General features: G+C 34.7%; 3 protein-coding genes and 1 long non-coding RNA gene across 6 annotated transcripts; 3 read left to right on the plus strand and 1 right to left on the minus strand.

The window, feature by feature from the left end:
* Positions 1-15,401: 15,401 nt before the first annotated feature.
* Positions 15,402-19,681, minus strand: LOC122274628 (dual specificity protein phosphatase 1). The gene is made up of 6 exons (XM_043083653.1): positions 19,524-19,681; positions 18,517-18,662; positions 18,252-18,387; positions 17,570-17,690; positions 16,970-17,115; positions 15,402-15,630 (listed from the first exon to the last, which is right to left on the minus strand). The coding sequence occupies exons 2-6, from the start codon at positions 18,622-18,624 to the stop codon at positions 15,605-15,607; spliced, it is 537 nt and encodes a 178-aa protein (XP_042939587.1). The 5' UTR covers positions 18,625-18,662; positions 19,524-19,681; the 3' UTR covers positions 15,402-15,604.
* Positions 19,682-28,020: 8,339 nt separating this feature from the next.
* LOC122274638 (probable aspartic proteinase GIP2) lies at positions 28,021-36,737 on the plus strand. The gene is made up of 3 exons (XM_043083659.1): positions 28,021-28,032; positions 30,573-30,577; positions 35,424-36,737. Exon 3 carries the CDS (start codon positions 35,444-35,446, stop codon positions 36,734-36,736), a length of 1,293 nt encoding a protein of 430 aa, XP_042939593.1. The 5' UTR covers positions 28,021-28,032; positions 30,573-30,577; positions 35,424-35,443; the 3' UTR covers position 36,737.
* Positions 36,738-43,221: 6,484 nt separating this feature from the next.
* LOC122274641 lies at positions 43,222-50,264 on the plus strand. Of its 3 annotated transcripts, XR_006228314.1 has the most exons (5): positions 43,227-44,103; positions 46,528-46,608; positions 48,274-48,475; positions 48,577-48,674; positions 49,938-50,264. It is a non-coding gene; the product is annotated as an uncharacterized LOC122274641 (long non-coding RNA). The 3 variants fall into 3 exon arrangements; XR_006228312.1 differs by having other exon boundaries at positions 43,222-44,103; positions 46,528-48,475; XR_006228313.1 differs by lacking the exon at positions 43,227-44,103 and adding an exon at positions 44,956-45,424 and having other exon boundaries at positions 46,528-48,475.
* A 15,066-nt stretch (positions 50,265-65,330) lies between these two features.
* Positions 65,331-66,653, plus strand: LOC122274652 (probable aspartic proteinase GIP2). Its single transcript, XM_043083671.1, has one exon. It carries the CDS (start codon positions 65,331-65,333, stop codon positions 66,540-66,542), a length of 1,212 nt encoding a protein of 403 aa, XP_042939605.1. The 3' UTR covers positions 66,543-66,653.
* The last annotated feature ends 5,436 nt before the right edge of the window (positions 66,654-72,089 follow it).

Here is a 72,089-nt window from a genome sequence, read left to right on the forward strand (position 1 = left end):
CTAACGTTAGAACTACACACACTAACGTTCGAACGTATATGAAAGAAATATACTCTATTATTATAAATAATATATAATAATATATATATAGTATATTAACTATATATAATATTAACTATATACTATAATATATACTATATATATTAACTATATAATATATTATATATTATAGATTATATGTAATGACTATATATATAATATATAATGAGTATATATATACTATATATATTATATAATATATACTAGACTATAATGAGTATAGTATATAGCACTAGACTATATATATAATATATATTATATACTTAACTAGTATATAATATAGTGTATTATATATTATATATATAGTATATAATATACTGCAGTTAGCTTATCCAATTTTAATATTAAATCATTGCGCTTCAAATTTCAATCTCTTTAAATTTGTAATAATTGTTCACAAAGGATGCATTATTTTATTTAAAAATTACATAAAATTTAAATTATAGTCATATTTACCAAATACTCTATCTAACGTTAGAACTACACCCACTAACGTTCGAACGTATGTGAAAGAAATATACTCTATTATTATAAATAATATATAATAATATATATAGTATATTAACTATATATAATATTAACTATATACTATAATATATACTATATATATTAACTATATAATATATTATATATTATAGATTATATGTAATGACTATATATATAATATATAATGAGTATATATATACTATATATATTATATAATATATACTAGACTATAATGAGTATAGTATATAGCACTAGACTATATATATAATATATATTATATACTTAACTAGTATATAATATAGTGTATTATATATTATATATATATAGTATATAATATACTGCAGTTAGCTTATCCAATTTTAATATTAAATCATTGCGCTTCAAATTTCAATCTCTTTAAATTTGTAATAATTGTTCACAAAGGATGCATTATTTTATTTAAAAATTACATAAAATTTAAATTATAGTCATATTTACCAAATACTCTATCTAACGTTAGAACTACACCCACTAACGTTCGAACGTATGTGAAAGAAATATACTCTATTATTATAAATAATATATAATAATATGTATATAGTATATTAACTATATATAATGTTAACTATATACTATAATATATACTATATATATTAACTATATAATATATTATAGATTATATGTAATGACTATATATATAATATATAATGAGTATATATATACTATATATATTATATGATATATACTAGACTATAATGAGTATAGTATATAGCACTAAACTATATATATAATATATATTATATACTTAACTAGTATTTAATATAGTGTATTATATATTATATATATATAGTATATAATATACTGCAGTTAGCTTATCCAAATTTAATATTAAATCATTGTGCTTCAAATTTCAATCTCTTTAAATTTGTAATAATTGTTTACAACGGATGCATTATTTTATTTAAAAATTACATAAAATTTAAATTATAGTCATATTTACCAAATACTCTATCTAACGTTAGAACTACACCCACTAACGTTCAAATGTATGTGAAAGAAATATACTCTATTATTATAAATAATATATAATAATATATATATATAGTATATTAACTATATATAATATTAACTATATACAATAATATATACTATATATATTAACTATATAATATATTATATATTATAGATTATATGTAATGACTATATATATAATATATAATGAGTATATATATACTATATATATTATATAATATATACTAGACTATATATAGTATAGTATATAGCACTAGACTATATATATAATATCTATTATATACTTAACTAGTATTTAATATAGTGTATTATATATTATATATATAGTATATAATATACTACAGTTAGCTTATCTAATTTTAATATTAAATCATTGCGCTTCAAATTTCAATCTTTAAATTTGTAATTTCACAAATGATGCATTATTTTATTTAAAAATTACATAAAATTTAAATTATAGTCATATTTATCAAATACTTTATCTAACGTTCGAACTTCACCCACTAACGTTCGAACGTCATGGATTAACGTTCAAACGTTGGCGCCAAAAAATATTACGCTTGCACGTAAAAATCTTTAACGTTCGAACGTTCATGTAACGTTTGAACGTAAATTTGCTTACGTTCGAACGTCTTACGAATTCTCATCTAGATTTAGTGACGGTTTGTATAAATCGTCACAAAAACTGATTTTTTGTGACAGTTTGGAGACTGTCACCAATTCTAAAGCGTCACTAAATCTCAATTTTGTTGTAGTGCCACCAAGGCCCTCGTCTCACGGTGTTTTTTTTTTTTTGGCAGGCCCAAAACCAAAGCTTGAGTTACTGAGAGCTTGACCCAAAAGTATGTGAAACACAATGTTAACAAATATAATACAAATAATTAAGTCTACTTCTTTTTATCAAGTTAAAATTTTAAGACAAATAGTGATTTCACATAATAAAGGTCTTGAGTTTGAATCTTGACTTTACACTATATACATTTTAATTAAATATTTCATGTATTGAATCTATTCTTTGAGGGAGAGTGTTAATAATATCATAGAAATAATTAAGTCTATATCTTTCTATTTACTTAACCTTTTGGGAGAAGTGGTAATTTCATAATTCGTTAAGCATGGCCATCTCCAGCATTAAAACCACCGAAAAACCTATTGTAGCTAGCTAGGGATATTCATGCATGCTGCATAAATAAGAATCGAAATTTGTAATGTTAAAAATGTAAATAACCAGCCCCAGGATCTTTGCACGTACTTCTCCGCGGGCTACTGCCAATATTGAGCTCATTATATTGTCTGGAAATTCTAAATTAGAAATATCCCTAGCTCAGAAACCAGTACCTGCAACTTTCAGCAATAATTGCCTAACTTGTCTTCAAAACCATCTGCCTGCTTTGCAAACGAGCTTCACATTTATCCCCATTAACCGAAATTGGAAACCATGACTTTAGTGCATAAATATATTAAGCTTCAAATAAATATTACCGGCCCGTCTCGTTTTTTGGATGCAATTTTACATGATCATCATGTTCAAATCATGACTGGTACTGTATTTCAGTTTGCAGCCTACCACTTGATGTGCATTCCAAATTATTTCATCTGCAAATCCTATTTCAGAAAGTTGAACTGATTCGGATATGCTTAGGCTTACTTTCTGCATGTATTAGTTTAGCTTGTCATGCATCTTGGGATGTCGTGCAAAACAAAACTCAGTCCAAGACACAACAAAAGGGGTTTAAAAAAAAAAAGATGTCACCTATGAGAGGTGAGCATCTCATGTGTAAAAACTAAGAATATAGAGAGAACAGATCAAACTTGTGTATTAATTTGTACAATCCCTTTAAACATACAGAGGTATAAGGTCTAAATGTAAGATTACAAAATTAAAAGCTAAAATTACAAAATATTACAACACTAATTTCTCCTACAAATCTGTATCATATCATATAAAGATAAGTGTCATCCTCCTTCCATTTCTGATCCCTTGATTACAACAGTGTTCCCTTCCTCATATTTGTGATCATTGACTTTCCATTTCAAACTTGCAGTGTCATTTTCCTTCTCCATAGCTGCAGCACCAATCACATGATTATGGTTAACATCCCCCCTCGAGCTTATGGGTAGGTCACAGACCATAAGCTTATCTCTTAATAGTAGGAAGTATGATGAGGTTAATCCCTTGGTGAACAAGTCTGCAATTTGCTCAGCAGAAGCAATAGATTGCAAAGAGATATCTTTGTTGATAACTTTCTCCCGGACGAAATGATAGTCTAGCTCTATATGTTTTGTCCTAACATGAAAAATGGGGTTTGAGGCTAGAGCTATTGCACCAACATTATCACACCAAATTGTAGGGGGTATAGTAAGAGTAACATTTAAATCATGAAGTAACATTCTTAGCCAGTAAAGTTCTGCAGTGACTAGAGCTAAAGATCTGTATTCTATTTCTGTGCTTGATTTGGAAACAATAGCTTGTTTCTTAGCACTCCATGATACAAGACAGGGGCCTAAGTAAATTCCATAACTTGTGGTGGACCTTCGATCATCTCTGGATCCAGCCCAATATGAGTCACAAAATGCATTCAATTTGAGAGAGCCTTGTGTGAAATACATACCATGATTTAGTGAACCTTTAAGGTATCTCAAAACTTTTTTAGCAGCTGTCCAATGTGTATCAGTAGGACAATGCATGAATTGACATAATGGATTCATTGAGAATGTAATTTCGGGTCTTGTTAAGGTGCAGTATTGAAGAGCACCAACAACTTGTCTATATTCAGTGCCATCTTTGAGAGGAATTCCATCAGTTTTAGTGAGTTTAGAAACTGACACAATAGGAGAATAATAAGGCTTTGCTCTTGTCATCTTGCTTCTGTTAAGAAGATCCAGTATATATTTGGCTTGGCTTAGATGAATTCCATCATTGCCACAATGGACTTGAATACCAAGAAAATAAGATAAAGAGCCAAGATTTTTCATTGCAAACTAGTGACTGAGATGTTGAATCAGTTGCTGAATATGATTATTGTTGGACCCTGTGATAATAATGTCATCAATATACACAAGCACATCCAAATACTCGAAGAGAGGCATAATCAGGGTCATGATTCAATAGTTTTGTGGAGGGAGAAGTAAAATTTAGGATTGGTGTGGGCAATTTATTGATAAAATAAACACTATAAGAGAAGTGGACTTTTGTGACCAAGATTTAATGACCAAAATGACTATTTCTGACAAAAGCCGTAGGAAATAGTCTTTTTGATCACTAAATCTTGGTCACAAAAGCTCACTTCTCTTGTAGTGAAACTAAGGATAGAAAGGCATCAACCTAATGAGTTTTAGGAAGACCAGAGGTAGCTAAGAGAGCTAAGCCTGTTTCCACAACATGTATATGCTTGCGCTCTGCCACCCCATTCTGTTGGGTAGTATGTGGATAAGAAATTCTATGAAAAATCCCATTGATTTCAAGAAAAGTCTTAAATTGGTTGAGAGAAATTCTCTCTCTCTCTCTCTCTCTCTCTCTCTCTCTCTCTCTCTCTCTCTCTCTCTCCTCCCTCCTCGCCCCCCCCCCCCCCCCCCCCCCCCCCAAAAAAAAAATCTATTTGTAATACTTGTATTTTTGAAGATAGCATATTTTCTGCTAGACACTTGAACTTAACAAAGCATGTGAACATATCAGATTTTTGTTTGGTGGGAAACAACCATGTGAACTGAGAGAAATCATCTACAAAGAGAATATAATATTTACATCCACTTTGTGATATAATGGGAGATGTCCACACATCAGAATGAATTAAAGAGAGTGGTGCTTTGCTTTGTCGAGTGGAGATAGGAAAAGATAATTGTTTATGCTTGGCAAGTTGGCATGAAGAACATAAATGATTTTTCTTCATAGAATTTGTAACAGGAAGATTAAAACTTTGCAATACTTTTTGTGTTGCATAAATATGAGGACGACCTAATCTAAGATGCCAAATTGAATTGGATGTCTTGATGCCAAGAAGAGATGCGAGTTGACTTATTTTATTTTTTGGTATTCTTCCCAGTTGAAGTGGATACAAGTCATTCTTACTCTGTCCTTGCAGTAGGATCTTCCCTGTGGTGATGTCCTTCACAAAAAAATTATCAGAGGTAAGTAAGAAGTAACATGAATTATCAGTGAAGAATTGTTGAATCAAGAAGATTAGCATATGCTTTGGGACAGTGCAAAATGTTTTGTAAATGAAAAGATGAAGCATTGGCATGTAGAGTAGTTGAGCCAGTGTTTGCAATATGGAGATTGGAGCCATTGCCTATAGCTACTGAATTTGGGCCTTGGAATGGCTGCTACATGTTCAGATTGTCACTAGAAGCAGTGATGTGTTGATTGGCTCCACTATCTGCAAACCAAGATTTAGGATCATCAAGTTGAGAATTGGTATGAGCAACCATGGCAGCCAACTGGTGAGTAGGATGTCTACCTTGAAAAGAGTAGTCCATCCTGTGAAAACAATCAAGAGCTTGATGACTAATTTTGCCATATATTTGACATGGGGTTTGATTGTTATTTTGAAAGGGGGACCAGATTTGGCTGCACAAGATGGAGTTTGATTGTTATTGGATGGAGGTAAGTTCTGAGTTTTGAAAGCGGAAGGCTTTGAAAAGTTTGGTTTGAACTTTCTATTGTGAAAGTTCTTGTTGCTCTTAGAAGTGAAAAGAGCAAAACTGCCAGTTTCTGATGGGATTGATTTTTGCTAAGACACTACAAGAAATATTGCAGTTCCCCAAGGGGAGTATTTGTGGCAAAAAGGCATTTTTTTTTTTGTGGGAATATACTTTTTCCCATTAGTTCAGCCCGTGGGAGTCTCGTGGCGTATAATTCGTCGCAAATGCTCATATTTTCCATGATAACTCTAATTGGTGGGGATTGAATTTTTTTAACCACGGAATATTCCGTATGGAAATACTCTACTCATCATCACAAAAGCCAATTAATTTGCTATCAATCTCGTGGGTAAAAGAGATAATGCCACTAGATCCACCTGTGGGTAAAGGTGTAATTCCCATCAGTACAACTCATAGGCAATGGAGTAAGTCCCACCAGAGCTACCCTTGGGCAACGATATAATTCCCATCAGTGGTACTTGTGGGTAATGGAGCAAGGCCCACCTTAAAAACTCGTGGGTAAAGGAGCAACATTGACCAGAGTATTTTGTGGGTATACTTATTAGCCACTGCTTAGTTGGTGGCAAATAAGCCCTGCTTGAAACATATATTTGTTGATTACCCATGATTGTGGATGTGTAATTTCCATGAATTTTGTGAAGTGGCAACAAGACTCCAATACTGATGCTAATATTATTTTTTTCCCCACAAAATTTCACTCGTAGGAAAACATTTTTTTCCATGAGTAGAACCTGTAGGAAATGTGTCTGATTTTAACTGGGTGACTTTTTCGCATGGGCAAGAAGAGCAAGTCCATGATAACCTATGTGAATGTGAGTTTGGAAAAGAGGGTCCCATGCATATATTTCAGGACTGCAACTGCTTAGGAAGTAGATAGGCTTCAAATTAGACTAACCAAAAGTTTAAAGTTTCAAGGCCAAATGTTCTGAGTAAAATGAAAATAAACTATAAGTGCAAATGCATATCCTTCACTATATATGGCTCATTATCTTACTTCAACACCCTTTTGCATTTAAACCTCACAAACAATACATTAATGTTAGCTGGAAAAGAGCTTTCAACTTAGATGTATGTTTTCAATTTTAGGAAAATCTTAGCAAGAAAGACCTTATTTGGCTTGTATTAAATTAAAATCAGTTCATATACCTACACATTAGTTGACATAATTGTCCAATATAACCCCCAGAAAGACCTTATTTGGCCTGTATAATAATGTTGTCAATTATTCATGCTTGCAATAGGGTGATGATTTGTAGAAGCAACAAGGCGACCAATGGATTTAACCTAATCCGATGTACTCTATTACTTTGCAATAGCAACATAAGCCACAGTCCAATATGCATGGAAAGACATTTAAAAGTAAAATTAGGACAATGTGAAATCTAGAAACTCTAATGTCAATGAAGGTGATTGCTATAGAAAATTCTCCTCACATTCTACAGATCCTGAGGCAAGATCCAATGGAATTCCCATTGGAGCCATATTGAAGCCCTCGAATGGGTAGCATGCTTTAGGTGGCATCTCAAAAGCTATTATAGCGTTCTGAAAAGCGCAAAACACAAAATCTAGTTGAAAGATATATAAATTTCTGATTTCAAAGCCACTTATCTTTCTTAATGGAGAGAAAAATATAAACATCTAAGAGTTTGGTGCTTAAAGGTTGATGGATAGCATGTGAAGTACGTGCTATGCATCCAAAGTGCTCAGACTTCCAAAAAATCTAAAGACAATCGTTTGTCATGGACCAATAACATGACAAATATATTGCTATCAACAAAAGTTTCATGACCTGGACAATTTGTAACAAAATTTACCTACACACCATATACCGTGATTCCCAATGCTATATCCAATCGGTCAAGATATGACACTATTCAACTTGCAGTTTCAATGATCATTTCCACTGGTCAGTTTATAAACTTTTCCTATTATTTCTGATGAAGTATAAATATTTGCATATGGGATGATAAAAGTTATATGATTTAGTTTATGCATTGCAACATAGTAAAAAAAAAATATATTCCGAAAGAAAAAAGAAAATATATGGCATAGATAACTCATCAATCATAGTGTGAAAAACTTGAAGCAAAGGTTTCCAATAAAGATACTAACCTTTGTATTTAGCAAATAAAGTGGACGTGCTACAGCAACATCTTGTAAAGCCAAAAAAGGGCAAAAAGAAATGACAAGGTAAGAATATATGAGGGGATAATCGATGAAAAACCATAAAACTATATCAACACCAAGGGAAAATCCAATCAGTTGTAAGGATTTTAGCTTAATATCATGAGTTAAGTAAAAAATAAATCATTGGATGAATTACCAAATTGATCCATCTGTCAGCCTATTGAGATGCTATCAGTTAAATAGTAAAACTTGAAACAAATACAAAATTTTGTGATGAGCAAAACTTCTAATAAATCATCACAATGAAGTTTGTGGTTGCTAGAGATAGGAAGATATGACAACATGCCAAAATCAAGTTCCTTGACATAAAGTGATGTTCAAATAACTGACTATTAAGCAGGCAAATTATTCATGGACCAATCTAATTACCACCTGAGTTGCTATAGAATAACAGAGAGCACTAACAAACATTTATATTAGTTTAAAAGCTTTCTGTCAGATGATTGTAGTTTGTAAAAGACATCTAAAGACAACCGTAGTTCATGGACCAATAATATGACTCCAATATTGCTATCAACTTCAGTTTCATGTATATACCTAGATAGAGGCCATTTACGAATGATTGAAAACAATATAATAAACAGTCCTGGAGAATATACACTAGATAGTAATGAATGAATTAGACGAATAAAATAAAACCAGTATGTTACAAACACTCAAATATAAGCAACTGAGATAAACAATATAGAACCAATATGGCAAGTATTTACACAATTAACATAGTTTGACTCAATTTAAAGTGGTTCAAATTATAATTTCCTAACCAACACTAGTTCTGTGTAGACCTCAAAATTTCATACAATTGTAGTTAACAGTCAGGTGGTTATAGCAAAGGGATTTATTATAAAATCTCAGGATACCATCACTGAGATTTTATACATTGTCAAAAATTTTTCCTATCATTTCAATTAAAAATCAAAGACAAGCATATGCATGTATATCACGTTTTGCTATAACAGAGACTTTCAACATGCAAACCAAAGTTTCATATTTTACTATGTTCTACTGGCTGCAATATTAAACCCAAAATGCAAGAACACCCAGTTTTTTACAGTAATTTAATCCAGTAGTACAAGTGGAATTAAAACATGATGTAGTGCATCTTCGAAAAACTAAGCTCATCAATTTATAAACCCAAATACTGAGGCAAGACCACTGTATATCCAACTCAGATAATGATATAGATATATATATGTATATCTATAATATACATGCACTAGACACACCTGATGGTGACATGCACCCACAATATAAAGTTAAACTATATTCATAATCAGATGGTCAGAAAATATGTTCACTTAGACATTTCTGGTTTTTCCTTGCAAAATACCCAAAATTCTGCTGCATCACACAAACATTCATGGTTGAGTCTTTCTCAAGCATAGATATGTATAGGATCATGCAGGCATATGATATTTACCAAGACAGCCAACTTCTCAATCCAATATGGCGAGCTATTGATGAGTTAAATATTTGATTTAACTCATCTGACCAGAGCATGTATTTGATCTTGGCAGTGAAGCAGCCAAATGCTTAGAATGCATGAATGTTTGTGTAATCTTCCTATGAGGAGATTTTTCTCAATTCTAGATCCAGTAATGGTTAATCGAACTCATCACGTTTTGGACAGTAAATTTAAAATTAATGTTTTATTTTCTTAGTATTCGTATGACATATCTATCTCTGACTCCCTACAATACTTAACCAACTAACACTTCGACCCAACTGCATTGATTGTTGGTCCTTAGGCTACTTGTAGGTTAGTTTGGCCTTCCCTGTAAAGGAACAAAAACCCATTGGCAAATCCTCATGGTAATTATAAAAGAGGCACTGCTCATAATTTGGTGCTAGGCTAGCTGCTCATATTGAGATATCACTACACCTCCCCCATTCTTTTCTATACTAATTAAATTGGAACTCAACCTCCACTTCAAGAATACCCTCCTTGCTTCTTTCTTTCTTTATATTTTACATTATTTTTTCCTTATGTAGTTTTATTTTGGCGAGAGAGAGAGAGAGAGAGAGAGAGAGAGAGAGAGAGAGAGAGAGAGAGAGAGAGAGAGAGAGAGAGAGAGAGAGAGATATCATGCTATATAGGGTTTGAACTCATTAATGGATGTAAAGCAAAGCAAAGATCAGGAAGCTCTACTGGGATTCATCAGAAAAGGAAGCTTCCTTTTCATTAAAAGAGTGTCAAGAGGGGCTTTTCTTATGAGGATGGCAAACAACATCAAGTGTGTCACAGTTGGTGATGGAGCTGTCGGAAAGACATGCATGCTTATAACTTATACAAGCAATACATTCAGCAATATGATAGTGTTATGTTGAATAACACTTGATGCTATCTTAATTTACACATCCAGCTTTCAAAAGAAAGTAAGAAATTAAACAATATTGCTTGTATAAATATCATTTAAGATGATGTTTTCTACTTCTCAATTCTTATAAGATTATGTGCCTACTGTATTCGACAACTACTTAGTGCTAATGTGGTGGTTGTTGAAACCACAATTAACCTTGGACTATGGGATATTGCCAGTAATTAGTACTATGTAATTGTACAAAGAAATTTTTTCAAGTAAGGGGTACAAAATTATTTGCGATTGACGGTGGTAACTTATATTTTAATTAATTATACAGCTAGGTGAACACAGGGCAGGACAATTATAAGAGGTCGAGGACTTTGAGTTACAACAACCACTGGCTTACTCACTCATAAGAAAATACAAATAAGCCAATATATGTAAGAAGGAATCCCATATTTAAAACCCAAACTGAATAATTGTGTTAGACCAGAGAAAAATTTATTCATTAATGCTTATGATTCAAGTTCTACATTCAGATTTCAGTCAACTAATTACAAGTGATCGATTTCATGGCTCCCATGCAGTGGAATATATCTAAGTTGAGGCATTACGGTGCAAAAACTATGCCGGTAGTCCTTGTTGTAACCCAACTTGGTACGGATTAATCCTTACATATATATGTGTGTGTGTGTGTGTGTGTGTGTGTGTGTGTGTGTGTGTGTGTGTAATAACTTCATGTTAATGCACAAATGTAAACATGTAAGTTAATTTCCATCAACATCTAACAGATCTAAGAGAAGACAAGTAGTAAATGATTGATGCCCAAGGAGCTGCATCAGTCTCAACAGGGGCGGAAATCTCTATATCTATACATGTTTCACTTCTCTTTTCTTGGAATTTGATAATTAATTCCATAAGTCTCCTCTTACACACGGAATTCAGGATAATTAGAATATAAAATTTTTCGTAGGGTGAAGAGCTCAAGAAGGCCATCGGCAGCAAGTGTTTACATTCTCGTGCATAGCCAAGGTGCCACCAGGTAATTTACCTAATTAATTAGCTCATCATCTTGTCATGTATGAAAGGTTTCTAGCATGTGCATAGATCTACCTAAAGAAAGGAAATTAAATTTTGGATTTGGCAGTAAACCTCAAACCTAAATATGTATATTCATGGCTAAACAAATACAATGAAAAATTGTGAAGAAGAAACCGGACTCATGAACCAAAGATACACAGACACAGAGAAGAGGCACTAATAGGCGAGAGATTTACCAAGGGGAGAGGGAGAGATAGTCGATTTGAGAAGAGAAACAGTTGCACTAGTTGTGACTGGCGTCAACTGGCGGCAGTGAGGTTGAACAAGGTGGCAACTGGCGGCAGCGACTGGACATCAAAGGGGGCCGATGCAAGGAAACCACCGGCGTTGATTCCACTTTTTGAGAGTATTCGAAGGTAGTGGGCAAATTCGTAGGTTTGGGCTCGGGGAGTATATGGTAAATGAAGCAATATAGGTATGATAGTGGAAGGTATGATAAGCTTTTGATTAATGGGCACTGCTATATTTGGTAATTCCCAAAACCTTTTAACACGACATATATGTCGTCGTTGAAGGCCACCTTTACCCACGGTTTATGGCTCGCCGCATGAAATCTCGAGACATTTGGAAAAACTTTATGCGTTGGGATCTTTTTGTGCCATAAGCTCCATATTTCCCACTAGCGATTGTCATGGGATATAAAAATCGTGGCTAAATCCCATATATCTTGTAGTGAGATTCAAGTAGAGTTTTAAAATTAAGCAAATTTGCTTTAAAATCATCAAAAGTCATGGGATTGGCACGTGTGGTAGAAGAATAGGATGTAACAAAGGGAGTATAAGACCATTGGTAATAAAGGATATCAAATCCTCATCATCGACTGGTTTACCAACTATTGCAAGTTGATTTTCCCATGTCTTAGCAAGTTGCAAATATTGATTACAAGATTTAGAATCTTGTTTCAAGGATTGCAGTTGCCTCTTAAGATGATTGACTCAAGAATTTGAATGAGAAGCAAATCTAGATGCCAAAGAAAGCCAAACTTGGCGTGAGGTCTGAAGACCAAAAACAGTGGAGAAACACTGTCAGTGAGAGTGGCATTGATCCAACTCAAAAGGTAGTGATCATTCTTATTCGAGAAAACATAGTCTGGATTCAAAGTGGGATTAGACCCATATTGCGAGTGGGGGAATTTGGCGGGGCAAGGCTCAGAACCATCGATTATACCTTCAAGGTCATGGGTTCTCAACACTGGTAGGAATTGAGAAACCCATAACAGGTAGTTATTGGCATCTAATCGAATGGAGATGAGTTTAGTAAGGTTGGGAATGACAAAAGAGGTAGTAGAGGATGTGTTTGACAAGATAAATTTTGGTGTTACCCTTAGGGGCTCTGGTTACCATGTAAAAACTAAGAATATAGAGAGAACAGAAACTTGTGTATTAATCTTAGTTTGTATAATCCCTTTAAATACATACAGAGGTATAAGGTCTAAATGTAAGATTACAAAATTAAAGGCTAAAATTACAAAATATTACAACACTAATTTCTACTACAAATCTGTATCATATCATATAAAGATACGTGTCATCCTCCTCCCATTTCTATTCCTTGATTGCAGTAGTGTTCCCTTCCTCATATCTGTGATCATTGACTTTCCATTTCAGATTTGCTGTGTCATTTTCCTTCTCCATAGCTGCAACACCAATCACATGATTATGGTTAACATCATGTACAGAAGGAAAAGACCACGATGCCAATTGTTGTCAGGCAACAATTGTAACCATGTAGTCCGAGAAATTTGGGCATCGCCATGCGTATACCGTATAAAAGAGTTCTGCTGTAGTAGAAGTTTTCCCTCCGGAAAATTGAATTTTACATCTCAACTAATAGTTGATTTTTATTTTAACAATTCACGTCATCGGTTAAGATAAAACCGTTACGAGTCTGCTAAATGCCCCACATTTCATTAGTAGTCAAATCTTAATTGAGGATAAAAGTCATCAAAATCTGATAGTTAAAGAGTGCGTAATGATATATTAAAATAAGATCTGATGGTTTGGACTACAAGATGATAAATTTAATAGTTAAGAGCATAAATCGAAACAACGATGGTAGTTTAGAGGAGAAAAAGATAGTTTCTATTTGTTACGAGAGCTGCAGTTCTTGCAAAAATAAATTTATAAATTAATGCGATTTGATATCATACGTTAGATCATAAAACTCTTTTATTGTGTAGTATATTTGATGTTTTGCAATTGTGTATGTTACTTTGTAAATTTATTTTTATAAGACCTCTTTGTAAATCTAAATTAACTCAAGTATATGTTGATGTAACAAAATCATGAACAAAATCCACTCGTACATAATCAATTCTTGAATATAACACATGCGGTGTTGCCATTTTTCATCCAATTGTAATTCAGTGATCTCTTAGTTTTTATGGATTTTGGTCCCGTTTGGATGTTGAGTTGATTTATGTTCTTTATGAATAATAGTGAGTTGAGATGATAGAGTAAATTTTATAAGAGCCATTTAAAATAAGTTTAAATATGTTCTGATATTAAGAGCATTAACATTTACTTTATCAAAAGACAAATCAAATGTAAAATTTGATAAATTTACTCAAAATACATCTACATTGGATTAGCTAAACATCTATGACAAGCTTTGAACTATAGTAAATATTAATTTTCCTTCAAATTTGAAGAGCTACTGTACACCTATCAACTATATAATATATAATTATTATATATTATATTCCAATTTAGCCGAACGGGCTTTTATTGTTTGCATTTGCTTGCATCTGCAGAATAAGTTCTGAAATAAGTCAACTTCGTCCAGTAATCTTTTTCGAATTATTTTTCACCTTCGTCCGCTCAAAACTCCACTTTCAAGTCATATGATTATTATTATTATTATGGCCCAACTGCGTCAAACAATGAACCGGCCGCATTGAGTCCTAATTAATATGTACATGATTTTAAAGATTTAGATGAAGATCATGCTCAAGAAGAAAAATATAAAAGATTAAATACTAAATATTAAATATTAATATGGGATACACGAAAGAGATAATAACTTTGTTAATGATCATATATAAATTATTGTATATATGATTATTGGGTAGAAGAAGGGTTGAAAACATGTGTTTGTTAGGTAATTAAGTTGAGGAAAAAAATTAGTTAGGAATCAATAATTTAAGTATCAAATTAAATTATTAATGTACATATAATTAGTGTAATTGCAAAATATGAAAAATAAAAATAAAAATATTATTATTAAAAAAATAATACTATATTATCATTTTGATGAATCTAATAGCTAATCCTATTTGAGATTATGGATAGGAAGGTTTTAAATTTATGGAAAACTTGTACTTTTCATCAAATTTTGAAGATGGTTTTAATGAATTCAATATGAATGCTCTAAGATAAGTTTAAATATATTTATGGGAAGTTGAAAAAGATTGTGGGTCCAGTATGTAAAGAAGTGTTAAGTTGAAAAATGTTGTAGATCCTACATGTAAGGAGGTTTTGAGTTGAGATGAGTTTAGTAATTTGAGAGTTGAGTGTTTAAATGTTAGACTCAGTTTAAAATTAGAACTTATTCCTCCCTCTGTTTCTTTTACTTATTTGAAGTAACAAAAATTTGAAGTAAAAAAGATTCAAGTTCAAGCCCAAAGACTATCCCTCTTTGATATGTAAAATGTCCAATGATTAGGTATATAAGAGTTCAATCGTACCTATTTTGCAGTACATTTCAAAGGCTAATCAAGAGCATCAGTTTCTATAACAGCTGACCAGTTCTGTACAGGGAAGATTACATCGCATTCGGTTATAAACCAAAAGCAATCTGTAGTGCTTGGCGTCTCCTCATTTCACTGTCATATTCTTCTCATCTTCATTTGACACATGCGAAACAAACATAATTTCCAGTCACTTTAAAATTATAAAAATAAAATAAAATAAAATTAAAAAAAAAAAAAAAAAAAGAAGCTAATCAATATGTGTTAAAGCACCAGCAATAACAACAATTTGTATAGGCCATGCAACAAACATAAGTGTTGGGAGTGAGAAAACTGGCAATGCTAAACACCATCTTTAGGGCCACAACAGATGTTTGGTCGAGACAAAGACTAACTGAAGCATTCATCACATGCAAACATAAAAATTCACCATTATTTCAGGTTATTTCTTAGAACATAAAGAATGTTGGAATTATATATACTATACATCAACTCTCTATATAATCCTGATAGAATTAGAGAATAAGCACATGAAGCACTGTCTTGCATTCCTTGCATTCCCCATGTACGCCTCAAAATTTATTATTCATTTTTTATTCACTTCATATATGAAGGACTTGCAAAAATATCCAAAGATTTGAGAACTTCCCAAATGGGAGAATGGTTGTGCAATGTGCAGCAGATTCTACTTATTCTATTTTCAAATCTATGAAAAAATTGAAGAGAAAATTGTCTGAGAGATAAAGGTCTTGATTATAGAAGGTATTTTAGGCAACTCCAGTTCTCTTTAAAATTTTATACGGATGGTTTTAGTTTTTCTTTTCTTTTCTTATTCCCCATACCAAGCCAAAGAAGGTTAGCATGTGAATGGTTTATTCATAGGAACAACTCGCAAGAATTGAGAAAAGCTAACCAACCACTTTGTCATAAAGTACCATCTCAACAGGCCAAAATGAAGTGCTCAAATGTGCTCATTCTACTCTGTTAGGGGGCTAACCTGTTATGTTGTGCTCCAAATTGGGGAGTGTCTTTGTGTGAAAGTAAAACAACCAAGTCCCATAATTACAGGTACTACTTCTTTGAGAATAACAGAAGGAACAAGACTACTATGGAGAAGCAACAGGGGTGGCGAATTTAGCAGGGAGTTGTTAGTTTGCAGAATGTTAAACAACTAAATTTACAAGTTCTACGCATTTTCTTTGAAGCTGATCGAGGATGTTAGACCATAGAATTTACAGCAAACAAAAAGGTTTGCCAGTTTATCCAAGAACATTCTTTGAAATAGAACAATTACCTTATTGCAAAAAGTCATCAGTATTTTGAGATGATGAAACAAGAATCTATGCTTGGTTTTAAAAGACTCACTGGGTTAATGGTAACTTCTAAACTACAGTGATTTCCTTCACCTCTTCAAAGTTTCATGTGGATGATAAGAAAGATGAGAGTGTAACATAAAATCTAAATAAAATAATAAATGTAAAAATCAACACACCTTGAAGAGATTTTTCGAAGTCCGTTAATTGTGAAATAAAACCAGAGTTAGGAGATGCCAGGGGCCGTCTGCTCTTCACATGCTCCAGCGCTTGAGATAGGCTCATTCCATGCTTTTTCATTAGATAGGCAACAACAATGGTCACACTGAAACCCAAACATGCAAAACCTAAGTTCCAAGTAATTAATTACAGCTTTTGAGAAAGTTGTAAGTTCAAACACGATCACAGACCAAGTACAAGCCAATTCTTTGTACATAGTATGCTTCCAAATTCCACTTATTTAGTGAAGCAAAATATGGTTCCTTTTGAAAGGTAGATTTTACAAGCCTTCTGATGCAAAATAATAATAATAATAATAATAATAATAAGTAAAATAAGGCTTGAATCAGGAAAACGCTATAATATTATAACCACTAAAACTAGCAACATCATAAGAGAAAAAGCACAATAAAAATCAGAGAACATACTAACTAAAAATAACAAAAAATAACGATAGGGCTGTAAGTTTCTGAATTTTTTACAAGCCTTCTGATGCAAAAACCATGGGCAAGAAGATGACCCTGAAAGTGAGTAGTCTAGATAGGGTAGGAAAACTTAACCTTCTGGATTTTCCCACAAAGCAGTGAACCAAAACACCACCACCCAATCTTTTAGCTTCATCAATAAAATCAAAAGACTCATTGAAGTACTGTTTTATATCTGTGTCTTCTCTGTCGGTGACTTCCTCGAATTACAAAAATAAATGAATTCAGTTCTAGAAGCTCAACAAGATTCAGAACAATGATAAGCATCAATAACTTCCATGTCAAAATACTTAAATCTTCAACGCATTAAAACCCTTCTAGGTGGCAGCAATACAACTATAGATGTATATATGTGATAAAATAGAGAGAGAGAGAGAGAGAGAGAGAGAGAGAGAGAGAGAGAGAGAGAGAGAGAGAGAAACTAATGTAAGATGCTATTGTCAGGATGTATAGATGTTTTTTTATAAGTATAAATTTATCAGTAGACATGACAAACACAAATGGACATCACCTTCAGATGCAATAAATAGTTAAAAGATCATGGTAGCTACCTGACAAAAACTGTTAAGTTAGACACAAGGGGTAGTCAATGGAGTACTCTGCTCAAAGACAAATAAATTAAAGAACAAATGGAGAAGAGTAAACACGAGAGCCTTAAGGAGACAGTCACTAGTGTGTGTGTGCGCGCACAAACACACACACATGTTTGAATATTTTTGAAAGATACACATTTCCGCCAGAAGGAAGAAGTTTATACCATTAATGACTTTATATTCAAAATCATTTGGATGTGCAGGTGGTAATGAACTAGCCACAGTCAGTATGTGTGTGACATTCAAGCTTTTCAGTGCATTCTTGTTATTCGCAGCTCCGATAGATCCCAAGAAAAGACCCTGACAAATGAAAGAGATAAACGCAAAGTGACCTCAGCAGCAAACACCACATTAATAGAGAGGCAAACAAAACCAAGGTGATAACAGTAAAAGTATTAAACAGGGTCATGGAGTCAAAATTTCAATCACCTCTTCAATTTTGCATGGAATATTATCCTCTTTAACGCATCTTGTCACATTCATAACTCGCAAAAGCACTGCTAATTGTTTCCTGATGGACTCATCAAACTGATTCATTGTAGGAAGAAACTCGAGCTCTTTCTCTTCTTTTCTCCCTACGAAACAGGCATATAATTTTTTATTTTTTTTATACGTAAGAAGTAAATTTTATTGATTTGAATGAAGTAGGCATAGCCCATGTTAAGTATACAAAAGAAAACCTAAATACATTCTAGATTAGGGACAAAAGATCATGAGCATTGTTTCCATCAAGTACAATGGCTGAGAACCAGAGCATTAAAGTGTGCATAAAAAAAATTCTGAAGCTCCGCCATTGTGCGCTCCCAAGGCATATAGTTACTAAGGAATGAGAGATTCCCCAACAAGTTTCTGGCGTAAAAACACCAAGGAACTGCGTGTTTCTCCTACGGTACCTATAATTTAATTTCTGTCTCACAATTAAAATTATGAAAAAGCAATGATTCTCTATTCTATCAACACCACTCAGAAAGTGATATAAGACTGATTTGTGCTTCCTCACTTGATGCATAATACCATATCTACACTTCCGAAATCCATTATCATTTTACGTCAAGAAAGTATCTTAAAAACAATGATTTGATTAAGCCAAGGAGAAATCATACATCTAAACACGCGTGCTTGCAATCACAAGACTTTATGATATAGATACAACACCACCGAGCTACCTTGAAGAATTGATATCTTTTTAAAATTTCAGATAAAAGAAAAAAGGAATTGAAACTAGCAATATAACCCAAACCAGCAATAACAACTCAACAGAGATCATGATTCACATCGAACAGGCCAAACCAATACGTGGGTAGTTCCCAAAAAAACAAAAAATGCTTCTCAATAACAGTACTACTAAGATCGAATTAATCACATACATGACAATAATCAGCAGATTATAGAAATAAGAATCAAAGGGGAAAGAAAAGAAAAGACAACAAACTTACGGACGAAGCTCTGAATCGAGCGGAATTGAAGCCTGGGAAAGACTGAATATTCCGAGTTAAAATTCCTTCCTTTGAGTCAATTTATCGGCCCTATTTGAGCAAAAGATTTACGTTGTTTTTTTCTCTGTCGGCAATATCCATTATTAGAGCTTTGGGCCTTGGTATTGAAGTTGGGCAAAATACGTGGCCTCCTCACTTCTCTGAGTTAAGAAGATTATTTTGATAGTTAGATAATAAAATGATACATCCGTAATTATTTTGAGAAATAATAATTATGGTTGTGAATGTGAAAGCATCATGTAATTATTTTAAATAAAATAAATAAATATCAAATATATAAAAAAATTAATTTTTTAATAATAGACTTCATTCTTTTTTAAAACAATTACATAACGCTTATGTATTCAACGTTATATGTAGCATTACTCAATTATTATATAAGTAATGCTAACTACAAGTCTTGAATCTCACTAATAAAAAATAATTTTTTTTATATTTTTTTACAAAGCCTTGCAAGAGGTTTGTCTATTTGAGATTTGTACAAATTATTTTTATTATTTTATAATTATTTTTAACTTATTTTATAATTAATTAATATAATTGGAATTTGTAAAGAAAAATATTTCCAATATTTCAAAATTATTTATAATTTTGAAAAAAAAAATGTAGTTTTTCCTTGTTATGGAAATAAAGTAAGATGTTTTAAAGAAAAACATTTTTACACTAGAATATCTCAAGTATTATTTTCTTTAAAACATCTTACTTTATTTCCATAACAAGGAAAAACTACATTTTTTTTTCAAAATTATAAATAATTTTGAAAAAAAAAACCTTCTAACAAGATTTTATTTCTAAACATAATTTTAATGTATCCCACCATTTTTTCAAATTCCAATAAAAATATTTTTAAAAACTTTCTTGATCCACACATATTTTCAATACATTAGATCACTTCATAAGACTACACAAGAACCCATCTTAAAAGTTTTCTAAAAGGTTTTAAAGATTTACCAAAAAACCCTCACGCCCAAACATTCCCATTTTCGGATACCCGTTCACTGCTGCAAATTAGGAAATGTTTAGAAGAGAGATGAGATAAGATGATAATTTTGTAAATAGTAGTAGGATATTTTGTGAATAGTAATAAGATAATTTTAGTTAAGTATTTACTGTTTAGAAAGAAGGGAGAAAATGTTGAATAAAAAATATTATAAATTTAAATATTGTTAAACTATAATTTTTTAATATAAATTTTATTTTAGGATTTGAAAATGATGAATTATTTTTTATTTGAAAGTTTGAAAAAATTGTAATTATTAGTTTGAAAAAATTATAACGATTAGATTAAAAGTGTTCTTATTTTAATAACGTTAGAGAAGGAAATGAGATATAATGAGATGAGATGAGATGAGATGAGATGGAATAAGATCTCATCGGTTGGGATGAGATGAAAATTGTTTCCAAATGTCTCCTTAATGTATGAAAATTTAAATAATAAGAAAAAAAACTTATAAGTAGGACTATTATTGATTATAGGACAATGTTGATGGTGTGCACCCTAAATATGCACGTCAATGCAAATGGTTTTATTTTTCTTTTTTTCTTTCTAGTATTTTTAAAAAAACCTTAATTATTAAAAAAATAATTAAAATATAGGAGTGGACATATTTAACAAATATATTTACAAACCATACTATCATCTTCCTTTAATTATATTAATTGGTTGACTTGTAGTTCATAAAAAAAAAAGTTAGAAGGTAGTGGGTTATAATCTTCGCAAAGAGTATTAGTGATATAATCATTACATATGATGCGTTCGTGCTGTCAAAAGATATAATATGCTAGAGATAATAAGAATGTAAATTTATAAAATATTACTAGAGATTGTAATGACCCTAATTTCAAGAAATAAAAACAAAAGAATAATTATATTTAAATGCATTTATATCACACTATTTATACAATATAATTTGATTTAAAATATAAATTTTAAAAGAGAAGTAATATTTGTAGTTATAGAGTGTGCGAATACTTCGTATTCTTTTTGAAAATAATGAGTAAGAGTAAATATAGACCAAAATGAAAAAAAATTATATTTTTAATAGTGGATCTAATTTTTTTTTAATAAGTGCATGACACTTACACAACCCATGATTATATATGATATTACTTTTTTAGTGACAAATTAAGTTATATTTAGATAATTGCCGTATTAACCAAACATAACTTTAATGTTATTAGAAGAGGCATATCTAACATAATTGATATCTACTTTGTTGATGTCGTGTTTTACAGCCTGAGCAACTCCATGACGGGTCAATATGTTTATACAAATATGGTGAAATGAGAACTCGGGGTGGTGAGAAACATCTCGAATGCCTAAGTCAATTTTGAGTTCTCAGTCTGTGAATTTAGAGGAGCTCCAGTGAAAGTGCGAGTTTTTTTTTTTGTCGTCGAGGGGGTGATATGCTAGAGATAATAACCTAGGGTCCATATTGTGGTGTTTCCAACAGTTGGCCGTTTTGCAGGCAATGAAGTGACCTCGAGCCAGAAACCCAAGGACATGCCAGGTGTGACGCCCCCAAATTTCGTTTGGGATCGGACGAACATTTGAAGCGTCGAGACATGCAACACAAGGTTACCTGCCCCCGTTCATGACATATAAGATGCAATGTTCCTAACATGCATCTAACAATATGCAATATTCGCAGCGGATAAATTTTTTTTCTTTAGCAATACTATGCACTAAATTGAAAATATCCCAAATGCTTAAAACATACTTCATACATAAAAATCCATTGAACAACTAAGATCACAACACTAGTCCAAAATGGTTATGATCCAAAAAGTACTAGAGATGCAACTCAATCGTACAAGTAGTAATTTGCGTTAATTACTATATTAACATTGATGTCGCACCGTCGCTTAGTCAACTGTGTCTAGTTAATCAGCTCATGATTCTCCTTCAGGTCCTGTAACAAGATCTACCATTTGGGGGGAATGGTAGTTAGGACTACCAAAGTGAGATTTGATTACAAATCTCAGTAAGTTAACAAAATACTTCCACACAAGCTAATGATGCATGGATGACAGTAAAAGCATAAATGCATAATCAAATTCATAAGTAATTAAAACATAACTTGGCGTACAACATAGCATAATTGACATAACTTAAATTGAAACATGAATTGAACTTGACTTGACATGAATTTGATCTGAAACTTGACTTAGCATGAATTGCTTTGAAACTTGAATTAACATGAACATGATATGAAAGTTAACTTATCATGAACTTGTTCTGAAACTTGACTTAACATGAACGTGATATGAAACTTGACTTATCATGAACTTGTTCTGAAACTTGACTTAACATGAAAAATACATACTCCACAGTTGTTGTGGCCCTATGTATTCTACACAAACTTGACTTAACATGAAAAATACATACTCTACAGTTGTTGTGGCCCCATGTATTCTACGTGTAAATACATACTCCACAGTTGTTGTGCCCCCATGTATTCTACGGAAACTTATTCTTTAACAGCTTAAATACATACTCCACAGTTGTTGTGGCCCCATGTATTCTACGTGTCACAATTGCTGTGTCTCACGTAGTGTATGCGCCACAATTGTTGTGACCCCATACATAAGTAATCAAGATGAAACGTGACTGGAATGCGAAATGACTGAAGCCCTGATGTAACATAACGTGACTTGAACATAACTTGAAATACATGACCAACTTGAGATAGAAATATTTCGTAATATGGCATAACATATAATAGACAACATATTTAACATGACATACTTGCAACAGTGAATATTACATGACTTGACATACATGTAATAGATGGCATACTTAACATGACGTACTTGTAAGGTACAGTAATACATGACAGAATATATTATGTAACAGATAAAAATTGATGACATAATAAATTCTGTATAATAAACAATTACGTGATAATTTGGCATGGCATGACATATATGATAACACACCTACATACACTGTAGTTTCTTTACTTAGCATACATATACAGTAGACTGCTAGTAAGTTAAAAGCTAACTTACCTCGATCTCCGCGTTTCTTATAAAACCTTAAGCGCGATCACGAGGAACTATAATTAGTGATTCTAAAAGTTAGCATTAAATCACTAATAAATTAAAATATGAAAAATACTAACTTAAAGAGTAAAATTTCCATTTTACTCTCTGCATGTAGGAAAATGACCGTTTTACCCATAACTTAAGGATTTTGTATCCTAACTCCAGATGTCACCAAAATTTACATACCTCGTGTAAATTTTATCCTCAATTCAAATATCAATTTAGAAAAATTTAAAACTAATCACAACTATTAAAACTCCATAGGGCCGAAATTCCCATATGCTATTTCCATTGATTTTTGTTTCCAACTTGTTTTGATCAACCTTTTGATCTATGACTTATAAATATGTGATCTTCAAACCAAACCATCACATGGTTTAAAAAGATATCCTAAAACATATATAAACTTCTAATTCAAGATCACATGGTTAAAAATTAACCAAAACATAAATTTAGCCAAGAACATCCACACTTTGGCTTATTTGAATATCTCTTTGCATAAAATTTCATATCTTTGAAACTAACATCAAATATTTTCAAAATAATAATATAACATGTATATAAGATGCTTAGGATCCTCCAATAAAATTATCAAAATCATTGGAATAGGTTTAAACCACCAAAGAGTTAAACTTTCTCAAAACAGAAACTGTTTTTCCTCTTCTAGTTTCTAAGTTTCTAAATCTAAGAAAATCTTTCATCAAAACCTTTAATCATGCAAAAATCCTCAACCAATAATCATATACACATGTTAACAATACTCTATAAAAATTTCGGACCCATATCTATCCATTAGCTTCGTCAAAAACTCCAAACTATAACATATTCTCCAGTTTATCTCCCAGAATGACATTTCTATAGTTTATATAATATATTACTGACCAAATGATCTTCAAATGGGACAAATAAGATATCCACGTAAACTAGACTAAAAAAGGAACAACTTATATGAAGGAGATTTTATGATAAAACACTTACAAAAGCTTCGAAATGGGCGTGCAAAAGAACTCCTAAAAGCTGTCCGAGAGAGAGTGTTTGATATTCTTTTAATGGAAAGTGTAAATGAAGATAATTTCGTGGGGAGGGGTGGCTGGAGATACTTATGGATGAGATATGGAAGAGATGAGGCTGGAGTGAGAGTTAAGTGTAGGACTCTCTTACCCGAAATGAGAGTTAAGTGTAGGACTCTTTTACCCGGAGTGAGAGTGGAGTGTCGGACTCTCTTACCTAATAATATCTACAAAAATCAACTCAACATATTTTTACCCAATAATATCCATGAAATTAGCTTAAAATATTTTTATCCAATAATATACACAAAATTAGCTTAAGATATTTTTATCTAATAATATCTACAGTTTTGAACAGACGTTTCGCCCGAAATTATGAAAAAGTGTTATTGCGCCATAAGACCTTAAATAACCCTCCAAGTCTAATGGTACAAACCATAATACATTTTGACACTTCTAACTATCTCCAATAATCAAAAACACACTTCTGATACCATAGTAAATAATAACACTAACTATGTAGTTAGACAAAAACCTATATGATTAATGGATTCGTGAAAGCTTATAGAGTCTTCACGAGATTTCTAAAGTCAATAGAAATTCCACAATTAAATTTCTAGCGGGCTGTTACACCAGGTCTCGAGAAACGTGTTGAGTGACATCGTGGAATCCAACTGAAGTAAACCCACAAAAGCTTGAAGAGCAAGCAATGGGCGCATGGGAAACATGGTCCAATACCCCACCTAGTGCATGGGCGGACTTCCCACTACCTCAAACCCTCCGAAGGGCTGGGGAGAACCCGAGGTTGTGACGCCCCCAAATTCCGTTTGGGATCGGACGGACATTTGAAGCGTCGAGACATGAAACACAAGGTTACCTGCCCCCGTTCATGACATATAAGATGCAATATTCCTAACATGCATCTAACAATATGCAATATTCGCAGCGGATAAATTTTTTCTTTAGCAATACTATGCACCAAATTGAAAATATCTCAAATGGTTAAAACATACTTCATTAATAAAAATCCATTGAACAACTAAGATCACAACACTAGTCCAAAATGGTTATGATCCAAAAAGTAGTAGAGATGCAACTCAATCGTACAAGTAGTAATTTACGTTAATTACTATATCAACATTTATGTCGCACCGTCACTTAGTCAACTGTGTCTAGTTGATCAGCTCCTGATTCTCCTTCAGGTCCTGTAACAAGATCTACCATTCGGGAGGAATGGTAGTTGGGACTACCAAAGTGAGATTTGATTACAAATCTCAGTAAGTTAACAAAAAACTTCCATACAGACTAATGATACATGTATGACAGTAAAAGCATAAATGCATAATCAAATTCATAAGTAATTAAAGCATAACTTAGCGTACAACATAGCATAATTGACATAGCTTAAATTGAATCATGAACTGAACTTGACTTGACATGAACTTGATCTGAAACTTGACTTAGCATGAACTTGCTCTGAAACTTGAATTAACATGAAAAATACATACTCCACAGTTGTTGTGGCCCCATGTATTCTACACAAACTTGACTTAACATTAAAAATACATACTCCACAATTGTTGTGGCCCCATGTATTCGACATAAACTTGACTTAACATGAAAAATACATACTCCACAGTTGTTGTGGCCCCATGTATTCTACGTGTAAATACATACTCCACAGTTGTTGTGGCCCCATGTATTCTACACAAACTTGACTTAACATGAAAAATACATACTCCACAGTTGTTGTGGCCCCATGTATTCTACGCATCACAATTGTAGTAAAATACATACTCCACAGTTGTTGTGGCCCCATGTATTCTCCACAAACATAATGTACTCAAGATGAAACGTGACTTGAACATAACTTGAAATACATGACCAACTTGAGATAGAAACATTTCGTAACATGGCATAACATATAATAGACAACATATTTAACATGACAAACTTGCAACAGTGAATATTACATGACTTGACATACATGTAATAGATGGCATACTTAGCATGATGTACTTGTAATGTACAGTAATACATAACAGAATATATTATGTAACAGATAAAAATTGATGACAGAATAAATTCTGTATAATAAACAATTACGTGATAACTTGGCGTGACATGACATATATGATAACACACATACATACACTATAGTTCTTTTACTTAGCACACATACACAGTAGACTGCTAGTAAGTTAAAAGCTAACTTACCTCGATCTCCGCGTTTCTTATAAAACCTCAAGCGCGATCACGAGGAACTGTAATTAGTGATTCTAAAAGTTAGTACTAAATCACTAATAATTTGAAATATGGAAAAATACTAACTTAAAGAGTAAAATTTCCATTTTACTTCCTACATGTAGGAAAATGACCGTTTTACCCATAACTTAAGGATTTTGCATACTAACTCCAAAAGTCACCAAAATTTACATGCCTCATGTAAATTTTATCCTCAACTCAAATATCAATTTAGAAAAATTTAAAACTAATCACAACTATTAAAACTCCATAGGGCCGAAATTCTCATATGCTATTTCTATTGATTTTTGTTTCTAACTTGTTTTGATCAACCTTTTGATCTATGACTTATAAATATGTGATCTTCAAACCAAACCATCACATGGTTTAAAAAGATGTCCTAAAACATATATAAGCTTCTAATTCAAGATCACATGGTTAAAAATTAACCAAAACATAAATTTAGCCAAGAACATCCACACTTTGGCTTATCTGAATATCTCTTTGTATAAAATTTCATATCTTTGAAACTAACATCAAATATCTTCAAAATAATAATATAACATGTATATAAGATGCTTAGGATCCTCCAATAAAATTATCAAAGTCATTAGAATAGGTTTAGACCACCAAAGAGTTAAACTTTCTCAAAATAGAAACTGTTTTTCTTCTTCCAGTTTCTAAGTTTCTAAATCTAAGCAAATATTTCATCAAAACCTTCAATCATGCAAAAATCCTCAACCAATAGTCATATATACATGTTAACAATACTCCATAAAAATTTCGGACCAATATCTATCCATTAGCTTGATCAAAAACTCCAAACTATAACATATTCTCCAGTTTATCTCCCAGAATGACCTTTCTATAGTTTACACAATATTTTACTGACCAAATGATCTTCAAATGGGGCAAATAAGATATCCATGTAAACTAGACTCAAAAAGGAACAACTTATATGAAGGAGACTTTATGATAAAACACTTACAACAGCTTCGAAATGGGCATGCAAAAGAACTCCTAAAAGCTGTCCGAGAGAGAATGTTTGATATTCTTTTAAAGAAACGTGTAAATGAAGATAAGTTCGTGGGTGATGGCTGGAGATGCTTATGGAAGAGATAAGGGAGATGATAAGGCTGGAGTTGAGAGTTGAGTGTGGTTTTCTCCTACCCAAAATATCTATAAAATATTATCTCAAAATATTCTATCCAATAATATCTATAAAAATCAGCTCAATATATTTTCCAAATGTGGAGTAGACTTGGAAGAGTAAGGTGGCTAAAATCTTTCTATGTGTATTTTAAATCTCTATTCTTAAAATATTTTCCAAATGTGTATTTTGCTTAGGTGTCATGATCTCACACCTTGATTTCCTTCACAATTCCATCTAATGGTTTCTCTTTGTGCCAAGTATCTAATACTATTCATTATGTGTGGTTAAGATCTTGCCAAGTGTCCAAATAAAATATCGCTATCCTAATTTGAACATTTCACACTATGATTTTGAAAACATTGCGCTCAGTACATTTACCGAGGTTACTATTCATTCCAAAAATAAACGTAATAAACTTAGTACTGAAAAATTCTAAATATTTAATTAAGCCTAGTGGTGTAGACTATAATGTATTCTGACACTTTTAACTATCTCAAATAATTAAAATCGCATTTCTAGCACCATAGTGAGTGATAACACTAACTATGTTGACAGGCTAAAATTTATGCGATTAGTCGATTCGTGTAAACTTACAGAGTTTTCACGAGGTTCCTAAAGTCAATAGAAATTCCTTAATTGAATTTCTAGCGGGCTGTTACAGAGGTGCTGTCAAGTCATTGATGATACAATCAAACAGTCACGATATGCCAAACATGCACCAGAGGGACTAGCCTGAAAAGGACAAAATGAAATGTTTTGAATTCTCACCATACATGTATGGTGGGAATTCAAGCAGTACTGTGAGAGGGGTCACTCTCAATGTTGGGCCAGACCGCATGGGCCAAGCCCACAAGGCATTGATGAAAGGATAGCCTGGTAGGGCGAAATCAGTATGAGAGAATAGGATGGGTTGGGCTGGGCCGGGCCAAGAAGGGTGGGGTCGACCTAGGAAACTCATAAAGAAGTAGTAAGGTAGCACGCACGAGGCATGGGATTGAGTCATAAGGCCTAACACTTCTATTAGTTGACAATCCGCACTCACAAGGTCAAGAACAACCATGACCCTTGGGCACCGATAGTTAGACAGACTTGGAAGGTGGGTATGCCTGATCGAGGCCATGCCGCATTTAATCAAGGATGGGACGAACATGCCACAACATGGACCTTAGGTTGTCAGCGATCGTCATGATTAGGCATGGATGGCCTGTCGCATGGCAGAGAGTTGGTAGAGGACACAACCTAGGTATGGAGCGGCACCTCCATGATCAGCTTGTCAAGGAATCGCTCCTACCAGGTATATATATATCCCCCTCTCGGGGACAAAAAACGTGCTAAGCACTTTCACTTAAGCTCCACTAAATTCATAGATTGAGAACTTAAAACTAGCTTAGGCATTAGAAGTGTTTCTCACCACCTCGTGCTCTCATTTCACCATATTCACATGAACATATTGACCTGTTGCAGAGTTGCTCAGACTGCAGAACACGACATCAAAATACCCCCTGTGCGAGACTCTCATATAGTGGGTAGATATCAAAATAGGCATAAATGTGGCCTCTGCTAGAGAATTATTAGTTGACAAATTAAAGTCCTGTGTCTTTGAGCTCTCTCCTTTTTCAATAGGTGGAGACGAACTTCAATGTTATTGGATTACATTTTAATTCCAAACCCAATATTACAATAATGTTAAACACATATAATATGCATTGGAAGATGCTACATCTACTCAGGAGTTCCAATCAAATGATTTGCACTCTTGCCTAATAAGTTTCATACTCATTTCTTATTTACCTCAGAATGTAATTATATGTGAAAATCTCAGTTTCATTTTTGTATTTTGTAATATTTTCAATAAACAAACAAAAAACACTCAATATTACCACTTGGACGGTGAAAATAATAATAATAATAAAATGGAAACGCGAGTAGTCCTAAAAGTAGACTAGCCCACAGAGTTGCAAATAAAACCCACCATTACTACAACAACCAACCCTCTGTCTCCTTTGCCCACCCTCTTCACGTTTTTAGATCTCTCTCATGAACTAGCCCTCTAGCCTCTCACCTTTCTCACGCGGCGTGAAATTTCAGAGAAATCGTCTAGAGTTGTTGGGTCTCTGTGTGGAAGCCTGGTTGTATTTGCAGCGTCTGATTTGATAGGAGATTCAACTGCAAACCCCCTAAGCAAAATCTTTTGAGCCGTTTTGATTCTTCATGGACTTGACCAGTTTGCTAGGATTTAATATATATTATATTATTCTTTTATATGCTTGTCACATTGTATTTACTTACTGTCTGAAAATAAATCTCCTGCAATTCTTTGAATATAGTCACGTTAATAAATCACATAAAACTTATATTGCGTGTAATTGAGTTTATCTTTTTATTTTATCGCTCGTGGGATCCATCTTCGCACCATTTGGAGCATGTTTCGGTTCCAATATAATGGTAGAATCAGTAATTGTGTCGAGGGAGTCAACTTTTATTTTATTGTGTGATATATTTATATAAAGAGTAATGATAAATATAATCATAGAGCGTGTAAATTCTATATACTCTATTTGAAAAAAAAAATGTAAAGTCTACTGTCCAAAAAATAATTTTTTCATGATAATTCTAGATTTACTTACTTTTTTCAAAGAGAATGACTGAGACTTGCACATCTTAAAACTACCAACATCATTTCTCTTATGTAAATTAAAACGAGATTGAAAAATCATCAAAACATAACTACATATAAAATTATATCTCCGTAATTTGCAACATATATGTAGAAATAAAATTCTAAACACAACTTAATATTTGTTTTAGATTCTAACGACAATATTTCATGAAATGATATTCATCTATTATTATTTTTATAATAAGATATTTAGAATTTATTTTATTCATATAAATTATCAAGTGATCTTTTAGAATGTCATCTTTTGTTCTAATATGTAAGCTACTTTATCAGATTTTATGCAAAATGTAGATATTTTCGTATCACATTAAATATAGAATGCTATAATTAAGAGTTTAAATAAATTCATTTATTGCTTAATGAAGTCTAGAGGATAAAAATTTTCAACTATTTTTTATGTAGATCATTAATCGTAAATAATTTTTCTTATATTTTCACTTTGAATTCGATATTAAGAAGCCCGATATTGTATATAAAAAAACTTTGGGATCCATGTGACTCCCCCATATCCCACGTACAGACACGTGAAAATTGAGACGTTGGGATGATGACAACACAGGTCACTACCCTATCGCCAAGTGCCAAGTGTGTGTATATGCAACAAGTATACAACAAAAACACGCAGCGAATAAATAAAGTCTTGTAACTAAGTACTAGAATTTTTCTATGTTTAATATAAACCCGTTCAAAACATACATAATAAAAAATTACAAGTCTCAAATATCGTTTCAATCCAAACTACAAGGCATAAAACTTCAAATCAATACTCCGGCGGAGCCACCTTCTCAGGCTCAGCCTCCTCCCCGACCTCTGCATCAAAATCTACGATACCAAAATGGTGCCATAGGTAAGTAAAGATCCAAACGCCACAAGATAAAAACATACTAAACTCAAACAATATGCATGAAAGAATGCAAATGCACATATGTTATAAAACCACATTTTTCCACGCACGCCAAAATCCCATTTTAGTCCAAAACATATCTTTTAAATATAACCTCGCCATTATCCCCGATAATGGCCCAAAAACCAGATCATCAGAGCACTGTAGGCGGGAATCACAGGCGGGACTCTACCACTATCCCTGCTCACCACCGTCCCTATGCGTGTATCGTAGGCGGGAATCACAGGCGGGATTCTACCACCGTCCCTGCTTACCACCATCCCTACGTCGCATGCACCGTAGGCAAGAACCTCAGGCGGGATTCTACCACCGTCCCTGCTTACCACCATCTCTACACGTGCTTCTGACTCAAACCAGTTAATCCAACCGTTCACATATACCATAAATCATTTCTCGCTTACAAGCCCAGTTTTCATTTTACAAACACATGTACATGCATGCAACTATACGAAAATCCGGTTTTTCCTTTTTAAACATGAACATGCATGCACTATACAATGCAAACATCAAGGCACAAATATCTCCAACAAATATCAACAACAACCAAATATAAATAGCTCCATCCTCAAATCAATCCGACCCCTGACTCCTTGGACTCAGTTCGGCAACCAACCAATCACAATTATTTGTTTAAGCAAAAAATACATTTAAATCTTAAAGCAAGTTTGGAAAATACTTACAACGCTATAAGGTATTTTTTTAAGAATCACGACGTTGTAAATGGCGGAGAAAAAGCAACGTAACAGTGTATTTTATACTATGGTCGTGGGTTGTAAAACACCCACTTTCGAACGGGGACAAATCAAGACTTGGAATTGATAGGAAATGGTTTAGAGATGTTTATGAAGTTAGTGGAAGTGAGTTTTGGCCGTGGGTGACGGTGGAAGTGGAAAAATGGCAAATTGGAGTTAAGCTCGTGGGAGCTGTTCCGGCAACGGATCGAGCCGGAAATGGGTCGGTTATGACGGCAAGAGGTAGGGGATGAAGGTGAAGATATGGTGGCCGGAGGTGGAGCGATGGCGCCGGAAATGGCCAAAAACGTCGCTGCTTAGATGGGCTCTAGGTGGCAAACGATGGCTCGGATGGAGGTGAGATTTGGTGGGAAGGTGTGCCGGCTGAAGAGGGAAGTTTCTGGGTGGGTGGTGTCGGCCACGCCACCGGCGAGCGGCGGTTTTGGGCTGAGGAAGCAACCGGCGACAGAGAGAGGGAGAGAAGGTGCCGTGACTTCCAGCCGTGCGTGGCGGCTAACGGCTGCACGGGTTGGCCTGAAAATTGAGGGAGGTGATCACCGGCCAGAGGGGAGTCGACTGGTGGGGGCGGTGCACTGCACAGCGGCGGGACGGCGGCTAACTGGGGGGCCGAAGTTGGACGGCGTTAGTGAAGAGAGAGGGAGCGGACATAGCGCACGGGGGAAAGAAGAGGAAAAAGAAGAAGAAAAAAAAAGAAAGAAGGAAGAAAAGAAAGAAAAGAGAAAGAAAAAGAAAAAAAAAAGGGAAAAAGAGAAAGAGAAAAGAAAAGATGGAGAAAAGAAATGAGGTTCAATCCTCACCTCCGAAATCTAAAAACTGATCCGACGAAAACAATTTTAAAAACTATAAAAAGACTAAAATAAATTAAACACCACATCAAACTAAAATAAAACTAATTAAAATACAATAAATTAAAATAAAAGAATCAATATATTAATTAAATTAAAATACTCTTTCAGTGAAAATACTCGTAAAAATAGGATATCACAATCCTATTAATAAACTTATTATTTCTCATAAACTTAGTTTTAATTTTAATTTTAAAGGAGTCACATCCTTAAAAATATAAAATATATAGAAATTAAACAAAATTTTGGGATTATAAGAAAAAAATTGGGATTATAAGAAAAAAATTGGAAATGGACACTTCTAGATATATTAAAATTTTTAGAAACTATATGAAAATTATAAATTTTTTGGGGATCATATTCTATATCTATATAATTATGTATAAAATGTAGGGGTATGTTTTGTTTTCAAAAAGTTGATGCCCCCCTCAACTAAAACGTGGGTCCGCCACTGCAGTCCTACCCACGATCATTGATAGAACCCAGACTATTAGGACAAAATGTGCCAATTATCGATCTGGTGGAGTAGAGCTGGAGCGTTGATGGAGTATTTATGCTGCAGAATGTACCTTCGACAAATGCCAACAACTGTCCTCACTTGGAGGATAGTGTCTACTCTCTCATGATTTGGCTTTCAGAAACGCTTAAGACCGGTCGAGCTGTAAATGAGTGAAAAACAGCCCTCCATTCATATAGTGCCACGTAGGAAAAAGCAGTCTGTAGACAAATGGGGTCAACCACAGGGAATCATCACATGTAATCCGTCTGTTTCTGCCTTCTCCCAGACGCCCCATCTCGCATAGCCCTTCTCCCGGACGCCCTCCCTTCTCCCGGACGCCCCATCTCAGCACGACGCCGACGGACGCCTCGCAGCACAACGCCGACGGACCCCGAAAGTGTAGAAAACGAGTGGGAGAAATCGACGTGAAAAGCTTTAGATGAGAAATTGACGTGAAGAGTTCAGCACCTTCCGGACGCCTCCCAGCACAACGGTGACGGACCAACGCATCTCACGGCCCGTCCGCAGCTCAGCATGACGTCAAGAGTGTAGACGACGAGAAATCTACGCCTTATCAGTCTGAACCCGACGCCGAGGCCGACGTCGCTGCCCCTCTGCCACTATTATCACCCCCTGATTTTTCATGGCTGACAGTCAGGTAGTTTGCTCGAGAAATCGAGCCACGGCCGACGTGCGATTGGTGGAAAAAACAAAAATCGAGCTTAGTGGAGGAATGGAGGAATCGATTTACAGCCCAACGTGATCTAGAATGTTAGGGCTTGAGGAGAGAAGACGCCGCCCGTTTTGTCTTTCTGATTTCAAGTGCCCCAAATTATACTCACATGTAATGCAGGTCTACGTCCGTCTCGGTGGAAGGCTTACGTGTTGGGTTTTTATTGGCTGGCTGTTTTTCACTCATTTACAGCCCCGACCGGTCCTAAGGTTATCCCTTTGGCTTTTCCCAAAAGTCTTGAAATTTGCTCCGCACAGAAAATGTCCTAAGATCTTGATCATGTCATAATATAATGAAAAAAATATAGTTATAAATATAATTGTGTATTAATTTATATATCAATGTAATGTGATTGGTCAAAAAATAAATTTTATTAAAAATAATATTAATTTAAATTTAAGTATGAATAAATCAGTATTGATACACAGATTAATGTGCGATTATATTTATACGTAACAAAACTCTAATATAATTACTTCTTCAGAATCCTTGCTTAGAAGCATTTTGAGTCTCTCAGCCTGTGCTAAAAAGCGCAGCTGCTCTTGTGCGCTACTAGTCAGCCTACTACGTTAAACACATTCAATTCATCCTTAAAAATAGAGGACCACGTATTTATCCTCCTCCCACCAAAAAAACGTGCGCTGGATTTGGATGTCCCAAAAATCTAGTACGACTTGATACTTATCCATAGAACCCGAAATCTTCTCACTCACTCAGATCACTTTCACGTGCCAACACACAGAGAGAGAAGACAAACACTGGTTGCCTTTATAGTGGGCATGACACATTGACACGAGTCTAAAGAAGACAGAATCTACTCAGCACTTATCCACACCGCTATTCCAGCATTCCCACAACGAGAAATTTCCCACAGCTAGTCAATCTTTAAACGGCCGCGGCGTCCCCTCGCAACATGCACTAGCTTCCATTCAAATATTCATTTAAACTCTTAATCAATCGCTCTCTCACGCCCGCTCTGCCGATTTCGTTTCCATGGCTTCCTCGTTTCAGTTCCTTCTTCTTGGTTCCTCCTTTATGTACCTTACCTTCGTATCTCTAGCTCAGACGTTTCACTCCCCGAACGCTCTGGTCTTCCCCATCACTAAAGATGTCAAAACCCTCCAGTACGTGACCACAATTCTTCATGGTACTCCTCTTGTTCCCATCAAGCTTGTGGTTGATCTCGGCGGCCCATTCCTCTGGACAGATTGTGCCTCCAGATACGCATCTTCTTCTAGCCGTCCGGTCCCTAATCGCTCGATCAAGTGCTTAACCGCAAAAGCCCATGTTGTTGGGAGTAAGAATTGCCTATCTGGTGCCCAGAAGTGTGAGATTTTCCCAGAAAACAGCATCACACGACTGGGCGCACGAGGAGAACTGGTAGAAGACACCATAGCCATCCAATCTGGAGATGATTCAAAGGCCGCAGGCCTGACCGCCACCGTCGTCCAGCAATTTCTCTTCTCCTGTGCGCCCCCGTTCTTACTGAATGGCATAGCTAGTGGTGCCAAGGGAATGTTAGGACTCGGAAGGACTCGTATTTCTCTGCCGTCGCAAATCTCCTCGGCCCTAGGCACTCACCGGAAATTCACCATCTGCTTATCATCATCGGAGGGCATCATGGTATCCGACCAAGGGCCTGATCATGGGTCTTTTTTTGGCCCCGAAATCTCAAGGTCGCTAACGTACACACCCCTTGTCACTAACCAAGGTGATAACTTGTTACCAGAATACTTTGTTGGCATCAAATCTATCAGCATAGAAGGCAAGAGGCTATCACTCAATGCATCACTTCTATCATTGGATGGAGAGGGCGTTGGAGGGACCAAACTAAGCACGATTGTCCCCTACACCATGATGGAAAGCACAATATATGCCACATTTATCGAAGCATATATCAAGGCTGCGTCTTCCATGAACATGACTATGGTGGCATCTGTGGCGCCTTTTAGCCTTTGCTTCAGCTCGAAAGGAATCGAGAGCGGGAAGTCGGGGCAAAAAGTGCCAGTTATAGATTTGATGCTGCAGAGTGAGATGGTGAAGTGGAGGATATTGGGTGGAAATTCTATGGTCCGGGTGAACAATGAAGTGATGTGCTTGGGATTTTTGGATGGAGGTTTGAACCCAAGGACTTCGATTGCGTTGGGGGGATATCAGTTAGAGGATACTTTGTTGCAGTTTGATTTGGGTAGTTCCATGTTAGGATTTAGCCAGTCTCTGTCGATGATGCAATGTTCTTGTAATTCCGTCTTCAAATTTGACTCCTGGCCTGTAGAGCCGTTGTAAATGATTTTTTCTGTCTTCCAATCTCTTGCAATGTGGGGTTGGTAGAAATCTGTCTCCTAACCCACTAATTTTTCTTGTATTAATGCGAGCAAACAAAATATATACTTTTAGGCTGTGCTTGATCGACCAATTTGAATTATTCTTAGAAAAGTTATATTGATTACAACTTTAGTAAAGTTTATATTGATAAGATTTTCCAATTCCATTGATTTAAATTTTAATTGCTTTTGAGTAAAAATAATAAATACCCATTCCCCCTACCAAACCGTCCACCAGAGTGTAGAAGAAAGCCTCGGCACCACCCATCCTTTCCCCTTCGATCCCCTTTTTGAGGCCATCGCCCACAATAGCTCACTTTCCATACGTACACACGCAACATCTTTGTGGGATTTCTTACATGTTCACTTCTGTTGGCCATTAAGATTTTTTATTTTAAATGTAAAATTTTTATCTAATTATTATAATTTTTTTAAATCTCCATACAAAATATAATAAATAATTTAATTTTTTCTTAATTTTTTCAAATTTTAAAATAATAATAATATTAAAATATAATATTTTAATATTTAATTTTAAAATTCAAAATTTTCATTTGAGAAATCTAATGGCCAAGCATCATCTAATCCATATAAAAAAAAGGAAAAAATCTAATTGAAAGTACAATTGTGTATTAATATATGCATAAATTTATTGTAATTTGATAAAAAGTAAATTTTATTGAAAATAGTGCTAATAAATATAAAAGAATCAGTATTGATATGTAGATTAGCATGTTACTTTATTTATACATAACAAAACTTAAAATAAAAACAAAAACAGAAAATGAAAAATATTTACAAATATTTGATCGCTTGTACTATTATATAATATAACAAGAAAAATGCTAAATCAGAAAAATAAGTAACAAGTCAATCAGATCAAAAGTCAGATTGTTGTCGACATGATTTACGCACCGATCACTTGTTTCAATAACCTGCAACATGAGCAGGGTGGTGGCTCAGGCTTATTGGTAAGGGAGCGGCTGGCAGCAGGATTGGGTGTATTTACACTTTTTACACCATTCAATGAGGAGATGACGCATAAGAATTTCTTTAAAAGTGAAATAGAACTGGTTTTACTGAATCCGCAGGAACTTTTGCTAGGACAACTGGGGGACCCGATACCTTTTTCCCCTCCCTTCAGTGCTTTCACCCATTTCGTTCTCTCTCTCTCTCCTTTGAATATGTAGCATCTGATAAAATGGACCTCGATTCTCGGCCTCCCCTCTGTCACGCTCTTGCTCTCGCACACGCATGGAATCAGAATGAAGGGGACACAGCAACCACGATCTTAGAGCATTCATATTCGTCTATGTATATACATATACAAAATCATATTTATATAATATGAGCTTAAATTTATCTACATTAGATTATGCATCTTTAAATATTTACAGAGTTATAAACAGTACATTTATATATTTAAAGATCAACTATTCACTTTCCAAAACATATTTTATTTATTTATTTTCTCTCCTCCCACTCTCTTTCTACATATTTTACTTTTAAATATTTTACTATATATTTTATTCATTCATTCTCCAAAAAATATTTTACTCAAATATTTTACATATTTGAATATCAAATCCTATTAAAAAAATACAAAAAAAATAATAAAATGATAATATTTTATTATTATTTTGTTCTCAAATTTACATAAGTCAATGTGAAAGTTTTGCTTATATGATAAATTGGATCTCTAAAAGATGTAATTTTGCATATACATATGCATAAACCAATCTGAATACTCTAAGAGTTAGAACTCCATATATATTTATACAATCATCTGCAACTATACTGTACACGCTTCGTTTAAGACTCAGCGAGACAGTGAGAGACAGAGAGAGATGGGCTTAGTTTTGCACTGCTCATCAACTTGGGTCATTCGATCTGTCTCTCCCCCCCAACCCTTCAATTCTCTCTCTCTCTCTCTCTCTCTCTCTGGCTCTGGATTCTTGGTATGGGATCTATAGGAGATTTTGGTGAATTTTCGGGAGAAGTTAACTGGTCCTTGGAAATCCAACTGATCGAGTTGTTTTTTGCACAAAGATTGCGTCTTTTAGGTTAAGTGCCGCCAGTGTGATGTGTTTCGTTGCTGTGCAAGGTGAGAAATGAGAGCTACATTTCTTTTGAAAATTTGTGTTAGAATTATGATTCTAGGTGTTGAGAAAACCGAGGAAGAGTTGCATAGCAAAGTGATTTTAATAGCCCAATTCATAAACACTGCAAACTCCTCCAAGATTGTAATTTTGCCGGCTAGTTTTTCTTTTCTTATGCTTCCTCAGCTACCAAATAGAACATGTAAATTTACAAGTTTTCATTTACAGGAGCTATCGATCACTGTTGAAGGAAATAAACTAATTCTTTTAATAATTTTAAGGTACTTCTACGGAGATTTAGGGCTTTCATTTGATAAAAGGCTTGTTTTTTATTCATAGAGCTTTGAGGCATGAGTAGATCCTGCTGAGACTGATTTACCATATTGATTCATTGTACCGACCTGGGCTAAGAGAAATTGGTTCCAATGGACTCAGAAGGAGAAACTGGGGTGAGTGTCGGAAATCTTCAATTTTAGCTTAAAATCTGCCCGTCATTTTGTTAATGAGAAAACTAAGGCAAGGAAAATGTTAAACATGTTGTTACTGCTTTCGTTGGAGAGAGAGAGAGAGAGAGAGAGAGAGAGAGAGACCGTCTTGAAATGGATTGTTTGGATAAAGAGAGAGCGAGAAAGGGGGAGAAAATTTGAAAGGAATGAAGCCTTCAAAATGAGAAAGAAAGAAATCCTCTCAACCAGCACCCATGGTTTCTTTAAGTGAGTCTCCTAAGTGTTCGTTGTTTATTAGCTGGTGTAATTTTAAAGTGCACACCAATTCCAGCTTGAAGCTTTTCTGTAATGCTTAAATCAGTTTTTTCCTTTATATTTATTATTATAAAAATTAAAAAAAAATTAAATTAAAAATTAAAAAAAATTAAATTATTTATTATATTTTATAAAAAATTAAAAAAATTAATAATAAAATGAGTGGAAATGAATTTCCAATTCGAACCAGATCACACACTACACGAAGTTAAAAGTTAAAACTCCACCTCGATTTTACCGTAATCGTCCTCGAGAAGTTCAATGCAACAGCCTTGATACAAGGTTTCTGCCACGGCTTTGCCATTCTAAGTACTAATTTCACATATGCACGGTACATGCAAATAAGCCGGGTCGGATTTTTTTTTATTTGTTTTTGGTCCACTTGGAAATTTGGATATCCAGAGTTCGGTTATGGATTCCAGTCTGGGTTTGTTTTGGGTTGGTATGCGCATAAAAAAACTCAGGTACACCTGCTACCCGATTTTCTTCTTCTTCTTCTTCTTCTTTTTTTTTTTTTTTTTTTTTTCTTGGTTTGAATATTTTGATGCTATTGATTTTAAATTAAATTCAGATGATCTCATTATCAACAAATAAGCGAAGGGATATACGGGGAATATACATAAATAACTATAAATAACAGTTTATTTTCCTAATTGATTGATCCCACACTTTATTGCAATAAAAGTTATAAATTTGATAGATTTTCAAGAGTTCTTAGGATGAGAAAAATATAGATAATAATTAATATTTGAATGAGATTTTAGGTATAGACAACTTCATGTCATGTCTGACTTTAAGCCTTACGTTAAAAAAATAAAAGAAGAAGAAGAAGAAGAATCTCTATTCAAACCTAGCACGGTAACTATAGAGTATTACTTAATTAATAAGATGTCAATAAATCTTTAATGAGTCCATTGAATCAATGGACCACAAATTTGCAATTTTTTAGGAAATTGCAATTCTTCTATAGAAAGGAACAACTAATTTAGTCCTTAAAACTACAAAATTTCCACCCATTTCTCTATTTTAGAAATCTATCTTATTATTTGAAAGCAAAAGTTAAATTTCTCTAATACCAACTAAGTTGAATTTTAGTATTAAAAAATAAGAAAAAAGAGGTACCGCCCAGAACCTGGATTCATCCGGTTTTGGCCCAAGTCATAATCGGGCTAACCTGGGACGGAACCTGAGTATACTCGAGTACTCAAGTTCTAAGCTAGGTTTCAGGTTAGGTATACTCGAGTACCCAATCCAAAATCTAGGTGGACAGTGCTACTTGCAAATTAAAGAAACATACAAGAGTTTTACCTGGTGTTGCAACTAGAACAACTCTTGCTCTTTAAGTTCTAAGCCATGTCGACTTGTACATCCATGTGTAAATTCATCTTCTGACTCATCTTCTGCCTCAACCTACTCTTGACTGTTTCCCTTTTGCCCTTTTGGCTCATCTTTCTTCTGACGGAGGTGAAGTTCCACATGACAGATGCCTCACTCACACAATTTGATTACATCACCAATAACAAAACTCTTAACTTCAACCTCACACTCAAAATGAATCTCAAGAATTCCAACAAAAGGGTTGGTATCTTCTACAAGCAGATCGATGCCATTGCTTACTACAACAAAAAATGATTCTGTTTGGTGGGTTTGATTCCTTTTTACCTATTATATTTATTATAGATTGTGATATTAAATATGTAAATTTATTACATGTGAGTTACTATTTATTCTTGTGAACTATTATCTCAAAGAGATGCATTGATTCAATAGTAATGATGTGTTGTTTCAAATGAAAGGGTAGGAGTTTGAAACTCCACAAGTACATTTTGATTTATTTTGTGAAATAAGTGAAATATCGGACTTGGATAGCACCAATGCCCTCCCTTCTCCAAGGAAGGCGCTAGATCGCTAGGCATACCCTTGGTCTTTAAGTGAAACATCATGATCTTTAAACCAGTAACTGCTAGTTGAAAAGTCACAAGTTAAGAGTTGTGATCTTTTACATTGTGCCACTTCATTCTTTATAAATAGAGGATGAGACCCAAGAATCTTAACATTCAATTCTCTCATATTTTCAGTCACTTACATAATTTTGTAGAGAGATTTTGAAAGAAAAACTTCATAATTGCTATCTATAGTTGGTGACTTTGTTATATCTTGGAGATAAATTGCTTGTAACCCGGTAAAACAAACTCTTTCTAGTGGAGGCAATTATCACCTTAAAGATAATGTTTTACACGCCTCAAAGTCGTATTTATTTTTTCAAATTATTGTATCCACATAATTTTCTTCAAGAGTTTTAAGGTGATAATCGCAATAGGATATTTAGAATATCATATGCTTTAAAAATTTTACTCGCTAAAAAGATAAGTTGATGTTCATTCTTACTACATTAAAACTAGATTTCATATATTTTGGATTTGAACATGCCTACTTCCACAACCCAAATCTGACGATGATGTTTAGGCAATTGCCCCAGAGCCATGTGAGGCACAAAAATATAAAATTCAACATTGTACTTTTGAGAAAAAAAAAAGGCAAAAGATAACAAAAAATGAGGGAAGGATATATACAGAGAAACAAATTACATGCAAAAATGCCTAGACAAAAAAATTACACACAAAATAAATACATGGTGGCTCGTAGGAGTCAGATTTGGCCAGTTCGGACTGGCAAAACAGACCGGACCGGCTATTTTTGGACCAAACCAGACTAAAATAGGTCTGTTTCAGTCCGGTTCGGTTCGGTCCAAATTTTGTCAAACCGAATGAGCTCGATCCCGGTTCAAGCATTTTTCACCCTGGACCGGGCCGAACCGAACTAAATGAAATAATAAAAAAAGATTTAATTATTTATATATGTATATATAAATTAATTATATAATTATTAACTAATAATCTAATATGTTATCAAAAAAATAATAATACTAAAATACCAATAGTCTAATAGTTTGATATAAACTATTGTAATATTGTTATACTTAGTTTCTATACTAATATAGTTAAATTAAAACATTATAATAGTCTAATATATAGCTATACTAATAAATTAATAATCTACTATTAATATTTAACACTATTATATAGACTATAGTTATACTAATCACTATAATTAATACTAATATATAACTATACAATATATTTATACAGTTATACTAATACTATTAGACTAATAACATAGTATACTATATCAATATGTATATATATTAAATTAGTTAATAACTATTACTATATATATATTCTAAGAGACTAATAGTATTATATTTATACTAATATATATATATCATAGTATACTATATCATATATGTATAGTATGTTACTAATTACTAATAAGTTAAATTAGTTAGGATTAATTACACTTTACCCCCTCCAACTATCACTCAATTTACAATGTACCCCCAAAACTATTAATTACATTAAAGTGGATTCTCTTACTTTCAAAACGTCCCAATCCTCCCCATCCGTCTACAATGAGCATTAAAATGAACGGAAGACTCACCACATGCTTCTCACATGCATCTACTTTAATGTAAAGACAAAATCACCCCTCACTTCATCAGCTTTGTTGATATCTGAAAATCCCCAATCTCAGTCGTGACACCTCATGGACTCTGCACAACCTGTGCGTGGCAGAACCAAGCTACGCCAGCTACCAGAAGATGCTGGAAAGAACCAAGCCACGTCGCGAGATACTAAAGCACTGTCCCGAAGCCACCACGGAACCAGCCCAGTTCTGTCCAAGAACTCCTCCAGCCACCACGTTGCACTCTCCACTTCCAACTTAGTCTCCATGGATAGCCAACACCACTGTCATATCATCCACTGTCCAACTTCACCGCATGATCTCCACAAGTAACACCATGGTCCAACTCAACCAAGAACCATCTGCAGGAAGGAGAGAAAACTCTGTTTTTCTCCCTAAAAACAGAGCAGAATCTCCATGCGTACCAATCACCAACACCATGCACAAACGTAGCACCCATCTCACATGCTCAACCTCTCCGTTTGATCACCAACCAACATTGCCACCATCGGATTAGATGGAGAAGAATAGCCCTAACCCTTTCTAGTGCATGGACTGCCCAGCCAATAGCAGCACAACACGCTAGTTGCTCTTCCACGCCCTCAACCTCCACGGTAAAAATCACATGTTGCCAACCACCATTGCTCTCCTCTCCACCACGGCAACAACCCAAATCACAGAACCACCGTCACCCAAGCACCTACATAGAGAACCGAAGCCTCTGTTTTTAGCAACCAAAGCAGAGCACGACCCGTGCATGACAGAAACCAAGTGAAGTCGCCGCACAGCCCAGTTCCATTGCACCTTCTCCATTTTGGCTAGCCACCAGCGCTGTAACATCGTACCTCTTTTCATACGGTGTTTCTGTTTTCGTGGAATAGGTGCTGCCGCGTTCAGCCACTTCCTCGCACTAGCATCCTCCACATGTCTTCTCTTTCTTCCTCTCTGTAAGCTACCGCATGTCTTTTCTTTTCTTTTTCTTTTTCTTTTTTGAAAGCCGATGAAGTGAGGGGTAGTTTTGTGTTTGCATTGAAGGAGATGCATGTGAGAAGCAAGTGGATGATATTTTCGTTTGATTTTATTGTAGACAGAAGGGGGGATTGATACATTTTAAAAATAAGAGGGTCCACTTTGATGCAATTAATAGTTTCGGAGATACATTATGAATTGAGTGATAGTTGGAAGGGGCAAAGTGTAATTAACCCAATTAGTTAATAACTATTACTGTATAATATACTAATAGACTAATAGTATTATATTTATACTAATATATATAGTAATATATATATATATATATATATCATAGTATACTATACCATATAAGTATAGTATGTTACTAATTACTAATAAGTTAATAACTATTACTATATAGTATATACTAATAGACTAATAGTATTATATTTATACTTATATATATATATATATATATATATTAATATATATATATATATATCATAGTATTAATATATATATCATAGTATACTATATCATATATGTATACTTGTATAGTATGTTACTAATTAGTAAATACAAATAGACTAATAGTATTATATTTAATATTATATGTATATATATATATATATTAAATTATTTAATATATCACAAATTCACAATATGATTACATAAGTATTAAAAAAAATACTCATTATGCATTAAGTTAGTACTTAGTAACAAAGTGTCAAAGTAGCAATTAACATCATCATTCATTAATATAATTTTAATAAGTTATTTTTTTAATGAGTTAATTAAATAATCCACATTAAATAGTTTAATTAATTTTAATTTTACTAACTAAAATAATTTTTTTTATTAATTAATGTGCTAACTTAGGGTGAGAATTGGAAATCAAATTAGACTAATTAGAGGAAACGGCGCCGTTTAGTGTAAAATTGGACCTAAATGGCACCGTTTAGGTCCAGCGTCGTTTCATGCAATCCAATTATTTTCTTTCACATTAGTTTCTATTAAAATGACGCCATTTAGGGTTATTTTAACCCCAAATGACGTCATTTCAACAGACATCGTCTGTTTCCTTCCCCCCTCCCCTTGATTCCCTCTCATTCCCAATTTTCCATTTCTCCCTCAATTTCAAACCTCTCTCGAGCACCCTCGAAACCCTAGTGGCTATGCCGGCTAGCCCCTCAATCTCAGACCTCTCTTGACTCTCTCTGGTTCTCCTCCGTGGCACCATCAACCGTTGCATCCTGCCAGTGCCATCCCTTTCGTTGCAGCCCCTACCCTATCCAGCCCCTCCGTTCGATTTTAGATGTAAGTAAATATATGATTTTTTTAAACATACGTGCATGTGAGTGCCTCAAATGATAAAAGCTGAATTTTCCATTTTTTTGTACTTGGTTTATAGAGTATATATTTTTCTTTTAGAGGAATTGATGTAAGGTTTGTCATGGAATAAGTTTAGGAAAATTATACTTTCTCATGCCACTTCAAAATCTCAATCTCCACCCCCAAGAAGCAATATTTTATTCAATCTATAATGCATACAACGTGTTTGATGAATTCGGGCAAATAGAAATCTAGTTATTTTTTAAAAAAATTCAGATGAAAGTGATTAAAGACAATAGTTTTAATCTTTGATAATCCGGTGATTATCACCATTTTATCTGAGTTTTGTTATTAACACCATTTAAGTAGAGTTTTGAAAACAAAATTGTAAGAAATATTTGACTCTATGAAAACAAAATTGTAACTGGACAATTGACAATGGACATGGAAGAGGCACTGAAGTTGGAAAAATTAGAAGCTAGCTAGCTAGATCATTGATATAGGTAGAAATTTTTTTATATATATTATCCCAATAGCTAGCTAGCTAGCTTCTTGTTACTCTGTAAATTTTTTATAGATCATTAATGTTTATATATAAAAAGTTAGCTACTTTTTATTTTATTTTATTTCACATTATCTCTTAGGTTTTAACGTTTTTAGTATGACTGTCAAATTATCTTATTTTCTGGCCATTTGCTTTCTTTTCTTGAGTTCTACCTAAAAAATTAACCCCTCCCTCATATATCTTTGTTTAATGATATTAGAACTTATGTTTTAAGTTAGGGGTAAAATAACAACTTTACAAGTATTATTGTAGTATGTATTATTATCTAGGTAAATAATAACTTAAATGATATTTTGTAGTCTACTCAAGTTATTGGGCGACTGACTATGGTATTTTAATTTTTTTTTTATACTAAAGTCACTAAGTGAGATTGAATGTAGCACTTTATTGTTCTCTCGTCTTTTTTTATTTTTTTTAAGTATTGTTCTATAGTCTTTAAGTGAGATTGAATGGGTTTTAAATTTTAATATTTATTGTTCTATAGAAACTTATTACACTAATTATTGGTTGTTTATTTTTCTAGATGGATTCTTCAACTTCAACCAATGATGTGCAAGACTCAATACAAAGTCTAAATATGCCTCCGCCTCCACCCCCATCCAATGTAAGTGATAAATCTAATATTGGTGGGTCACAAAGTGGTAGAGTTAGGTCAATGGTTTAGGATCACTTTACCAGAATACCAAAATGTAATCTCACTAAACCTATGGCTGCATGTAATTATTGTGGTATTTCATATGCATGTGATACAAAGATCAATGATATGAAGTCTATGAAGCATCACATTGAGAAGCAATGTAAGAAATGTCTGTTTAAGAATACGGATAAATCCCAGACCACTCTAGGTTGGAAGGTGGAGGGAGGTAGTGTTAGTGGAGGACTTGTGCCCATTGCATTTAGTGTTTAGGCTTGCCGACAAGTCTTAACAGAGATGATTATTGTTGATGAATTGCCATTTAGGTTTGTTGAAGGGGAGGGTTTCATAAAGTGTATATTTGTAGTTTGGTGTGCCCTAAGTGGGTAGAGATTTCATCCCATTGGATGATTGCGAATGATTGTTTTAATTTGTTTATGAGGAAAAATAAATAAATTGAGAAGTGCTCTTCGATGGCAACAAATTTTCCTCACCACAAGTACATGGAAATCCATGTAAAACCTTAACTATATGTGTCTCACAACACATTTTATTAATGATGGGGGCGACCGAAAATACTTGCAATCACTCTTAATAATATAAGTTCTAATAATGAGGCCGTTTCTTAGTTGAAAAAAAATCAAGTATAGGAGAGATACGATTTTGGAACATGAATTCTTGCATGTTCGATATTGTACCCACATTTTGAACTTAATTGTCTGTGAGAGATTGAAAGAATATGAGGAGTCTATTGCGAACGTGAGGGTGTTGTGAAGAATGTTAAATCCTCCTCTTAAATGTGGAGTACATTTAAGAAATGTGTGGGGTTGGAAGAGATTCAATGCAAAAGTCATGTTTGCCTATATGTACCGACTAGGTGGAACTTCACCTATCTTATGTTGGAGAGGGTTTCAAACTTTAGAAAAGTTTCTAATCGGTTGGAGGAAGAAGATATGATCTTTTTAAGTAGTATTGGAGATGACGATGATGAATGTGATGTGGTGACTAGGAGAAAGTCAAAAAAGTTAGGGCCTCCCAATGCATCTAATTGGGACAAGGTACAATTGTTTGCGAAGTTTCTTGCATTATTTCATGGTGCAACTTTACGCTTTTCAGGGGGTGAATATATAACTTGCAATAATTTTTTTACGGAGTTGATTACTATTAAAAATGCCATTAATATAGAGTGTGAAGAAGAAAGTTCCGTGATAGGATTAATGACCACAAATATGAAGCAAAAATTTGAAAAGTATTGGGAGAATATGAATAATTAGAATATGTTGTTGTACATTGGAATTGTTCTTGATCCTCACTACAAGATGCGATATCTTGACTTTGGGTTGAGAAAAATGTATGCATATAATCCTTCAAAAATCATTGATTTGTGAAGAAGTGAGTTCTCCTCAATGCACAAGTTCTCCAAGTGAAGATGCAAGTCCTTCCACAGATTAGTTTGCGAATAGACAGGCTGCATTGATGGCCCAATTTAAGCAATAATTACAGTCAGAAAACTCTTTGGAAAGCAAGTCAGAGGTTGATAGATATCTAGCTGAAAAATGTGAGGATCAATGTGATAGTTTTGACCTACTAAATTGGTGGAATGTGAATTTAGTTAAATATCGCGTACTTTTAAAGGTTGCACGTGATGAACTAGCAATACCAATATCTACTGTGGCTTCTGAATCTACATTCAGCATTGTGGGTTGTGTACTTGACCTTTTCCGATGATGGTTGAGGCTCTTATATGCATAAAATTGACTACGTTCTTCCTCTACTCTAATAAGTCTTAGGATTTTAATGAATGAAGTGGAGGATTTTGAGAAGCAGATAGATATGGGTATGTAATCAATTTACTTTTGATTTATTTTGTAGTATATTTTGTTTTATCTTCTATATTATTTAACTTTATTTAATTTGTTTTATTTTAAATTTTTATAGATAGAATTAGAACTTGTTGGGGAATTTGCTGAATCTGCAGAATGATCAAATTCAATGCCTACTGGCTTTTGACCTAATGTTGATGTAAGACCAAAAAGGTGAGACCGTGAGAAATTAGAATGATTGTGCTCACTAAAATCTATCTTTTGTTCCAGTTTTATTTATTTCTCTTGTCTTTTTTTTGTTTGTAAATATTTTCTTTTCTTTGTTGTGTTTTTATTTTTAAGTGCATGGGAATATATAAATCCAATATCAATGTAAATGTAAATGTTAGAACTTAGGAGCTTTAAACAAGTTCAACAGAGTTGAGCCAAATTTGTGAGCTTTAAACAGAATTTATACTATTTAAATCTGATTTTTTTTTTCAGTTTTATTTCTTTCTTTTGTCTTTTTTCTGGTTGTAAATATTTTCTTTTCTTTGTTATGTTTTTATTTTTAAGTGCATAGGAATATATAATCCAATATCAATGTAAATGTTAGGACTTAGGAGCTTTAAACAAGTTCAACACAGTTGAACCAAATTTGTGAGCTTTAAACAGAATTTATACCATTTAAATCTATTTTTTTTCTTCCAGCTTTCTTTCTTTCTTTGGTCTTTTTTCTGTTTGTAAATATTTTCTTTTCTTTGTTGTGTTTTTATTTTTAAGTGCATGAGAATATATAAATCCAATATCAATGTAAATGTAAATATTATGACTTAGGAGTTTTAAACAAGTTCAACAGAGTTGAGCCAAATTTGTGAGCTTTCAACATAATTTATACCATTTAAATATGATATTTTTTTTTCTAGTTTTCTTTCTTTCTCTTGTCTTTTTTCTGTTTGTAAATATTTTCTTTTCTTTGCTGCGTTTTTAGTTTTTAGGGCATGGGAATATATAAATCCAATATCAATGTAAATGTAAATGTTAGGTGACATTCTTTATTATATTCATTATTCATACGTACATATCTTAATTTAACTTAATGTGCTGTCATGACATTCTTTTAGGTGAGACCATCTTATTTTCCTTTTGGGTAAAGTAAATAGGTGCCCACTGCCCATTTTATTTGATAAAATTCCCAGTGACATGCATTCAAATTCTTGATAATATTGATGTGGCTCGGGACTTTCTTTATCAATCCTAGATTTGTAAGTTTCTTTCACTTTCATGTTATTTTAATATGTCACATGACTCATATTCAAATTATATTCACAATTTACTTGATGGGAAATCTCTTAGAGGAAAGTGTGGTTTTTGCAATTGACCGAGCTCATCTTGATTTGTTCAAAACTGAAACAGTAATCATTTATACTATTTTCTATTCTTATGTGTTTGGTGATGAGAACTTTTGCTAATAATTTCTTTGTTTATACTTTACAGGGTATTGTGAAAACACTGAAATTATTAGCAAAAATGTAGGAGCTGCCAAGGCCTAATTGTATAATTTGTATTTTGTATTGATGTAACTATGTTAATGTTTTATGCTATTGTTGGTCATTTGTTTTTTATAAGTAATTTATGCTACCGTTAGTCTGTTAGAGTGTTTTTGATGTAAATTATTAAATATGACTTCTAGTCTTTGATATTTTTTTTAAGACCTTTTAATTTTTAAATTTTGAAACTTGTATAATTTTTAGCTTTCATTATCTATGCTTGGGAATGGATTTTTTCTTTCTTTCTTTTACAAGGTAGATTTGAATCATTTGATGTATGTAAGATACATAAAGGTAGATTTCAACTATTTTTTTCTCTCTTTTTTTTTAAAGACCTTTATTTCTTTTTTTCGATAATGCAAGTTGCAATTAAGTTGCTAGTTTGCTATATAATAAATATTAAATAGTATATATTATGATTGATTGATAACCTTGTTGAAATTATTTGGATGTATATAGAAATTTTTTATTTTTTTTGCAGCAAAATATTTTGTTCAAATTTATTGTATATAGATAATATTTTTTAATGGTTATTTGTTATTTTTCTTTCTAAGTATTTTTGGCTTAAATCTAGATAAATTGTTAGTATATTTTAACTGTTGAACCGATTAGACTGATCGGACCGTACCGTCCCGAATGGGACCGGACCGCCCCAGTTTTTATGAAGTTCAATTCGGTCCAAAGTGAAAAAATCCTAGACTAAATAGATCCGATACGATCCATAAAATCCACTGGGACCGAACCGGGCCGGACCGAACTCCCCTCTAGTGGCTTGCAGTGTGTGCGGGTGAAGATCAAAAAAGTGATCAATTAATGATCCAAAGGTAGGGAAAAAAATTATCGATGAAAGGCTTGACAAAAGCTTGAAAAGAAAACTCATTCTTTTCTCATATTTCACTCTCTTACCCATTATAATTAGTTCAGCCTGAAGATTATAAACCGACTTTAATTTATCCTCAGTTAATTCAATTGCTATTTTTTTTCCTTTTACTCGTTTTCTTTTTTAATTTGTATTAACGCTTTTTTGTTTTGATTTTTCCATGTATTCTATTTTTAAAAAATTAAATTATCTCCCATACATTCATATACTATCAGAAATCATTGACTTATATATTATATCATATATCATTGTTAAGTAATTTTTCTTCTTAGAATTTAGAAAGCTAAAATAAACTAATTTAATTAATATTTAATATAATAATAAATCTAAAATAAATATATTTCATTTTAATTCTTTGCCTAAGGACTCATGTTGAAACGTCAATTTAAAAGCTTACTTTTATTATAAATCTAGTAGCAACCTCGGATCACCCAAATCATTCTGGCACGACAAGTTCAAGCTGGCAACAACCTTAATTTTAGGTCTATGGTCATGGCTTTGTGATGGAGATGCAAGAGGGGTCATTCGCAATACCACTAGGAGGGCTAGATGTGCCAAGACTAGGAGGTTGGCTTTGGGTTGCTTGCATGGTTCGGATTGGGAAGCTTTGGGCACACAAGACACTACCATGAAGGATCAACCACTTGCCACCTAGATGTTGACTGAGTTTGTTGGCAATTCCCTTAATTTTAGGGGCTAATGCGATTCGGAGGAAGTTGGGCATTTGAATGCTTTTTAAATAAAGAAGTTTGAATATCGATTTGTTCATTAGTTAGATTTGTTTCCCTTAATTTTAAGAGTTGTTGGGTTTGTTTTGGAATATTATCTTGAAAAAGGTTGTTAGATGGAATAATTGGGGGAGGACTAACCAAACCCTAGAGTATTTAAATATTTTGCAACTTTGTATTGGATTATAATGCTATTATTTTGACTAAAAGTTTATCACCTATTTTCGAGAATTGAGTGCTAGTCCGAGTTAGTCTTGATTTTTATAGTCTAAAACTATTTAGATCTTGGTATTAATTCAAGGTAATTCTTGATTCATCCATCCAACATGACCCTAAACACTAAGCGCGAGTGAGGCTTCCATTATTGGTGCTTTCATTGAGAGGCGTCCAACCCGTGGAAAGAGGAAGCCAAGGAGGAAAATCATGGCTGATTGACAACCAATGCATAGGGAGCAGATTAAGAGACTTGAAGCCACTTTGGAGGCACAATAAACTGCCACCAATAAACGGCTTGAAATGATAGAGGAGATGCTCTACCAAATGATGAACCAAATGAGGGTACCGAGAATGAAGGCGGAAGGCTCCATTGAAGAATGGCCGAGAGACATCATAATCTCATGGGTTTCGTTAGGTCTAGAAGAAGCCAACACCATGAGAGGGTGGAGGATTCGGATTCATCTAATAAAGATTCCTTAATCCCCGATGAGGAATCAACAGAGAAAAGTGAAAGGGAAGAAGAAAACCGAGGTGAGAGAAGAGGTGCTCGTAATAAAAGGTCAAGGGGGGAAGCCATCCAATCTAAGATAGACTTTCCCAAATTTAATAGTGATGACCCGAGCATTTGGGTAAATAGGAAAAAACAATTCTTTGAGCATAATCACATGGAGGGTCATGCTAAGGTATCCTATGTTGCCTACTTCCTTTAGGGGGAGGCTAACTAATGGTGGCAATGGATGAGAAAGACCAATAAAGCTCAAAGGAAGGGGTTGAAATGGCGAAAATTTATCAAGAAGCTCCTAGGGAGGTTCAAACCAAGCAAATATATGGACTACCATGAGACTTTCTCAAATATCATGCAAGCCAGATTTTTAAGGGATTATCAAAAGGATTTCGAATACTTATCTACAAGGGTACACGGGTGGTTAGAGAAAGACCTCATTGGGACTTTTGTGGGAGACTTGAAGAGTTAATAGGTGACAGGTGTAAAACTTAAGAAGTTGAAGACCTTGATTCAAGCCTTAGAGGTTTCACGGATTAAGGAGGATCAACTCCAAAATTTGAGGAAGAATAGTTGCTTTAAGGTAAGGAAATTACACCCAATGGTTTTTAAGTTTGGTGCAAACAAAACTTTTAGCAATGACTTTTCACTGAGAGGCCCTAGTGGATGTGTATCAAATGGAGTCAAACCACTACCTACGGGCGCGAACACATTATCATGGGAAGAGATGCAAAGCAAAGAGAGAATGTGCTTTGTTTCAATTGCAATGAGAGGTTCACAATGGGCCACAAATGCAAGGTGAAGCAAATTTTTCTCATTAAGATGAAGTTGGGGGAGGAGGAAGACTCAGGGGAGGAAGAACAAGGAGCAAATTCTAGAGCTTGACTTTGAGGACAAGGTTGGTTTTGAAAGGGGGAGGACTGATGGAGATGCAAGAAGGGCTATTCGCTATGCCACTAGGAGAAATAGGTGTGCCGAGGCTAGGAGGTTGGCTTTGGGTTGCTTGCACTATTCGGATTGGAAAGCTTTGGGCACGCAAGACATGGCCACGAAGGACCAACTAGTTGTCACCTAGATGTTGACCGAGTTTGTTGGCAATTCCCTTGATTTTAGGAGCTGATACGATTTGGAGGAAGTTGGACATTTGAATGCCTTTTAAATTAAGAGCATATTTGAGATTGAGTTTGAGACTTTTAACTATTTAAAACTCTTTTAAAGAAAAAAAAATGATATGTTTGGTAAATTTATAAAAAGTCCTTTCATCACATTAAAAAACTGAAAGTATACTTTTTTAAAAAGTATTAAATTGAAGCTTTTATTGAAAAGCTCATACAGATAACAATATATTAAAAAAAATTAATGTAACCAACTTTAAAAGCATTTTAGATACATGTTTATCAAACAGTATACAACTTTTAAAATATCGAGCTTATGATTAAAGTAATAAGGTATAACCTCAAAAACTATAAGCTATATTTCCCACTTTAATCCCAAACGTGCATTAAAAAGTTTGAATATTAATTTGTTCATTTGTTGGATTTGTTTTCCTTAATTTTGAGAGTTGTTGGGTTTATTTTGGAATGTTATCTTGAAAAGGATTGTTAGAGTGAATAGTTGGGGGATGAATAACCGAACCTTAGAGTATTTAAATATTTTGTAACTTTATATTGGATTATTATGCTATTATTTTGATTAAAAGTTTATCACCTATTTTCGAGAATTGAATAATAGTCTGAGTTAGTTTTAATTTTCATACTTTAAATTATTGAAATCTTAGTATTGCCTCGAGATAGTCCTTAATTCATCCATCTAACAAGATCGTAAACATCTAAGAGTGAGTGGGGCTTTGGTCACTTTGTCATGATCTATAAGTACTATTGATTGAACACTAACTGTAAGTTAAAATCCTCGGTTTTAGCCTAATCGTCCTTGAGAAGTTCGAGGCAGCAGCCTTAATTTTAGTCCTTCAGCCACGGCTTTGCCATTGATCTTCTACAAGTACTACTGATTTCACCAATGCACATGCGGAGGATACAAGAGATTTACCTGCCGTTGCATGCCTTCCCACAGGAATATCTCTCTCTCCTTCAGTTCAAACTTCTAAGCGGCCATGTGTACCGGTATTTGTGTGTGTAAATTCGCCTTGTCGGTCATCTTTCTCTCCGCCATTGCGTCTTTGCTCTTTTGGCTCATCTTCCTTCTGATGGAGGTGAAGTTCCACGTGACCAAGGCCTCGCTCACACAGTTCGATTTCACCACCACCAACAACACTCTTTAACTTCTACCTCACACTCAAAATCAATCTCAGGAACTCCAACCAAAGGGTCGGTATCTTCTACGAGCGGATTGATGCTATTGCTTATTACAACCAAAAAACACGGTTCTGTATGGTGGGTTTGACGCCCTTTTATCAAGGACACAAGAGTTTGAGTGTTCTGAGTTCGGTTTTTCAAGGGCACCAATTCTTATTACTTGGGGCTCGCGACCTTTCAAAGCTAGATTTCGAAAGAGTTATGGTATATATAGTATTAACATAAAGCTCCCTATGCAAATAAGGGTTAGGTACGGTAAGATCAAGACGGTCTCGTTTGATGTCAAGAATTAAATAAACAGAAACAAAAACATAAAATAAGGAGAAATGAGAAGATGAGAGAAACCTCTTTCTCATTGATTGAAAAAGTTCTTGCTTTACATATGTCTTTGCTTGGTCTTATATACATGACTCAATACAGCTTTAAGAGCTGGAAAATAATGGAAAACTATTGTCTGCTATCTATACAAAAATACAAAAAACAACTAACTCTGCTACACAATCCTCATGAGGTACAACTAGCACACTCTATATCAGTCCTAGAGTGTCAGTCCTTAGTGCCCATTGCTGCCTGCAGGAGCACTTTTGGTGGTGGCCTCTGACCCATGTGTTTCCTTAGTGCCTCAGTGTCCTTTTCTTCAGGGGAATCAGCACATTCCCTTGATCCATTTGTGTGCAATTCTTGAGACTCCCCCTCAAGATGGGCATATATGTTAAGGATGCCCATCTTGGACAATAGTAGGTAGAAGGGTGGTGCTGTTAAGGCCTTAGTAAGTATGTCTGCTAGTTGAAACTTGGAAGACACATGAACTGGCTTAATCACACCTGCTAGTACCTTCTCTCGAATGAAATGATAGTCTAATTCCACATGTTTTGTTCTCTCATGGAATATGAGATTTTTGGTGAGGTGTATTGCAGATTGGTTGTCACAATACAATAGGGCAGGTTGTGGATGTTCAATGTTGAAATCCTCCAAGAGAACTTTCAGCCAAATGATCTCACAGCTTGTTCGTGCCAAAGCCCTATATTCAGCTTCAGCAGATGACCTTGACACCACCATTTGTTTCTTTGATTTCCAACTAATCAAAGAGTCACCAATGAATATGCAAAAACTAGTTATAGATCTTCTAGTTTCACGACAAGCTGTCCAATCCGAGTTACTATACCCTTTAAGATGCAAGGAAGATTTTGAAGAGAAGAAGATTCCTTGACCAATCGAGCCTTTGAGATATTTAAGTATCCTGTGAGCTGTGAGAAGATGAGTTTGAGTTGGCTTGTCCATGAATTGACTAAGAATACCAACAGAGTAGGTAATGTCAGGCCTTGTGGTGCTTAAATAGATCAATTTTCCTATCAAACTTTGATATCTAGTGACATCTGAGAGGCATTCACCTGAGGAATGTGTTAGCTTGTGATTTGGTTCCATTGAGAGTGTTTACAACCTTACTTCCAAGTAGTCCAGCACTTTCAATGATCTCTAAAGCATATTTCCTTTGGCAAACATGTATACCATTCTTTGATCTTGCAACCTCTAATCCTAAGAAATACTTAAGTATTCTCAAGTCTCTGATTTTAAAATAATCATTTAGATAGGATTTCACAGAATTAATAGCAATTAAGCTATTACTTCCCAAGATGATATCATCAACATAGACTAAGAGGGCAATAAAGCCATCCTTGTCACTTTTAGTAAATAAAGAGTAGTCTGATTTTGACTGATGAAAACCAGCAACAAGGAGTGAGGCAGTGAACTTTCCATTCCATTGCCTTGATGCTTGTTTCAAACCATACAATGATTTGTGAAGCTTACATACCAATTTCTTCCCTTTAAATTGGGACTCCCCCTTAAGCTGAAACCCAGGTGGCAATTCCATGTTTCATCGAGATCACCATGTAGAAATGCATTATGAACATCTAATTATTCTAAATGCCAATTATGAATTGAAGCAAGAGCAAGAAATAACCTGACAGTTGACATCTTTGCCACAGGGCTGAAAGTTTCTTGATAATCAAAGCCCTCTCGTTGAGTATATCCTTTTGCCACTAGTCTTACCTTGTGTTTATCCACAGTGCCATCTGACTTTAATTTCACTTTGAATACATATTTGCAGCCTATGGCCTTCTTGCCAACAGGAAGAGGAGTGATTGACCAAGTGCCATTTTCTTCGAGGGCAGCAAGTTCTTCATTGATGGCATTATGCCAATGATCATGCACAACAGCTTCCTCATAATTTGTTGGTTCAGAAATGAGAGCAAGAGATAAGGCATATGTTTGGTGAGATGGAGACAATTGGGAGTAGGAAAGTGTGTTTTGTAAGGGGTGTGCAGTGGAAAAATTAGAGAGGGAAGGACTTGAGGTGGAGGAGATCAGTTGGCAATGATAGTCATGTAGGTATGAGGGTTGATGTTTAACCCTTTCTGATCTTCTAAGCTGTTGAGGTGAGATAGGAGACAAATGAGGTGGAGATTCAGGGTTGCTTGAGTCAGGAAGTGAAGTTTGAGAGGTAGGGGTTGATGGTGGTGTGGTGATGTTGGAAGGTGCAGAAGATGGGGAAGGAGAGGATTGAGGTTTAGTCCCATTTGAAGGAGAGGGTAAGGGGTAGGTAATGAGGTCAGGAAAGGCTGGTGGTAAGGTGAGATTTGAGTGGAGTGAAGAGGAAGGTTCAGGATTTGTTTTTGCAAATGGAAATTCAGATTCTATGAAGATGACATCTCGAGATATAAGGCTGGTATGTGTGGTGAGATCATAAAGTTTGTATCCTTTGATCCCAACAGGGTATCCAATGAAGATACACTTTTTGGACCTTGGATCAAGTTTTGTTCTATCCCTTTTGAGTGTGGATACAAAACAAAGATAGCCAAAGATTCTGAGGTGTGTGTAGGATGGTTTGGAAGAGAAGAACACTTCGTATGGTGATTTTTTTTCAAGAAGTGGGGAAGGAATTCGATTTATTAAATGTGCTGCTGTCAAAACAGCATCACCCTAGAATTTTGTTGGAAGATTTGCTTGAAGAAGAAGTGCTCTAGCTACATTTAGGATGTGTTGTTGCTTTCTTTCTACCACTTCATTTTGTTGGGGTGTGTAGACACAAGATGTTTGGTGGATTATTCTATGAGACTTGTAAAATTCAGACATATTGAATTCAAGGCCATTATTAGTTCTCACTTGCTTTACCTTTGATTCAAATTGTGTATTGATCATGAGAATGAAGGCTTGTAAAATTGATTTTGTTTCAGATTTGAATTTCATTAAGTATGTCCATGTGGCACGGCTATAGTCATCAACTATTGTTAAAAAATAGTGATGTCCATTTAATGAAGGCTGAGAATATGGGCCCCCAATATCAATGTGAATGAGATAAAAAATAGAAGTTGTAGAAGTGACACTTGTATGGAATTTCAATCTCTTCTGTTTAGCCATGTAACAAACAGTACAATGAGTGTGGCTTGATGAAGGACCAATTACATCTGGGCAAGAAGAATGAATTAGGTTCATTCTTTGACTAGATAACTGACCAAGCCTAAGGTGCCACACATCAAGGTCTCGCCTATTCAAGGCATTACAGATATGATCTTTGGAGGAAAGGGAAAAATCTTGAGGAAGCTTGAGAAGATTGCTAGAAGTGATGGAGCTGGTGGGCAGATGGTATAAACCACGATGGACTTTAGCTAGCCCAATCGTCATCCATGAAGCAAGGTCATGTATAAAACAGAAGTTTTCCATGAAAATGAGGCAAAAAAGAGGGTTAAAGATGAGTTTGCTCACTAATAACAGATTGAAAGTGAATGAGGGAACACATAATACCCCTGTGAGTGTAATAGACTTAGAGAGTTGAACTGTTCCAATGTGTGTGACTGCAACCCGAGACCCATTTGGCAATTGAACATATGCATGAGTGTTAGAAGTGATTGAGGTCAAAATAGTTGGGGAACAGACTATGTGGTCTGTAGCTCCTGTATCAATTATCCATTGTGTATGTGTTAGGCTGTGTGACTTGTGATGTAATGGAGAAGAGAGATGGTGTTGATGGGGCTGTGAAAAAATTTAAGTGTTGGAAATAGCAGATTTTGAGCATGTACCTGCTATATTCAACTGAGGAGCTGAGATGGATTCTGTGGAGGTATGAGCTGACTGTTGTACTTGATCATTGACTAATTCCATCAACTTTTGAACCTGGGATTGGGTGAGAGAGAGTTGAGGCATTGTGACAGATCCCTTTTCCTAGTTTGTAGAGAACACTTGGTTGGCTAAGTGAGGAGTTGGAGGGTGGTTGTGAAACTGTCCCTGCTTGAGTTTGGTGAATTTGAAGTTGGGAGGAAATCCAATCAACCTATAACACTTGTCTCGAAGATGGCCAGATTTCCCACAATGACTGCATGTAAGATCTGGTTTGTCTTTCTTCTTGAAAGATGTGTTTTGAAACACTGCTAAGGCTGAGGATTCAGCAGAGGGAAGCAGCATGATTCGAGCTTGTCTTTGTCTTTTCTCTTGCAATATTAGAGAGAAAGTTTTATCAAGTGAGGGAATGGGGCTCATCAGAATGATTTGTCCTCGAATGCTTTCATAGGACTCATTGAGACCCATGAGGAACTTGAAGACATAGTCAGCTTGCTGAGTTTCACCAACTGCAGTGAGAGCTTTACATGTACAGAGACCACATAAACAACATGGTGGTGGCCTATAGGTGTTGAGCTCTTCCCAAATACCATTGAGATGAGTGAAGTACTCACTCACAGATTGTGTGCCTTGCACAAGAGTGCCTAGTTGTTGCTAGAGTTGGTAAATTCTCACTGAATCAGGTTGAGAAAACCGAGTACTGAGTTTATCCCATACAGTTTTTGTTGAACTTATATAGAATATATTGGAGGCAATTTCCTTGGTGATGGAGTTGAGAATCCAAGATAGGATGATGTTGTTGCAGCGCATCCATGGGATGTATAAAGGGTCATCATGTGCTGGAGTTGGAATGCTGCCATCAAGAAACCCAAGTTTATTTTTGATTGAGATTGCAAGAGTGAATGATCTCTTCCATGATAAGTAATTAGGACCTGAAAGGGTTGGAGAAATGACCACAGTGTGGGAGTTGTCACTGTGGTGTATATAGAAGGGATTACTTGGGTTCTCTAAGGGTGATGGAAGAAAAGGATTGTTTTGAAGAGGAGTGTGTTCATGAGCTTCATCATCTGACATTGTTAATAGCTGAGTTGAAGAACTGAGTTATAAGTGAAAGAAAAAGAAATTACAATGGTGTTGATGAGCTTATTGCCCTAAACCATGTCAAGAATTAAATAAACAGAAACAAAAACATAAAATGAGGAGAAATGAGAATATGAGAGAAACCTCTTTCTCATTGATTGAAAAAGTTCTTGCTTTACATATGCCTCTACTTGGTCTTATATACACGACTCAATACAGCTTTAATAGTTGGAAAATAATGGAAAACTATTCTCTGCTATCTATACAAAAATACAAAAAATAACTAACTCTGCTACACAATCCTCATGAGGTACAACTAGCACACTCTATATCAGTCCTAAAGTGTCAGTCCTTAGTGCCCATTGCTGCCTGCAGGAGCACTTTTGGTGGTGGCCTCTGACCCATGTGTTTCCTTAGTGCCTTAGTGTCCTTTTCTTCAGGGGAATCAGCGCATTTCCTTGATCCATTTGTGTGCAATTCTTGAGAAGCCTCACACGATCAAATGTTCCTTGAAGGTGCCTTTGATTACTAATGGAACAACTGCTCAAGTATTTATGTTAACTGAGTGTGTCCATGTGAATTTCTTCTAACATTCTCGATCGATTCTAGGACACGTACGTGTATGTATGTGTGTATATTATACATATGGGTGTATATATATATATATATAAATAAGCAGCATAATCTTAAATTAGTCCATTCAGAATAGTGAATAAAAAAGTTTAAATTGCTATCTAGCTGTAGAATGACGTTGTCCTTGTGACTCTTGTGGCGTGAATTCATTGATCCACTTCAAGATTTGATCAAGCAATGCTTCAATGTTCGTCTCTAGCTCTTTCAAATTGTAGTTTTGGGGAAGTCCATTTAGATTCTGAATGGTGCTTCAGAACAAAGAGCTAGCAAACTGATTTCAATCAACACCAGCAAGGATCAACCAGAAAAAATAAAGAAGGGGGTTTAATATTTGAAGTGATGTCGATGAGAATGAAATCAATCAACCTCAAGTTCATAATGGTAGGAGAATTGTAAAACGACACATGATTTAGAAGCAACTTCTGCTTTGTAAAACAGGGCTGATAAAATTGATTTAGAAGCAGCTACGCATGCATAAGATTTTGGAGTTGTACTAATTAAGACCAGCCTCCCTTTTATTTTGCATGGCCAAAAACCTCTTTTAGTGTGCCTAGCTAGCTAATTAATTATATATCAAAATGCTTGGAAAAGAGCAAGGAAGGGGGTTTAAAACAACAGTTCCGCTACATACAGTCGGGATGTGCAGTCGTGGGGTAAGCGTGCAGGCCACGTCAGTTGAATTGAAGAAAAGAAAAAATGGACAAAATTAAAACATAAATAGAAATAGAAAAACAGAAAGAGGAAGTTCGTGTGCTTCATCTGAAAACTAGTGAAAAAAAGTTTGAGAGGGATAGGGGGAGAAGGGTGGGACTGGAACCAGCGGAGAAGTGGGTTGTAAAGCATGCCCAAGGCTTACGGTTGTTATTTGCCTAACAACCTCGATTCAACATGTTGTAGAACTCTTCAATCGATCTCTGTCTCTCAAGATTCAACCTTTCACAAAAATCCCTGATGAAAATTTCTGATTTCACATTCAATCCATACAGTGGAAGTGTTTTGGAATCAGGTGTCCCAAACAGAGCATGTTTCATTTTGTCTTCATCATCAGCCAATGGATCATCGTATGATTCTTCCTCATGATCTTGCCAATAATCACCACCATCGTCTGCCATCTTCATGTTAAGCAGTTGCAACTGGCCGTCATGTGGCAATACCACAGTTTTTTCCTCCACTTCCTTGTCTGGCAAAAGGTCGTCCACTTGTATGTTTGAAAGGGCGCTTTGAGTTTGTAGCACCTGGAGATGGTGATGATCAATATGGTAGCTGTAGGAGTTAAAATAGACATGCTGGTGGCAGCGATGATTACTAGAGGAAGGTAGGAGGCGGCTGAGAAGTTGACATGTGGTTTTTAGAAAGGATTTAGATTTACCAAGAAGACAAGTTTTGGAATATTGGAGGGTCGTGGAATTGAAAACCTTCCACATTTTCTTATGGTAGGGAGCATGTGGCCTTGACCTAGCCTTGACTTGGGTAAGGAAAGACAAGAAGGAGCATGGAAAGTAGGTTTGTAGACTGTACGCAAGAGAGAGATGGGTTCTTCACTTCTCGTTTGTGAAGGTCACAGCTTAAGTCATCCTCCACGGTGTTTTGTAGACTCTATGCAAGGCTCTCAAAAACAACCGGAAGTCATCCTCTATCATATCCTCCAATACATGAGCAACAACAAGATCGTTCATGGCTTTGGCACCTCGCCTATACAGAATTCCCATTCCTTGTAGCGCAGTTGGCGAGAGAGCAATCTTTGATGTATTGTATGAATTTTTCGTAAACGCATTAAAGAACTGAGTATAGGCTCGTGGGCGGTATTGATTTTGAGTTTGGATTGGATTTTGATTTTGGGGATTTTAATGTAATTTGGAGGCTGAGGATTTTGGGATGGGAATCTTCGCGGGGAGAGTTTGATGGGTTCTGGAAATGGTGGTGGGTTCAAAGGTGGAGAGTGTGAAGAGGAGGAGGGTAATAAGTAGGGGTGGCAACATGTTACACGACCTGTTAACTCAACACGAACACGACACGATAATAGAGGGTTAGGGTTTAGTCTTAACGGGTTCGGGTCAAAACGGGTTGACCCGTTAAGACACGATTACTTAAGGGTTGATAACGGGTCAACCCGTTATGATACGTTATAACCCGTTATGACACGTTAAAAAAGTTAAAATTACAATTATACCCTTATACCTAAAAGTAAAATTATTAGAATTTCAATTTCGATATTTTTATTGTTTGGATTGTAATTTTAGGCTTGCAGTTAGCTTTATAATTTTTATAAATATTGTGATTTTAAAATTTATATAAAATTATGCTAAATTTAATCAGATCAAACTAGTTAATTTAGGCATATTCAACCCATTTACATAAATAGTTTAAAACGAGTCGTATATTATCGTGTTAACCTATTTCATAATATTCACTAATGGGTCAAAACGGATTGACACGACACGACCCGTTATGTTCATGGGTCGTGTTAGGGTTTGAGATTTTGACACGATAAGCTTAACGGGTCGAGTTAGGGTTGAGCTATATAGTATAATATACATATTTTGACACGACACGAACTGTTAACACGATTTGACACCCCTAGTGATAAGTTGGAGCTGCTGCTTCTTCTAATTCCGGATTTCGACGACGAAGAAGAAGGAGATGTAGATAAGAAAAGCTTGTGTTTTCTATTAATGGAATAGTTGTCCTCAAGGAAGAAGACTAGAAGCTTCTTTGCCTTCTTGTACTTGGCTCGGCCGATTGCATCTGAGGAGCAGGAGATAAGGAGAGTGGAAGCAAAGTGGAGAAGGTGAAGGAGCAAGGAAGAAGAAGGGAAAATGAGAAGGCTTCATAGGAGAAGAGAATGGTAACAAGCGAAGTGGAGGAGGGAATGAAATGCACCGTTTCATGTTTACATTTTCATTAATCCACGTAAGACACGACTGCGCCACGCTTACTCATACCGATTGAATTTAGCATTTTTCTTAAAACAAATCAATATTGTTGGGGAAAAGATGGTAATTGATTTGTTTTGCTAGGACAGTTAAGATCAAGTGCAGATTATTCTCTTCAGGCCAGTACCTTTATGAAAGAGAGACATGATTTCCACAAGGAAATTATGGGCGCGATAATGCCATGCCAAAGGGTGGAGATGTCTCAAACAAATCAGCCTTTGGCTGGCTTTCCACAAGGAATTCATGATCTAAATCTTGGACGGGTGGTAAGAGACTTGTCTCTATATTGAGTTTTTTTAGTGTAAGACCACTCGATTTTCCACGCCAAGAGTGTCAACTCAATTCAAATACACACTGATTGAGGCAATTCTTATGTCATTCTGTTCCTGATGGTGGGTTTGAACTATTTTAGGCTACCGTTTCTAACAATAAATTCAATTTACATGATCATCATCCTTTCAATTTTAGACTCATTGTATGGACATTATAGTTGATGTCTAATCAGATGGTCATCCCCCCTTAAATTCATCCATCGAACCTTCAAAATCTAAAACTAATGCATAAAAATAAAAATAAAAATAAAAAATGGAAATTGGCCCACACCGACAGGAGAAGTAGGTAGCCATCCATCCACAAGCTAAGTTGGAAACCATAGCTGGCCTTTATTGATGGTTCCAAGCGTCCGTGGCTTCTCGAGGCATATTACCTAAGATGTTGACCATGACTTAGCCTCCCATGTGACAGAATTACTATTTATTAAGAGTTATTCTGCAGAGAGTAGCTCAACTTTGCACTCCAACCCACGTGGTTTTTTTTTTTTTTTTAAATCTAAAAATGTGCATTTTTGTCCTTCTTAGTTGATTTCAAATTCTCACCCCCCACCCCGGCATGCTGTTTCACTTCTTCGTTCCCTTCCCCCGCATTCTCTTCCCAACTCCCTCCGCTCGTCTCCTTTCGCCGGCCTGACCATCTGCCCGCACCGTGTGGCTCCATCCCTCCGAAATCGTGTATGACTCCGTGCCATTGACGACACAGTTGCTGCAGGTAACAACAACAATCTCTTTTACGTTCGTCATTGTTAGTCCAGTACTACATGGATTAGAGAAGTCCCAGGCCTTCTTCCCCAGCATACTGAATAAATCATGTAAAGTTTGAACTGTAAATTAAACTCCACAATTATATATTAGGCAAACCCAACTAATCAAATTCACTCCTGGATTAACAGACTATATATATATGTCAATCGATAAAAGTAAAAAATAAAAAATAAAAAGGCTTTGATATATCTGTGTGTGTATCCCTTCATCATCGGGCAGTATAAGGGCTCCAGAAGCAAACGTTGCAAAGCAAACCATCACGACGGTCGGAGTAAGAAGAAGTCGGACAAGAAACATATTTATTTTCCAATAAAAATACCATGAACCATCGAACGACTTCACAACATACCCAATTAGCAAATGAAAGGAAGGACCTTTGACTGGAGAGAGAGAGAGAGAGAGAGAGAGAGAGAGAGAGAGAGAGAGAGAGAGAGAGAGAGAGAGAGAGAGAGAGAGAGAGAGAGAGAGAGAGAGAGAGAGAGCTGGGAGAGGGGGAGGAAGGGAGAGAGGATGAAAAGGGGAAGACAAGAAGATGAAGCAAAATGGCAAAAGTGACAGTCACTGGGCCTGGCAGTGGTAATTGTAAATCTGGGTAGGAAGACAAGACAAGTGAGAGAAGTCTGAGAGAAGTGGGCGACTAAACTGTGATGTAGGTGAAGAACCGGGTTCACTAAGTCAGGAGTGTGGAGTGCGAACCACAAACCGGAGGCTGGGTAAACTTTTTCATTTATTAAATTAATTCATCCACTTGATTATATTTATCATACTAGCCAACGTGAAACAAATATTAAACAAATTCCAAACTCTCCCTATAAAAAACAACCTCCAACCCCAATGACTACAATGCCTAGTTCCTCGTTTCCTTGTCTTCTGTTTGGTTCCCTGCTGCTCTTCATCTCCCACTCCATAGCCCAAACATCCTTTCGTCCCAAAGCTCTTGTTCTTCCAGTCTCCAAGGATCCCTCATCTCTCCAATACCTTACCCAACTCAACCAAAGGACCCCTCTCGTCCCCGTCAAACTAACCCTTGACCTTGGCGGCCAATTCCTTTGGGTAGACTGTGATCAGGGCTATGTTTCATCTACCTACAAGCCTGCCCGGTGCCGCTCAGCCCAGTGCTCCCTTGCTAAGGCTAAGGCTAGCAGTTGTGGACAGTGCATCTCTGCCCGAAAGCCCGGCTGCAACAATAACACATGCTATCTCTACCCAGATAACACCGTGACACGCACCGCCACCTCCGGTGAGCTTGCCCAGGATGTTGTTTCTATACAATCCACTGATGGGTCCAATCCCGGTAGGGGGGTTTCAGTGCCTAAGTTTCTCTTCGATTGCGGCGCAACTTTTATCCTTGAGGGCCTTGCTAGTGGTGTTAAGGGTATGGCTGGCCTGGGAAGGACTAGAATTTCGCTTCCATCTAAATTTTCTGCGGCTTTCAGCTTTTATAGAAAGTTTGCCATTTGCTTGAGTTCTTCGACGAGAGCTAATGGTGTTGTATTCTTCGGTGATGGTCCATATGTTTTGCTTCCAAATATGGATGTCTCTAAGTCTCTTATCTATACCCCTCTGATCCTCAACCACGTTAGCACAGCCTCAGTTTACTCACTAGGCGACTCTTCAGCCGAATACTTCATTGGCGTGAAGTCTATCAAAATCAACGAGAAACGTGTGCCATTAAATTCGTCGTTGTTGTCCATCAACAGAGAAGGCTTTGGAGGAACGAAAATCAGCACTGTAAACCCTTACACCGTCATGGAGACCACAATCTACAACGCAGTAATCAATGCTTTCGTCAAAGAACTTGCGAATGTCCCCAGAGTGGCATCGGTGGCACCCTTCGGGGCATGCTTTAGCTCAAAAAACATCGGCAGCACACGCGTAGGCCCGGCTGTGCCTCAGATCGATTTTGTTCTGCAAAGTCAGACTGTGTACTGGAGGATATTCGGCACAAACTCCATGGTGCAAGTCAGGGATTATGTGCTGTGTCTGGGGTTCGTGGATGGAGGCTCAAACCCAAGGACATCTATTGTGATTGGAGGACAATCTTCTGCAGTTTGATTTAGCGACATCGAGGCTTGGCTTCAGCTCCTCGCTATTGTTCAGGCAGACAACTTGCGCCAACTTCAACTTTACCTTTAATGCTTGAAGGATCGATTAATCCAAGTTCATACGAGCAATAATGCTTCGAGTGCAGATCTCGGAAAGGAATAACCGGCCTTGATTGCTTGTGAACTGTGTTGGCCTTTAGCATTGTTTATTAATTCCTTTTGTTTTATATTTGGGTGTAGTTTAGGAAAATTGGTTTTGAAAGAATAATATCGAGTTCTTTCTGACCTAAAAAAATAAAAGAAATAAGAGATCATGACGAAGTTATAAAGTGAAATATTTTAACTACAAAAATATCTCCCAAAATTAAAGATACAAATTGATATGTTATGTTAAATTGTAAAATTATTTTTATTATAAAGTAAACATAACGTATTATATAAATCCATAAGATCCTTTTATAATTGTAAAAGGACATCTGCTCCTTCAATGCTTTCAACTAATATAATATATAATAACGAATGGTTTTTTGTTGGATTTGTGGAATATGATTTATTTTTTTGATGACCCAATTTGATGATTAGATTGGATAATGATTCGTCATATTTTTTGGTGGAGTTTCACATCAGATAAAGAGTTTGCTCGATCGAATAACACGATGATTGAAAAATTAAGATTTTCACTATGCAACCCTATATATATTTATTATGAACGTGATGACAGTCTAGAACAGTATAATTTTATCACAAATTATATTTTGTTAATATTCCTCAAGATAATATATAAAATCGTCTATAACTCCATATATATTATTGACACATTGCTAAAACACACAAATCTTTGCATCATTTTTTACAATACTTCATTTTTAGAGCACTAGCATTAGCTTCTCTATATGCATCTTCAAAATCATATCTTTTGAAAATTGATTTTACATATAAAGAAAAACTCTCACATTAGATTATGTATTTTTTAACCAAATAATAAAAAATTATTATTATTATTATTTTTAAATTATTATTTTTATATATTTTAGAATTAGCACAATGTGCTCAAAAATACCAATTTCATATATCTAAATATTACCAATTTTATATATCAAAATGACCAATTTCATCAATAAATATTAACATATATTAAAAAATATTTTATATCATCAACTTAATATAAATTTCATATATCAAAATCATTTTAATACAAATTTCACAAAGTTGATTTTAATAAGCAGGGGAGAGAAAAAATAGTAAAATAAAATTTGAAGTATGAATGGTGCTTCTTCAAATTCGAAGAAATACTATTCATAGTTATGTAAAATTTTAAAAATGTATAATCTAATATAGACTAATTTAAAAAGATATTATACAAATACGAAGATATATAAATCATTATCAATGCTATTAAGCATAAGCATCAACCATTCAAGCTGTACTTTAGATTAATTCATACAATTATGCATATCAAGATTTCGATCTTATGATTATTTTCAATACTTTTTTAACTTTATTGTAATTAATTAATGTTGAGATCTACAGCTGCACCATCTCGCTTTAACAATACAAAGTTTTTTAAAATGAGAAAATTAAAGAAGATATTAATTATTTTAATTATATATATCATTCAACGCCGAAAGAAATTCTTTATTGTCGTCGTTGACTAAACTATCTGCATTGCTTCATTTGTTCCTGCTCGTTTTTTGAGGAGCTTTCCACCTTGATTAATATATTATTAACTTGGACGTTAGGATTAATTATATGGAATGACTTTTAATATTAATTAAATGAGAGTCTTCCCATCAGCTTGTACCGCTCTTTGCCTTTATATACACTACATAAAATACAACACGCGTGCACGTATTCTTCATCCACTTGAAAATTCTAAGCGGGCCAAAGCGGCCATGTGTACTGGTAAGCGCGTGTGTAAATTCGCCTTGTTGGTCATGATCTTCCTCTACGCCATTGCCTCTTTGCTCTTCTGGCTCATCTTCCTTCCGAGGAAGGTGAAGTTCCACGTGACCGAGGCCTCACTCACACGTACAGTTCGATTTCACCACTGCCTAATCAATCTCAGGAACTCTAATCAAAGGGTCGGTCCGGGTCTTCTACGAGCGGATCGATGCCATTGCTTATTACAACAAAATAAAAAATGGATAATGGTGCACACCAAATATTCATTTAAAATATGTACACCAATACGAATGATCCTTTTTTTAAAAATATTTTTTAAACATTCTTAGGAACGGTTTGAACGATGAAATAAAATGTGAGAAAGTTTCAGATTAAAGTTAAAAATTGAAAATTGAATAAAATTTTATTTTTTAATATTATTATTATTTTAATATTTAAAAATATTGAATTGTTTATTATATTCTACGTGAAAATTTAAAAAATTTATAATAATGAGATAAGATGAAATATTTTTACTATTTAAAAGAGATATTAATCATTAAAAAGATATAACTACACACTAATATGTACATAAATTTAATGTGATTGGTCAAAAAATAAATTTTATTAAAAACAGTATTAATTTAAATTTTGTATATGATGAAATCAGTATTAATACGTAAATCAATACGTAACTTTGCTTGTACGTAACAAAACTCTTTTACCAAAGACACTAGAATTCGAGTATTCTGAGTCCGGTTTTTCAAGGACACCAGTTCTTATTACTTTGGCGCTCTCAACCTTTCAAAACTAGATTACTCCAAGAGCATCCACATCCCATTCCTTATCCTCATCCCTATAATTTAACTCAAAATCACATTTCCTCAAAATTTTTCCTAAATTTTATTCATCTTTCAAAACCCTCCTACATCTCATTCCCCATCCCTATCTCTATTCTATTAAATAATATTTTTTTATTCTTTTTTATTACTTTTTTCTTTCACTTCTATTTACAAATTTAACTACTCAATATTTTTTCTTATTTTCTGAACTATTACTCTAGTGAATATTTTAAACAAAAATTTAAATTATTTTTTTGTGAATATGAGAATATTTTTAAAATTAATTTTTTTATATTTTTGCAATTAATTAAATTATTTTTAAAATTATTATTTAAAACTATAATAAATATGAGTATGAGAGAAAGTGTAGATGATTGAAAAATTATTTATTTAATATATTAAAATAAAATATTAATAAAAATAATTTAGGGAATGAATAGTAAGTTCTCAAATATGGGGACTTACTGTTTAGTCTATAAACCTTTTTCCTAAAATAGGGATCCGGATGTAGGGGACATTTTGATTAAAACTCCAAAATAAACCTCAAATTATGAGGAATATGGTGCTTTGGGGAACCGAATGGGGATGCTCTAAAACAAATCTAGGTACATATAATCTTACAGTTATGCGTACAGTCGGTTTCTTTTAGCATTTTTCATAGTATTAACATAAAGTTCTTTTTGTTCAGATAAAGGTTAGGTACAGTAAGATCAAGACGATCTCGTATAGCAGAAGGGAGAATTTCTCCCCATCCCCCGCCCCCAGAGTGCGGGGACGAGGTATCTCGTCCCAAATAACAGGATGCGGGTTGGGAGAGGTGGCAGAAGTTTTTCTTTTAGGCCCAAAAATAACTTCTAGTCTATTTTGGACCCATAAAATTATAAATTAAAAACAAATAGTTTAAAAACCAGATAAAAACAAAAGTTACATGAATAAAAATAAATTAAATAATATATACATGATACAAATTATATAATTTAGAGCAAATGAAATACTACTACAGACTACTAGTCTAATATCTAATAACCTAATAATAATAACTAAACTATTACAAAATTAGAAGGTTAAACAATTACAAAATTACAAATATAAAAGTGTCCAAGGGACATTGTATTAACATTGAATACATAATATAAACAAATGATTCAAATTCGAATATTCTAAAGATAGAGCTGTTTGAGTCTTTGACTGTGGCATTTGGGGCGGCCCGGGCAAGTAGTCATTTTGTAGCAAAGGTAGACGTCGTCTCATGTGTTGCTACAATAATTAATACTAAAATTAATATCGATAAAATCAAAATAAATCAAAATAATAAAATAAAAACAACAATTACCAGATGATCTAGATCTAGATTGATCACCTCTCTCCTCCTCATCGGTCTCCCTAAATTAGTTTAGGATTTTGGATTGGAACCCTAAACTAAAACCTCTAAAACTCACCCCTAATTGAAACTCTTAATTTAGGATTTCAGATTTGGAACCCTAAATTTTAGGATTCCAAACCCGAAATTGAAACCCCTAAATCAATTTAAGGTTTCAATTGAAATCCTAAATTAGGGGTTTCAATTGAAACTCACAAATTAGGATTTCAATTGAGACCCCTAATTGGCTAATTTAGGGCGATTGAGATCCCTAAATCAATTTAGGGTTCCAAATTCGAAACCCTACAAAAAAGAAGAAGAAGAAGAAGAAGCAAATAATCGGTTCAAACACAACAATACACATGCACAATCATAATCCACGAATCCACAGTACACAAATTATCATCCTTCATCTCCAATTCAACCAATCCTTCCTCCAATTTCTAATCCAAACTCAAAAAAAAAAAAAAAAAAATGAAGAAACAGAAACTTAGGATTTCGGATTGAAGGAGTCTTACCTTTGGTAGTACAATGCGACGGCAAGAAAGGATGCTTGAAGTCTAGATTATCGTGCGTCGTGCAAGTGAGAGAGAGAGAGAGAGAGAGAGAGAGAGAGAGAGAGAGAGAGAGAGAGAGAGAAGGGGGAACGTAAGAGATTTAATGAAACGGCGTCGTTTCATTTATAAATGGATTTATATATAATATATATATATATATATTTATATATATATATATATATGATAATTGATATGTGAAGCGGGGCAGGGGAAATACGGAGAGGGGCTAACCGTCCCCCGCCTCTACTGGAGACCTCTTGTGCGTGCGGGGTCCCTCACCCCCGCACAAGTGGAATGAAACCCCCGCCTTGTATGGGCAAGCGTGAGGGGAACGGGGCGATGCAAGGGGGTGCGGGGCCCCACTGCCCACCCCTGCTCGTACGAGCCTTGTAAGATCAAATGGATCAACTGCCCAAGATTTTATGTTAACTGTATTAATAATACTCACCAAATCAACACAATCGACCATGATCCAAATGCAACGGCGAGTACATGCACACATGTGGAAACTACCAACCAAGCAATAGCTACTACGTGCACACATATGGAAACCACCAACCAAACAACTGCTACATGCACACATTTGGAATAATTCTTCTACGTAATGGCAATACAAGCGGTGACAAGTTAGCTAATTCTTGTAATGCCATGTCTGCCCATATTTATAAAAAAAAAAAAAAAACACTCTTGTGTGTTATCGTTATCCAGAAGATAAAAAGAAATATCTTCTACGCATCCAAGCCTCAACAACTATATGTTTGAGCATGGAGCAAGCATCCTCCTGCTCTTCTTCCTCCACCATTAAACTCGACGGCAGGGCCATTGATCACCATAACTCCATCATTAGAGATTCAAGAAGAAGCTCTAGAGCACTCTCCGTTCAATGTGCTTCTCAGCTGCCACTCATCAATCCCAAA

The sequence above is a fragment of the Carya illinoinensis genome, chromosome 1 (assembly GCF_018687715.1).
Source record: "Carya illinoinensis cultivar Pawnee chromosome 1, C.illinoinensisPawnee_v1, whole genome shotgun sequence".
Classification (NCBI taxonomy): Eukaryota; Viridiplantae; Streptophyta; class Magnoliopsida; order Fagales; family Juglandaceae; genus Carya; species Carya illinoinensis.

Bases quoted from the DNA above. Each gene is read 5' to 3' on its own strand.
- LOC122274628 (XM_043083653.1), bottom strand. From the start codon at position 18,624: ATGAATCAGTTTGATGAGTCCATCAGGAAACAATTAGCAGTGCTTTTG. The intron at 17,116-17,569 runs GTTAAGTTTTCC...TTTGGGTTTCAG, and splicing joins TTTGTGGGAAAATCCAGAAG to TGTGACCATTGTTGTTGCCT. The intron at 15,631-16,969 runs GTGTGTTGATTT...TGTCAAATGAAG, and splicing joins CTTCGAAAAATCTCTTCAAG to ATGAGAAGAATATGACAGTG.
- LOC122274638 (XM_043083659.1), top strand. From the start codon at position 35,444: ATGGCTTCCTCGTTTCAGTTCCTTCTTCTTGGTTCCTCCTTTATGTAC.
- LOC122274652 (XM_043083671.1), top strand. From the start codon at position 65,331: ATGCCTAGTTCCTCGTTTCCTTGTCTTCTGTTTGGTTCCCTGCTGCTC.